This window comes from Diospyros lotus, chromosome 4 (genome assembly GCF_014633365.1).
Source record: "Diospyros lotus cultivar Yz01 chromosome 4, ASM1463336v1, whole genome shotgun sequence".
Lineage (NCBI taxonomy): Eukaryota > Viridiplantae > Streptophyta > Magnoliopsida > Ericales > Ebenaceae > Diospyros > Diospyros lotus.
In genome coordinates this window covers 11131625-11203713 of record NC_068341.1, presented here as the reverse complement: position 1 = coordinate 11203713, position 72089 = coordinate 11131625, and the positions used below count along the sequence as shown (strand labels likewise).

General features: G+C 36.9%; 3 protein-coding genes across 9 annotated transcripts; 2 read left to right on the top strand and 1 right to left on the bottom strand.

Annotated features, from left to right (window-relative positions):
* Positions 1-14511: 14511 nt before the first annotated feature.
* LOC127800206 (probable inactive receptor kinase At5g67200) lies at positions 14512-17908 on the top strand. The gene is made up of 2 exons (XM_052334688.1): positions 14512-16222; positions 17120-17908. Exons 1-2 carry the CDS (start codon positions 14764-14766, stop codon positions 17680-17682), a joined length of 2022 nt encoding a protein of 673 aa, XP_052190648.1. The 5' UTR covers positions 14512-14763; the 3' UTR covers positions 17683-17908.
* A 4707-nt stretch (positions 17909-22615) lies between these two features.
* LOC127798829 (uncharacterized) lies at positions 22616-53835 on the top strand. Of its 6 annotated transcripts, XM_052332456.1 has the most exons (5): positions 22811-22959; positions 43202-43280; positions 43598-43670; positions 45692-45945; positions 53078-53835. In XM_052332456.1, exon 5 carries the CDS (start codon positions 53084-53086, stop codon positions 53441-53443), a length of 360 nt encoding a protein of 119 aa, XP_052188416.1. In that variant the 5' UTR covers positions 22811-22959; positions 43202-43280; positions 43598-43670; positions 45692-45945; positions 53078-53083; the 3' UTR covers positions 53444-53835. The 6 variants fall into 6 exon arrangements, with proteins under 6 accessions (XP_052188413.1, XP_052188416.1, XP_052188417.1 ...); XM_052332457.1 differs by lacking the exon at positions 43202-43280; XM_052332455.1 differs by lacking the exon at positions 45692-45945.
* Positions 53836-54051: 216 nt separating this feature from the next.
* LOC127798828 (kinesin-like protein KIN-4A) lies at positions 54052-68900 on the bottom strand. 2 transcript variants are annotated; one of them, XM_052332451.1, is made up of 26 exons: positions 68407-68900; positions 66867-67013; positions 66624-66773; positions 65695-65948; positions 65159-65346; positions 64952-65076; positions 63806-63842; positions 62894-62985; positions 62638-62748; positions 62416-62529; positions 62153-62246; positions 61830-61942; positions 61194-61292; positions 60996-61109; positions 60775-60891; positions 60609-60689; positions 59714-59785; positions 58907-59000; positions 58634-58665; positions 58444-58541; positions 58257-58355; positions 57822-58043; positions 56382-56544; positions 55837-55992; positions 55449-55755; positions 54052-54500 (listed from the first exon to the last, which is right to left on the bottom strand). In XM_052332451.1, the coding sequence occupies exons 1-25, from the start codon at positions 68527-68529 to the stop codon at positions 55531-55533; spliced, it is 3120 nt and encodes a 1039-aa protein (XP_052188411.1). In that variant the 5' UTR covers positions 68530-68900; the 3' UTR covers positions 54052-54500; positions 55449-55530. The 2 variants fall into 2 exon arrangements, with proteins under 2 accessions (XP_052188411.1, XP_052188412.1); XM_052332452.1 differs by lacking the exon at positions 68407-68900 and adding an exon at positions 68062-68080.
* Between the last annotated feature and the right edge of the window lie 3189 nt (positions 68901-72089).

The following is a 72089-nucleotide window of genomic DNA, read 5'->3' as shown; positions in this document are numbered from 1 at the left end:
TTTTTGATAAAATTATCTTTTTGAATGGCTTTTTGATGATTCTGATTTGTTCTAACTTTCATAACACTTTTTGTCTCCATAAAGCTTATGTTTAATTATATCTTAAGTTGTTCGCTCAGTTCTTACTTTTTATCTTTCTATGCAAATTACTCTTGTGTTGAAGTTGATCCCAACAATTGCTAAAAAAGTTAGAAGATTTGTTGGAAAAGCATATGTCCTTTTTTTATAATTTCAATATGCTTTCCTCATTTCTTTATAGCAGCTAGACTTTAGATTTTTCGTATATATTCAAAGTAAGTGAGTTGCAAAGAAAATAGTCCATGACTAAAAGAACAAACTTCAAATAGCTTTGAAAACAAGAGTGCAAGTCTAAGTGTTGAAGATTTGCTGCTGTAATAGATAGATGGTTGCTTGTTTTCGGTGTGGCTCAAAATTGGTTCTAATGTGTTATCTTACTTAGGCAAGGGATTTTCTGTTGATTCTAGCTCCATACCAAAAACAAGTGTTATTTTATCTTCTCTAATGAAACCTCAAGTTTTGTGTTTGGAAGAAAGAACTAAACTTTTTAAAGAACTGAACCTTTATAAAAATTCTCTTGTGTTAGTGTGGTTAATTATTTTATTTTCTGTTATATCTATTGCAAAAACTCAACAAAAAGATCATTACAAAAAAAAAATTTAAATAGAGCAAAAGAAGTTAAATATCTCTCAAAAACCCAATTTACCCCTTCTTTTAAGTGTTTTCTTGGGTAACAAATATATAAAATGATGATCTAATAAGGGTACTCATCCTTGCATCACTAAACACTAAAAAAATGGAAGCCGTGTTATTTTGCATTCACATGAATGAAAACTTTTTTAAATTTTTTTAAAATAATTTAACATTTAATATAACATATTTAAACATGTCAAGTGACTTATTAAAGGGAAAAGAGAAGATAGACTATTCACTCATTTGTGTTGAAAAGCTTTTGAGTAACTCTAAACCCAAATAATAAGATCTTGATTTCATTTATGAGAATGCATGTTGTAAGTTATAATTTCTCTCATTTTTTTTTCGTAATACTCTATTATGATTTCGTTTATGAATACGCATATGGTAATAAATGAATGCCTCGTTTTGAGTGTTATAGTAATATGCTTGTTACTTTTATATTTATGCTTTTTTATTTATTGTTTAGGTTCAATTTATGTCACTTTGTACAAGTTACTTGAGGAAACTAGGTTTATGGGGAAAAAATAATATAGTTTCTAATGGTAGTAACACTCCTAGGAGGAAAGGCGTCACAAGATAAATTAAAGGATAAATTTTACAAACTATTGCTAAAGTTTAATAAAAATGTATTGATTATCATCTATTTTTAAAAATGAGTTAATAGTCTGATTTATCCTAAATTTCAAATTATTTTTTAATTTTATGCCTAATACTCTAAAATTAATTTCAATTGTATCCTATTTTACTCTGCCATGTACTTCTGCTGACGTGGTGAATGGGATGGCATGCTAAGGTGTCAAATAACTGACACATCAATAAAACGATGCCATTTTATGTTTTCTTGCTAACACACCATTTAACAAAACGACGTCGTTTAATAAAAATTTTGAATCCCAAATTTATCTAATTTAGGGTTTCACAACAAAAGTGAAAAAGATTTATTGACACACATGAGACTGCTGCACAATTGCATTATGGAGAAGGATTTACAGCGATGGCAATAGAATCAAGAGAAGTTGGGTGACCAAATTGGGCGAAGTCGATTGATGGAATCGAGAGAAATTGGTTGACAGAATCGAGCAACAACAACAGTGACAGAATCAACAATAATGTGCAGCCAAGAGAGAGAAACGTGTTTCCATCACCATGCTTCGCTTCACCTCTATCGTTGTGTGTCGTTTCGTCTCTATCACCGTACAACAGTCAACAAGTGATATTTTTCTTCGTTCAACAGTTGCCTTGCATCAGTGCATCCTTTATTCATTTTTCTTTTCTCTTCTATTAATGAAACCCTAATTAATTTCAAATTGAGGGCTCATTGTTATTTGGTGTCATTTTTGTCAAATGGTGTCTTAGTAAGAAAACACAAAATAACACCATTTCATTGATGTGTCAGCTATTTAACACATCAGCATGCCAATTCATCTGTCATATCAGTGAGGGCACACGCCTAGGCAAAATGGATACAATTGAAATCAATCTTAAAGTATTATGCATAAATTAAAACAATTCTCAAAATAAGATAAAATTCAAAAATGACTCAAAATTTAAGATAATCCTAATTATTAAAAATGACATATACCTCTTTTGCCATGAACATATAAAGTACAAGAAATGACCAATATGCCTTTGTATTTAAATTATTTCTCTTTTCTTCTTTTATTATTTCTTCTTTTTTACTTCTTTCAATATCTCATTTTGTCTTCTTAAACGAACACCACCATAAGTCTGTCTACCACTAGATCCTTATTGGATCATTGGACGTCACTGGAATGTCCATTGTCAACTCTATCTCCCATTCTCTTATATATTTTTCTCTCTTCTTATTTTGTTCTATTTTTTTAGTTTACGAAAGCCATTTGGAATCAAACACTTTTCAACGATTACCCCTTGCCGACAGGGTTGCAAGGCAATGAAAAAGAAAAAATAGCGATGAAAGTTCTCTTCAGGTAAGTTGTACATTGCTTTTCCAATGCATTATTGTCTCGGAAATATAGGATTTTTTGTTGAAAAAAATCAGATTTATGCAAAATGATTTTTGTGAATTCACTTCTTATCCCTTAACTATAATTAAAACAACCAAACAGAGTTCTACATGAAATTGATCTAAATCAAACCTAAATAATCATGCAATAATTGAAAATTACGTCAAAATGCAATTTATTAAATTCCCATGTTGGGTCCATTCAGTTTAAGAAAATCAAATCAATAATTTTCAAGAACAATTATGAACAAAATAAACCTTCTAACCACTTTTTCTTTTTCTTTTGACATGCTTAAATCACCTATCAATACGTGGGAAAATATTGGGTTAGGTGATAAATTGCCAAACACCTCCAAAACATTTTATGTTTTATACATATGAACAAAAATATGATATGCATTATTGCCTGCACCCATTATGGTTTGAAGTAGAATGCCAAGCACTCATTTGATAAAAAAATCCATCCATTTATTATCCACTAAGTCATAACGATAATAATATAATCGTATATGTATGCATGCCATGACATATGAGTTTTCATGCAATAAGTAGTACTTTTCACATCATACTATAATATGTATGAATCTCATATCACCAGTGTAGTTTATTCAATGTTAATGGTCATAATTGCAATAACAAACCATTTGCTAGGTACTGGTGCAATTTGAACAAAAATAGGCCGTGTATGCATAACCAACTGAATATATGGAGTCTAAGTGAAATAACCCAAAAGTTTGGTATAGAACATCGCGAAAAAGTTCAAACTTTTTAGAAAATTCCTCCCATGTCCCTTGTCTACTCCAACGCTGCCCTCTCGCTGTCAGTAACGCTCCTGCCACTCCCTGCCTCTGCAACCACCGTTGGCGATCGCTTCTGCCTGCCCAGAGTCATCGTCGACCACAACCGTCCCTCATCTACCACTCGGAATCACTAGAAAGAAGTCAAGACTACAGTGCATCACTGCAACTTCGCCGCTGCTTCAATAGATTTTGCCCTTCTAACCAAAAAACCTCCAAATCCCTATTCTTCACCTTCTTGCTTGTCTGTTCTTGTTGGGATCGATGCTTAGAGACGAGCCTAGACTCCCCCTATTATAGTTTTAACAACTTCCATTTTAACTTCATGATTCGCTGTGAGTCTTAGTCGATTTCTCGTCTGCAAGGCAAGGCTTGTCATGCAGTTTGATCTATTTTAAATTCGTTTGCTAGGAATTTGAGTCCATCCTCGCCTTCGTAAACTGTTTATTGTGTTTAAACAGTTATTTTCATAATCTTTCAAGCTCAATTATTTTTTATCTAACTGATGATATCAGAATCTGAAGCTGCCACCGTTGTGATCTCAGTTATGTCTATTTTGACACCATTATGTGGTTCATCACAATTTGAAACCATTTGAATTTTTTGTGATTCTAAAGAAAACTGCTCGACCAACCCATTCTATATTTTAACTAACTTCAGGTTAAAATATCTTATAATCCGTTTTGCAATTTTCGATGAAATTCAAACCCACGATTCATCTTTATGCTGTCTATGAACCTTAGCATTGGGCTTGAACCAATTTGGTCGAATTTTGGACTCCAAGTTAGTTTTCTACTTTAGCAAAATTGACTCATTTTTATAATTTTTAATAAATTATATTTGGTTACTATTTGTTCATAGCTTCTCACTAAGTCTTATTGGATTCTTCCCAAGGCCCGATAATTTGTCAAATTATCATTAAACCTGAATACATCAAGAAATTTTACAATAAACAAAATAACAAAAATAGAATATATATATATATATATAAAAGGGGATGACATTATGGTAATTGAACTAAAAAAAGGATTTGAAACAATAACTCAAAATAAAAGCAAAGGTGGGAATATAGAAATACGGAGGACTCCAGAGGAATTAAAAATATTGGTAGGGACCAAGGTGCAATTTTGAAAGGGCTTCAAAAGAATAATCAAGAAAAATGAAAAGGGGCCAAGTGAAGTTTTGAAAGAAAGATTGAGGGCCTATGTAAAATTGTAAAAAAAGCTGGGGGCCAAAATAAGAATTTGAGAAAATTGATCGGTGGATTCCTACTCCACCAACCAGAGACGGCCACATCCAAATGGCGGGATACAGAAAGGGTAATTGAGTACCCCACGGCCTCTAGCGAAATCTTGGCCTTCCATGTAGCCATTGCTGACTTCCAGGGATTCGAGGAAGGAAAATCCAATGGCTAAATCTAAGAAAGAGTCCTTGATTTGACCAACGTGAGCTTTCGATTAAGACTAAAGGAGGAAATTAAAAAAAAAAAAAAATTGAGGAAGAATGAAGGTCACCACCAAAGAAAGGACAGTTCACTAAAAAACCGAGGAGTCTTGTCTAGATCTAAGGAGTTTTAGGCACTTATCAGCACCATCGAGTTCAGGGAAAGGTAAGGGAAAAGATGAAGAAGAAAAGGGGAAGAAAGGAGTAAAAAACAAAGGGGTTTTTGAGTTGCTTTAACGAATCAGCGATGAATGGAGGAACGAATAAGAAGACTAGAGCATAGCAGGTGCGTGTGCATGGAGTACCAACAGGAGTGGGCATGTACAGCTCGTGGGTAAGCCAAAAAATATTCAAATAAAAATAAATAAAAAATAAATATATTAAAACAATAAATAAAGAAAATAGAATTGCACGAGAAACATGAATGGAAATATGATTTAATTCTCGTTAAATATTTAGGGTGATAAAATGTTAATTCTTTTCAATAATTTTTCTAAATTTGAAACAACGAAAGCTAAACACCCAGTTTCTATGTTATACAGAAACACCTTATAGGTGTCGTTTTTCCGTTTTCGAAACGTTTCGAAAATGTTTCTTATTCCTGTTTCGGACTCTATTTATATTTATTTTTTTAAAAAAATATCTGTTTCCACGTTTCCATTTCTTATCGGAAACGTTTCTCGTTTCCGTTTCCGTATAACATAGCCAGGGCCGGACCTTTCATGAGGCCCATGAGGCAGCTGCCTCAGGGCCCATGAAAAATACACAATTTAGGGGCCCATAAATTGAAAGTGGCCCATGCAAATTTCACAACTTAAGGCCCATGAAAATTTCATATCCGCCAGCCCTAGCCCTACCTCTCTTTCAGCAAAGTTCGCGACTTTTCCTTTCCTCTCTTTCACTCACTGCCCTAGCCCTACCTCTCTCACTCCGTCGGACCGTCGCACCTCGCCCTTGCCCTCGCTCTCGCCTATCGCTGCTACTCCTTCACCGGTTGCTTGCTGCCTTTCTCTCCTCTCGGCGCTCTCGCTGCTCTTCGCCCTTCACCCTCGCCCTCGCCCTCTCGCCTTTCGCTGCTTGGTCGGCGGTCGCTCGTCCTCACCGGCTCGACTCGCCCTCGTGGTCGGTGGCTCGCTGCTCAGGCGCTTGCCCTCTGTCGCTCGCCTAGCAAGCATCGCCTCTCGCTGCTCTACTTAGTCACTGGCTCGCCATCGCCCTTGTGGGTTGTGGTCGATGGCTCGCTACCTCTTTCTCTGTTGCTGGTGGCTCGTTGCCTCTCGATTGCTGATTGGGTCATCAGATTCAGTCTTTCAGACCTGCTTCAATTTCAACGGTTAGTTGCTCCTACAATTCGTTTTGTTTATGATGCATTCAAAGATTTGGGTAGTTTGCTGCTTGCCTATATCTATTTTATTGATGTTGACTGAATCCAACAAAAGTAAATTTAATTTTATTGATGTTGTTCCTTTATTTCGTTTGTGATAAATGATAAATGTTTTCTTATTAGAAGTTAGAACTATAGTCTAGAGATATCTTGTTCATTTTATTATTTTTCTTATTATTATTACAAATTTAGATATAGAAATTAAGGTTAACATTATTATTGTTTAAGTGTGTCAAGTATTATCATAATATTTATTTCTTTTGACTTTTGTTAGATTTAAGCAATAGTCACAAATCATGCTTCCTAAACATATGTCTAAGTTCAAAACAGAAAAAAGAAACAGAGAGAAGAAGAATTAGTTTAACGTCGAGTCGGTAATATGTTTAAATACTTTAATAGCAACAAAATAAAAAGAGAGAAGAAATAGTTAAAATATTTTTTTTTATTATATAAATATTTATTTTTTTTATATTTTATTATGAAAAATAAAATTTGAATATACTCTACAATTTGGGGGCCCATTTTTATATTTTGTCTCAGGACCCTAAAAACTTAGATACGGCACTGAACATAGCCTAGTTTTAAGGCCTTTCCCACCCAAAAAAAAAAAAAAATGATTTGAGTAATTCTTCCTCAAAAGTATTTGATTTTTCTTCTTATTATTTATATGTGTTGTCGTATATTTAATGCAAAATTTTACATAACATGACATCGTGATATGATATTTATGGGCATATAGCTTTAACATGCATATAATAGTAAATAACAAATAAGGTTGGTTGTTACTTCATTTGGATAGCTTTGGATTTAGATAGATTTGAATGAGAATACAATTTAATACTTGTCAAAATATTTGGGATAATAAAATGTGGATTTTTTTCTGTAATTTTTATAGATTTTGGAATAATTAAAGCTAAACACCCAAGTTAAGACCCCCCCCCCAAAAAAAAAAAAATATATATATATATATATATATATGTGAGTAGGTGGTTCTGCCCCCAAAGGTCTTTATTTTCCTTCATTTTGTTTACACATGTGCTGCCATGTATTTGATGCGAAATTTTGCATAAGACGACATCATGATATGATATTCATGCTCATATTATTTTGACATGCATGTGATAGTAAATGACATATAAGGTTGGTGGTTGTTTCATTTGGATGAATTTAGTATTTATTCATTCCAATCTTAGTGTAGAAGGTTGAAAAATATGATTTTGACTTTTAGTGCTAATCGTCTTTATATGATCATAAGAGATAATCGTTGCATTAACATATATAAAACTAATCGCCTTTTGAATTCTTACTAGATAATTCAAGATTTAATTTAACATATTCAACATTGGCATATATTTTAGAAGATAACAGGAGAAAAAAAAATATGTATATTTGAATTTATGTAAAATATACATATTTTATGTCATATTAGTAATCAGACCACCATAATCAGTATTAGTAAAGATGTTTGTTTAATTACAAGAATGACTATTTCCATAATGAAATTTTATCTATTGTGTAGAGTAAATTTTTCCTATGTTATAGCTTCCTTTACTCCAATCTCTATTAGGTTCGATTCTTAATGATTTATGGTTTTTGTTTTATTTTTGAAAAATATGAGTAGTGGTAATTATTATTGTAAAAAAAAAATAGTAACACACTTTTTATACAAATACGAGGTGGTACAACTCTTATTGTAGACTAATTTTAATTAAATCAAATAACAAATTTTAATATAAAAAAATCTAATTTTTTTGAATATTACTTGAGTCTCTTCTTCATAACCTAAATGGATGTTTTTTTTATGTCAAATCCAACCATAGGGGGGGGGGGGGGGTGTTGATCAAATTTTCTCTCCTATTTTGTCTTTATTGTTCTAATTTTGTTCAATTTTTGTCATTTGGATTCCAAATCGATCTATTGTCTAATCAAGGTTCAACTCCCTATTTTGTCTTTATTGTTCTAATTTTGTCCAATTTTTTGTCATTTGGATTCCAAATCAAAATCCAGACCTATTGTCTAATCAAGGTTCAACTCCTCGATTAAAAGCCAGATCGAGATTCAAAGATCTTTTAAGTTTATCTTAGAACTCTTGAGTTTGGAAGCAAATGATTCAAACCAGAGAGACCGATGGGTTTTTCCCCATTGCCATCCTTTTGATTGATGGTTGATAATGGAAGAACCCTATCGCTCTCTTTCCATGTGGAAGAACCCATGACAATGAATTTTTTTGATGTAATAATTGTAATATTTTACATCGAGTCATAAAAAAGATCGAAATAATTTACTCTGATGGGCCTACGCGAATTTTTCAGGAAAGTCATCCATCATTGAGTTTCTCCGATCCAAGTACACTTGACTCTGGAATTCTTTGTCTACATTTAACTCAAAAAGTATCTAGTTGGTGTTGTTTCATTCCTTATTTATTCTTGATATATACTACTCTTCTCTGAGCTCTCAGGATATTACATTCCCCCTCCTTGAGCACATGATGTCATTGTCATGCGACTTTACAACTGGTCTCAGATCTTCCCCCTTTGCATGGTCGATGTGAGATTCGCCTAAGGTCCCTACACGCACCCCCCTTAGGGACTCAGCGTCCTTACTGAGGTTTGCCCCACCACCGCGCTTAAAGGCTCGGGGGTCGGCTTTGATACCATTTGTAACATTCCGCATTGAACGATAAAAAAGACCAAAATAACTCACCCTGATGGGTCTACGCGAACTTCTCAGGGGGTCACCCATCCTTGAGCTTCTTCAGCTCAAGCACGTTTAACTCTCTGAAATTTTTTGCCTACATTCAACCCAAAAGGTATCTAGATGGTGTTGTTTCCTTCCTTATTTATTTTCGATATATACTACCCCTCTTTAGGTTCTCGGGGTATTACAATAATGGGTTGCGATGATAGTTGTTGGGCATGATGAAGTGTTTTTTTATAATTATAATTTGTGTGAACTTTGGAAAGAGACGAGACATATTAGGGATTTAAAAAATTTAACAACTATTATTTAATGATAGGGGGTTTAGTATTACACCATATATAAAATCGAAAGAGGTTGATGACATATTTGAAAGGGGTAAAGTGCTAAATAAACCATTATATTTTGGTTTAAAGGCCAATTTAACTAGTTTACTTTAAGAGAGACTAAATAAGTCATTATATTTTTAAATTTAGAGACAATGTAATTATCATACTTTTAAAAATATCAACAAAGTTATTGTATTTTCAAATTTAGAGTCATAGCCATTATGGTTAATGGATCGTACCAGCCCAATTTTGGCTTTTGCCCACAATCCAATTGCCTAATCTCGGTCTTCAGCCTTGTCTTGGCCCATGGCCCAATCTCGGCCTGCGGCCTTATCATCAACCCATGACTCAATCTTCGCCAAAATTAAATCTTGGCTCCATGTCAGCCTGCAGTAGCATCATTTATAGTCGTATGCTAGGTGTTCCCGTGCCAGCACGAGATCTCATCCTCATTAATGAGAGATTCTATACTCATTAATGGAGATCCTATCTACATTAATGAGAGTCCTGTCGACACCGTGCTATTATTGTCTGGGAAACTCCATCGACGCCGAATATTCAGTCCCATCACCTTGCAAACACACGACGCATGCATGTGGAATGACCTCTCCTCCTATATGTAACACAGCTCTCTTTAGAACTAAGATATATTTTTTTTTCTGATCTATTGATACTTTGTCAATTTTACTCCCTTATTCACTCAAATGTCGGAGTGTTTGTAAGTACCAACCATTCCCCGACATATCGATTGTCGAAGCCTTACCATTGCCATTGCAAACTTGCCTCCAACCATCATTTTTATCAAGAAGGAACAATAATATTTTTTTAACATCATACAATGACATTTTAATTATATTCACAACACCAACTTCATTTATGATCAAAATAACTATACGCCCCTAGGGTGTAGATCAATTGGCAAAGGAAGAACTGCTATGGTGCTATTCTTTGGGCCCCTAGGTTACATGTTCAAGTTCTGGTCAGAAAATAGTTCAGTAAGTAAGGAGTGATCTTGAAAATGAAAAATGCTTACCGCCCTCATGTTTGTGGTTGTGTTAGGAGTCAAAACTTACCTATTGGGTTCTTTAATTTATTTCTTTTATTAAAATCATAAACTCGAATAGCAAGAGTAGACATGGCCAAAATTGAACCGGACCGGCGGTTCGAACCGGAACCGGACCGGCCGGAACCGGACCCGGAACCGGCCGAACCGGAACCGGACCGAACCGGCGAAATTCGGTCCGGTTCCGGTTCAAGGTTCCGGAGAACCGGAACCACCGGTTTCGATTCCGCGGTTCCGGTTCCGCGGAACCGGACCGTTGGCCCCCCCTCCCCCCAACGGTCCAAATTGGACCGTTGGCCCCCCCTCCCCCCCTCCCCCAACGGTCCAAATTGGACCGTTGGCCCCCCCCCCCAACGGTCCAAAATTGGACCGTTGGCTGCCACCCCCAGCCAATTTTATTTTTATTTTTTTTAAATTTTATAATTCCTATCTATATATACCCCTCCCTCCCCCACTCATTTTTCACACTTTCTCTCTCTCTCTCTCTCAAGTCTCAAGCTATTATTCTCTCAATTTTGTCTCTCATTTAATATTTCAATTTCAATTTCTTCAATCTTCTCATTTTGTTATTTATCAATTTATTCAATTATATTGTTAATTATTTATTACTTGTTACTATATTATTTTATCATTATTATATTTTTTTATTATCATACTTTTTTCAAAAAAATGACAAGTGAAGGTAGAAATTTTGAAAATGTTGAAAATGTTGAGTTTGAAGCTCAAAATTTTCAAACACAAGAGAGTGAAACTCAACAAAAGGGAGGTAGAAAAATTTCTACTTTTGATATTTTTAATATTCATTTCAAGAAAACACCAAAAGGAGATGGTAAATTTGATGTATCTTGTAATTATTGTAATCAGGTATACAAATTCAAGCAAGGAGGTGGATATGGTACTTTCGCCCGACATTTGCAAACAAAGCACCCGCTCAAGGTTGGATTGAGCCGCGATCAAACACAAATATCCGGGTTTGCTACCTCTTCAAACTCTACTCAATTATTTCATTATAATGAAGCTAATTGTAGGTCTGGTTTAGCTGAAATGGTAGCAATTGATCATTTATCTTTTAGTTTTGGTGAAAAATTAGGTTTTACTCGATTTTGTCAAAACTTTGTTAATCCTAGTTTTAAATCAATTCCTAGAAATACTTTGAAAATGAATTTGTTAAAATTGTTTAAAAACTCAAAAATTGAATTGATAACATATTTTCAAAACAATAATATTAATGTTTCTATTTGTAGTGATATTTGGAGTGATCATTGGCAAACTCATTCATATATGGGTATTACTTGTCATTGGGTTGATGAAAATTATGTTTTACAAAAAAGAATTTTTGCGTATCGATGTTTTGATGAAAGTCATAATGCTGAAAATATTTGTAGATTAATTCAACAAATTTTACAAGAATATAGATTAGTTAATAGAATTTTTTCAATTTCTTTTGATAATGCATCGGCTAATACTGCTTCTATTAATGAATTGAAAAGAATTTGCCAACCAAATTTTGGTGGAAGATTTTTTCATGTTAGATGTGCATGCCATGTTTTAAATTTATGTGTTCAAGATGGTATTAAGTCACTTAATTCTTATTTAGATCCAATTAGAAATGTTATTTCTTATATTTGGGTACACCCTCGAACTGCAAAAGTATGGGCACATTTTTGCACCTCCAATGGTCAAACCCCAAAACGTTTTTCAAAAGATGTCTCTACTCGTTGGAACTCAACTTTTAAATTACTTAATCAATCTTTTGAATATAAAGATTTATTGTGTTCTTTTGCAGCAAATTATATTCCACAATATCCTATTTTTCCAACTATGTGGAATGTTTGTAGTTCAATTTTGAATATTTTACGAATTTTTAATGATGCTACTCATACACTTAGTAGTGTTTATAAACCAACTTCACATCAATTTTTAATAGAAGCAATGAATGTGGCCGGTGTATTAATGGAATGAATTAATGTTGAAGAAATTTGTCATGCTATTTTAGAAATGAGAGAAAAATGGTTACGTTATTATCAATTTATTCCTGAAATTTTTCTTGTTACTATGGTATTTGATCCTAGGTGTAAATTTGATGGTTTAATTGAGTGTTTGTCTAACTATTATTCGTTGTTAGGATTAGAAAATAATGAAGAAATTGATGTGAATATTATAATTTCTAAGGTTAGAACTTTATGCAATCAATTATATGAAGCATATGTTATTGCTCCTAGTAGTGAAGAATCATTTCCATCCATGGCTCCGCATTCCTCTTCCTCCCAACCAATGAAATGGGGTCATAAATTTTTAGATCAAAGGAGGAAAAAACCTAGATCGAGCTCACATTCGGAGCTCGAAACTTATCTAATCACAGTTTTTGAGTTTGGTGATGATACAAGTTTAAATTTGAAAATTTTGGAGTGGTGGAAAAGGCACAAGGAGACATTTCCAACTCTTGCAATTATTGCAAGTCAACTTCTTGCAGTTCCAGCTTCAACTGTAGCCGTTGAACAAACATTCAGTAGTGGAGGCAACATTTTGGACGAAAGAAGATCAAGATTGGCTCCAGAATCATTGGAAGCTCAAGTTTGCCTCGATGATTGGGAAAGAGCTAACATGCGACGTCAAGAAGAACTTATCCATTCATCATCATCTGACGAATAAGTTAATGATGGTTCAACAACGGCGACTTCCGACTCCAATGAAGATGCGTAGGATCCAAGTCCATATTTTATTTTTTTTCACATTTGTAAAAATTAATTACTTGTATTACATTTTTGTTGTAATTATTTTTTAATGAAATTAAGTCTAATTCTATTTTTTATTTTTTATTTTTCACATTTGTAAAAATTAATTACTTGTATTACATACTTGTTTAGTTGTTTTAATTATTTTTAATGAAATTATTACTTATATTTCTTCAATTTTTAGTAGTGTTTTTTTATTAAAAATATGGTTGAGAATATTTATATTTACAATTACATTTAACAATTAAAAATCGAAACCAAACCGAACCGAACAACGGAACAAGGACCAAAATTGAATACAACAATATTTAAAAAAAATTAAAAAAATTCGATTTGAACCGGAACCGGAACCGTTGACCGAACCGGCTCAAACCGTTGACCGAACCGGCACGAACCGGAACCGGAACCGAACCGTCCCAAACCGCCCTTGGGCGGTTCGGTTCAGGTTCAAAGATTTCTTGAACCGGAACCGGCGGTTCATGAACCGTGGCCATGTCTAAGCAAGAGTGCCCATGATTGTGCGTTAACAAAAAAAAAAAAAAAAATAATAATAAAAGATATACACAATTATAAACACGATCTACATAATTATATCTTTTAAGATAAAATATAATAACTATTTTGGTCCCAGAGCAAAGAACAATAGCCTATTTGACACTTCACACTACTTAAAACATAAAAGGTAATGAGTACAGCTTACACAAATTTCAATAATAGTACATAAAATTTACCTGTAATTCTAATGTAAACTAATGGCAAGATTAAGACCAATATTAATTTATATCTTATTGTTGTTTTACTATAGATTAATTTATCTTTTTACTTAGATATTTATTTTTCAAATTGATAAAACTTTACAAAAATAAAAAAAATTAGAAGAACAACTGTATAAATCATTTGCATGTAACTCAAAATCATCGAGCCCGATTCACTCCGGATCAAATGATAAAAAGAGGCCTGCAAGTGCAACTGGAATGTCCTGATCGCCGGGTCACCGCCCACCCATTTAGAACTCCAAGGCCATCCAATCCATGCCCGCCGTTCACAGAAGAACTAAAAACCTGAAAACAGTGAAAAAGAAAAAAAGAACAAACACCCCGCCCCCCCCCCCAAAAAAAAAAAAAAAAAAGAGAAACGTTAGGGGGCCGTGAAGCTCATAGCTAAACTGTTTGCTGGCATGAGAGCTAGCCATGACCGACCGTACAGCCCATAGATCCCAAAATATTCACTGTATTTAATGATTTGACAGCTCATTCAAAATGTTTACACTGCGTCCCCAAATTACAAAACTACCCTCCCTACTAAACATTCAATGCTGCTGTCAGTAGAAAGAATTTTGAAAGATGGTGATTTTAGGGACTCAACCGCAATTTACTTTCAAACAGGTGTTCTTGGCTTGAATAGGTGAAAATTAATTAAAGAAAAGCCAGAAATGGCCTATCTCTTCCTTCTTTTAGGGGGCTTCTACCTCTTCACGTGATTCTGACTGCAGTTTTGCAGTGCCCCCGACAACTTCTTTGCAGCTCATTGCCTCTTTCGTCCCTTCGTTTGTCACCTTCTGCTTGCTATTGCACTTGCTCTTTTTCTTCCTCTGCCCCCTTCCCTCCCCACTCCACAATGAAACTTCTTGATGATTCTGCTAACCCTGACATTGATTGCCTCAACAAAATGCTCCGTTACTCCAACAAGATGATGAGCCTCCAAAATGCCCTTCTCATTCTGTCTCTCCTCGTCTCGGCCGCCGCCGATTCGCCTCCCCGGAGCCTGCTGCTACCCCACGACGCTTCTGCCCTGTTGGCATTCAAATCTAAGGCCGATTTGAGCGACAAGCTTCGATTTTCTCGCAACACCAGCTTGGCTTTCTGCAACTGGCAAGGCGTGCAATGTGTTCAAGCCAGAGTGGTCCGGTTCGTCCTCGAAGGGCTAGGTCTCGGCGGAGTTTTGGGTCCCGACACACTGACTCGTCTCGACCAGCTCCGAGTCTTGAGTCTCCAGAACAACTCGCTCACCGGACCCATTCCCGATCTCTCCGGCCTCCTCAACCTTAAAACCCTATTTCTCGACCACAACTCGTTTTCCGGTTCCATCCCCCCTTCCATCTTGACTCTCCATCGTCTCCGAACTTTGGATCTCTCTTTTAACAATCTTACTGGCGCAATCCCTCCTTCTTTGAAGAATCTGGACCGCCTCTACTTCTTCCGGCTCGATTCAAACCGGCTCAATGGCTCCATTCCTCCCCTCAACCAGTCCTCTCTTGAAGTTTTCAATGTCTCCCGGAACAACCTCACCGGCGCCGTACCAGTCACCCCGACTCTGCTCCGTTTTGGGCTGTCCTCGTTTTCATGGAACCCCGGACTCTGCGGCGAGATCATAAAAAAGGAGTGCACGCCGCGAGTACCGTTTTTCGGTCCATCGGCGCTGCCCCCGCCGCCGCGACGGGGGGCGGCGCTGGGGCAGAACGAGCAGCTGCAGAAGGGCGTTGATTTGACTGAACCGAGGCAAAACAATTACAAAAAAAGGGCCGTCATTCTTGGGTTTTCCTCCGGCGTCTTGATCCTAATTTCTTCCATCGTCTGCTTCGCGGTGGCTGTGAAGAAGCGGAGGAACCAGAAGGTCGCGGAGCTGAGCCGGCAGATGATCTCCTCCGATTCGGCAGCCACTGACGTCGCCGCCGCCGTGATGAGAATCGAAGAGGAGAACGAGCTGGAAGAGAAGGTGAAGAAGATGCAAGGAATTCAGCTGGCGAAGAGCGGGAGCTTGGTATTTTGTGCGGGGGAGGTACAGGTTTACACCCTGGACCAGTTGATGAGAGCGTCGGCGGAGCTGTTGGGAAAGGGGAGCATTGGAACCACTTACAAGGCGGTGCTGGATAACCGTCTGATCGTCTGCGTGAAGCGGCTTGATGCGGCCAAATTGGCGGGAACAAGCAAAGAAGCGTTCGAGCGGCACATGGAGTCGGTGGGGGGCCTCCGGCACCCGAATCTGGTACCGCTTAGGGCTTACTTTCAGGCCAAAGAAGAGCGGCTTCTCATCTACGACTACCAGCCCAACGGCAGCCTCCTCTCTCTCATCCACGGTAAGTTCACTCCTTCCCTGACTCGTGCGTTACTCTCCGAGTTCACTCGCTGCGTCGCTAACTGGTCCCTTTCCTTCTTTCCTCTTATCTAGTCAGCAAACTAGGGTCGTCCAATTGTGAGAACCCAAGTAAATTTATGGAAAAAAAAAACAAAACAAACAGATAGAGAAAAATAGCTACAGGCAAGGATGAAAATGGCTCTCTATTTATATATTTTTGTTTTTATAAATAATTTTTTTTGAAAAAATTATATTTATATTCTTAATTTTAGTTTTGTTAAAAAAATTAATTGAAACTTATTAAGACGCATTTATATTCCTAAGTATAGGGGAATTATTTAAAGAAAAGAAAATGTGGTACATATATATATATCAATTGAGTCAAAAGTTGCTTTTAGATTTGGGAGGATCTAAGCCTTTTTCCGAATTCCGACAACGCCGAGAATCTCGCTCCTCACCTGACCACCACGCGTCCAGAACTGACGCACGCCAATTGAAAACAGTATTCCCAATTATATTATACTTTTCGTAGTAGTAAGTAGACATGTTCATCTGGGTACACTATCCATCAATTTAAACTTTTTTTCCTGTAATTTCTAATTTGTTAAATAAAAACATATATTATCAAATTACTGAGAGACATTTTGGGTGGTCGGGTATCCTAGTCAAATCTGAACCGTTCAGTGTTTGAAACCACTCACTCACACACCTGATTAATGCTGTTTTCACAATGATAATAGACAGCTGCTGTGAATATTTTCTGATTAGAATATGTTTTGACAACAAAACTATTTGGCAAATTTGTGGGAAATTGAGTCAAAATATCTCCTTTCTTTTCTGTGTTTTTTTTTTTTGGTTGGGGGGGGGGGGGGGGGGGGGTTCTTTCGGTATTCGACAGGCTCAAAATCAACAAGGGCAAAGCCACTGCACTGGACATCATGCCTGAAAATAGCTGAGGACGTAGCACAAGGCCTGGCCTACATCCACCAAGCATGGCGGCTGGTTCACGGCAACCTCAAGTCCTCCAACGTCCTCCTCGGCTCCGACTTCGAGGCCTGCCTCACCGACTACTGCCTCGCCGCCCTCACCACCTCCTCCTCCGACCAACAGGTCAACGCCGGCACCTACACTGCTCCCGAGGCCCGAAAGTCGATCAGCAAATCCACCTCCAAGTCCGACGTCTACTCCTTCGGGGTTCTCGTGCTCGAGCTTCTCACGGGCAAGCCGCCCTCGCAGCACCCGTATCTAATGCCCGATGATCTGATGAATTGGGTCCGGTCCTCCAGGGAAGACGACGGCGGGGACGACCACCGGCTGGGGATGCTTCTTGAGGTGGCCGTGGCTTGCAGCGCGACGTCGCCGGAGCAGCGGCCGACAATGTGGCAAGTATTGAAGATGATACAAGAGATTAAAGATGCCGAGGGTGGTGAATATGACAATTTACCGTTACAGGAAGAGTGAGGCAGGCAGCAGCCATTAAAGAAACGAGTTTTTTAAAGTTTTTTTTGGGTTGGAATTGTTCAACACCGGGTGGCTGGCTAGCTTCATAATTGCAGGGGTTTGAGATTGATATTGCTAGTGGATGTGGATTGTGAATTATGGTGGTGGTTGTAGGAAGATCAAATTCTGGAATTTAAAGAATATTGATATAATGGCGGTAGCTACAGCATACCGCTGCATGCTTAAATGAGTGTTGTGAAGGCCACTTTCAATTCTAATCCCAAGTTAGTTTAGTTTTGAAAGATTGGGACCAATTTCTTCGTCAGACATTTTCGAGGACAGAGACAACCAGCAGGGAAGTGCAAATCAATGGCTACCAACAACGTCCGTCCCCGATTGCTGGAAATGTTTGTTCTTTTATTCGTTTTTAAATATGGCAGCGAAGAGCTAAAATTAGGATTCGAAAAACATTTTATGTTAAAAAATAGTACATAATATTATATATAAATGTGTGTATGTATGTATGTATATTTGTATCTACGTGTGCAGGTGTATGTATATGTATGTGTACATATTTTTTTTATATTTATGAATACACATGTACATATGTACATATATATATATAAATGTTTTGTTTAACTTTCATCTTTTTTAAAAGCCAACTACTGTTGGCACTCGAAGTTGTCAAATGTGGTCGTCAGTAGACACGAGAGGAGCTTAAGTCGTGGATATGGGTAACATGCTAGTCGTGTTTGGCCCAAAAAGTGAGCATGATGTGGAAATTGATGGATATCGTTACTTGGGGTTAAAAAATTAATATAATTTAGTAGAAAGGATAAAAATACTCTTGTGGTTTACTAAAAATATAATATGTCATTTTGAACTTTTAAAATATATCATTAAACACGTTAATTTAAAAAAAATTAAATTATTAAACACTCATTAAACATTGATTTTGAATTTGTTAGAAGCGTGAAATGCATGCACACGAAGAAGTCTTGTGGATTGGACCAATGAGAGGGCGTCACGTGTGATGTGACAAAAGATTGTTTAATCAATGAATTGCATTTCTCAACTCTCCTTCTGTAAGCATCTTCTCAACACTATTTTTCTCTCTTTCTCATCAATAATAGACTTAATTTTAGGGTTAAAGCTACTAGAGCCCAAGTCAAAACTCGAGCTCATTCTCTTAATGTCTACTTGCTTAGAAAAAGACATATCTATTTGTGGAAGATTGAGAATGAAAAAAAAAAAAAGGGATAAGTAGTGGGAAGGTTTGACGCAAGGTTATCAAAGATTCAAGCAAGAAAAATGGAATAGCCTCAGGCCAAAACATTTTTATAAGCATTGAGAAAAGGAAAATTGATTGGCATGAGAACTAGGATAAATAACGTGGCATCCTTAACTATCGATCCCTTTATTTGAGAAGATAAGAACGAGGTAGCCCCCAGGGCATAGGTTGAGCGGTCGAGTAAGCGATATGCTGGTGTTAGTTTAGTGGGTCGTGAGTTCAATCCTCGCCTTACGCAGTGAGATAGCTTTACATCTGCGATTTATCTCCCTTGGCGTAATTAAGGATACGAGCATCGGGGGTCGCGCAAGGACAGTTATCCCAAGATAAGAACAAGGTAATCATCCTATTAGTGCTAGGCATACAATCACTAACCAGGTTAGACATTGAATGCTAAGTGCATAATAGTTAAGAATTGAATTAGCACCTCATCAGTTACTCTCTAACTTGACCCTTGGAGATCAACCTTAGAAGTGGGGGGGGGGGGGGGGGGGGGGGGGGCATCTAATAGAGGTCATTCTAACCTTGGGTAAAGCTATGTAAAAACCTCTTATCAAGGCTCCCTAGAAGCAACACTTGACCCAAGGCACTTAGATTCGAGCGAGGCCAAACAAGTACATGGGACTTCATATCTAAGTTAAAATCTAACGCATCTTGGATTTGGGTAAAATAATCAACTCAAATAACTAGATTTGCTCCAATCTAGACCCCGATCTCTATTTATCTTAACTGCCCATCGACTCAGATTTGATGTCTACGTGACACAATCATACCTTTTTTTTTTCCTCACATTACATTTATAGAAAGACATGAATTTGTTGGAATACACGTATGGTAGTGTGAGTAAAATTAATTTTTTTTCATACATTAGATATACATAGTGAATATATAAATACACATTATACACACTTTGGATATTTAAGTAACACATTATTTTATCATATGAAATACAAGAAATGACATACCTAATGTCCGATGTAAGGATGAAGTACATAAACCGTTTCTGTACTGAGACTGAATCCTCCTAAAGTTGTGGAGGGCCTAATCCATCCACACTTAGCCAGTTACCCGATACCAAAAGGTAACTCTCGTCATGTGCTAGCTTGAAGGTTTCGATTCATCAGTACCTGTATGTCTCACCACGCATGACACTCACGTACTTGAAATTAATCAAAAACGGAAACAGACAGAAAATAGGAGAGTAGAGGAGCAACGAAGCAGAAGCAACCAAGAACTCTACAATTCTTCTTTGCATCTCCACCAATTTTTCTCATCCAAATTCTACCCGGCAACCCCTACCATCCCTCCAATTTTGTGCCACGTGTAATCCACTTAAAATTGGCTGGGGCAGTGTGGGAGTCGACTTCCTCTATTGAGAGTTGACTATAGCTTTAGGGGAGTTGACTTTTAGGTCGACTGCCAAACTTAATTAGGAAGTCAACTCCCGTAACAATTAACAATTTGAATGAAACAGTCAACTCTATGAACCACTGGCTCATTAACTATTAACGAACCGTCGTCATTAACACATAATAACATATCTAAAATCATCATTAACTATAAATGATGTCCGAGACACAACAGATGCACAATGTCATTACTAGGTGCCATATTATATGGTATGTAACTTTCTAGATTCATTACCTGTTAGCAAACAGATAGCACCAAAACCCATTTGGTACTAGTCGAAACACCTCGACTTATCACATGAATATCTCAATATTCTAGTGATAAAATGAAAGGTCTTATGAAGTGCCTAGTAGCGATTCAAGACAATATAAAAGGTAATGAAATATAACTTCAAGTGAGCCTATCACAACTAACGATTACTGTGTGCTATAATCATTTCATTACCTAACGTTTTGACTGAGCAAGAATCATGGAATGACAAACTCACAAACTCAGTAACTATGTATCCGATCTTATCAATGTGACTAAATAACATCTCCAGAAACACTTTTCTTAATAATCGATATGCCTTGGCCAAGAACTGTCATATCACACTAGTTAGTAAGACCACAATGGACTTTCACTTCATCAATTATAACAGGGATAACATATTCTATCTCTAAACACCTACCTCCATATACCAGCAATACATTACCACATAAATGTGCTTCTCCACCCCGCAATTGGATAGTTCATCCCATTAACAAATTCTACACACCAATACACAAGACAATTGTGTCAGTTCAAATCTAAGGATTAGTTACACTATCATAGCTAGACGACGTAACCATTATCTACAATACCATGTTGTTAGTCATCAGTGTTATATTTTGTGAATTGTTCTCCAAAAACCACTCACAGGTTCACTAAAAACATCGCCATGTCATATGGTATGCGACACATCACCCTTATCATCAGTATCTCATACTGATCAAGGTAGTAAATTCTGTATTAATCCATACTTGACTAATCAGTATCCTGATCCAATTAATCTAAGAATCATGAATTATTTAAGAAATTTTGTTATCAAAAAATTTTGTCACATAATTTTAACATTTTAAAAATATGACTCTCAAATAGAAAATTTAATGACTCATTCATATAATAAATTGGAGAGTTTATAAATGATGATAAATTTGTATTTTATTAATATATATAGATATAAAGATATATCAAATGAATTATTACAAGCATATAAGACGTCTTGTGAATCTAATATTAGGACACACATTACAAACAGAATTCCAAGAGATAGTATGCCATTATTGCGTATTATTATTTTGCTTCACCTTTAATATTGAGATTGACTTAATCATTAAATGATATTGGGGAACTGAGCTCTACCCTTGCAGGTTTGAAGAAATTTTGAAAGGTCAGGGTGGAGGTGGAGGACAATTATTGGATGTAATAGGTTTTGGAAAGACTTGGTGGTGATCAATTCCAACCATATCAACTATAATTGTCAAAGAAGTTAACAGATGCATGAATTTTTATGTATGATAAATATTTTGGAAATTTTTTTTGATAGATTATTGCAAGTTAATGGTGATAAACACTACTCTTGGTGTATCTGAACGACCTAAGTTAGCAGGGGTAATGCTCACCACGCATCTTGGCTAACGCGTGCGGTTTACTTTGTCACAAGCGTGGCTAATGACTATTACATAGATTGATTTTGGTGAGAGTATTCCTATGAAATTAAAAGTACTGATTTTTTGATCAATTTGAAAAAAAAATAATTTTATTGGAAAAGAAAGAGTGTTTTTGAAAAATAATTTTATCATTTACTTATGAAAAATAATTTTTTTTTTTGCATTTATTACTTTTATGTGAAAAATTTTCTTTTATAAAAACTCGTGTATTTTATCATTTTCTTTTAAAAATCTGTGAAATTTACTTTTTTATTAAATATCTTCTCCGTTAGTTTAAAATGTCCCTTGAGAAAAAAGCACAAATAATAAAAGTAATCCATGAAAATCATTTAAAGAATAATTTATACTTAGATTTAGCTTTTAGTCACAAACAAACGGGTGTGTATATATATATATATATGAAATTGGAATTGTGGGGCTTTGGGCCAAAGGCTGAAGGGCTACTGAAATGAAGGGACGTAGAAGTAGAGGCTGACGAGGCCCAAAAAAGGGGGGCCCAAATGAAATCCACGTGCCCAACGCGGCGCAGGAGATGAAGAAGCTCAGTCAGGCAATAATATATTGTTTTGCCGGAACTGGAAGCATCCAGGCCTATACACAAACTCTCTTCCCATCATCACCATCTCATCACCATCACCGTCGCCGTCATCATCATCGCCGTCATCTTTATATATAATTTCGGATAAATTTCACAGAAACATATAAATAAATCCCTCTACACAACTGAAGCTAAGCTAACCTAGTCGGCGATATATATGCCAGATGGAGAGTATGGACACTGATATGATGGAAGCAGCGGTGCCTCCGCCGGCCGCCCAAGGCGGCGACGACGACGTGGTCAGAAGTCTGCTCATTTTGGCTCGGCAGCTCGTTGATCAGGCTAAGCCTTCCCAGGCTCTCCAAGCGGTAACCATTTCTTTTTCTCTTTTCTATTCAAGTTTTATTTTTTTTGTACTTAATTATCGGACGCTCAATTTTCAAGAGTTCTATGCAATATCCGCTTGTTTCCAGTCTCTCTCTCGATTCACGACGTTTAGTTGGTTGGATTGATTATGTGTGGTTATGAGGTCCTTTATCCTTCTGACACTGCAATTCCTTTTTCTCTTGTTCTTTGATTTGTTGACCTTGATATTGATTATGTTGATGGAGTGAATTACTCAAGAAGTAATTTGGCGAATAGAGGCAAGAATCTTTTCGCTTTAATAAATAATAGTTCTGTTCTCTCTCTCACAAACACAATTTGTTGGTGCTTGAATATAACCTATTCAGCTCTGTCCATTACGTAGGGTTTTATTGGTGTAAGCACTTAATCGTTGTGAAACCGATTGAATTAGGGGTTGCACATATTTAGAGAAAAAAATTTAGAAACTAATTTAATTTGATTATCTGGTTTCCTTATAATTGGGGGCGGATCAAGGAATTTAGGTTGGGGGTTGAAATTTTAAAAAGTTAATGTAATAAAATTCTTATATAACCAAGAAGTCAATACAACAAATTTTCATTAAACTTGAGCTCGACGAGGTTTTGAAACAAAAAATTCATCTACAACAGAATCTACATCTATTGTAAGAGCAAGTTCTCTTTCAATGTAGTGTCATACAATCACCAAGGAAGTCGTCCTCTATTTTGTTACGAAGTGTTGTCTTCAAAAGTTTCATTATTGAAAATGCCCGCTCAGTAGTTGCAGTAGAAACAGGTAATATCAATACAAGACGAATCAATCTAATTATCATAATATATGTATTTGACCTTCCACTGTTGGTCAACTCTTGGCACAATTCAACAAGTGTAGATACTTGAAACCTTTGGTCAGCAATCACATCATGAACATAATACTTCAACTCATATTTTAAAGCACAAATATCTTGACTGCTAAAATCTTCAGGATATAACTTCTTTGCAAGCGTACAAATATCATCACTATTGAATGATTCAAATGAATTTCTGAGATCCAAAGCCACGCTGAGAGAAATGAGTTCTACTGATTTATCATTAAATCATGTACTTAACTCCATCAATACAAAATCAATTGCTTCATTGAAAACATCAAAATGATAATGGTGCTCTACTGTAGTCTCATCATTACAACGACCAATCATATATGAAGAATCTAGATTCGGTATATGAATGTTGTGTCTTGAACAAAAATCTTTTATTTCTTGAAGAAACACTTCCCAACCTTCTTCTCTCAATTCTTGAAGGATAAGTTTCGCAGTAGAAACAAATCTCATAGCAGCCAAAATGTCTAGTGATTTTTTTTGAAGGGCTTGACAAAGAACATCAGTTATTCTCATAATTTTGTGCATTCAAAACATGCAAAGTGTTTATAAGCGCCACAGACTTCAGCTCGAGAACTTGTTTTTGAACAATGAAGTTTAAGATATTCAAGCACCTTGCAAGTTGCAGAATACATGCCTATCATGCTTTTTACAGAATCATAATGAGAACTCCAACGTGTTGTTCCAGCACGTTGCAAACAGGGGCGGATTTAAATGCGAGCTGCCCTGGGCAGCCCACAAGAAAAATAAATTTGATAGGTTTAAAATTATAATTATTTGATAATAGCCCACCTCAAATTCGCCCCAGCCCACCCCACCCCACTTGTTTGCTGAAACCCTTCTCTTCCCCAAGTCTTTCCTCTCTCGATTCTCGACCTCACGCTCGCTCTCTATCACCCTCGCTGCCTCTCGCTCTCTGTCGTGCCTCCTCTCTCTTTCTCGTCCGGCGTCCGCTAGTGCTAGCCCTAAGCCCTCGTTCTCTGCCTCTCTCTTGCTCGCGCTCGCCCTCGGCCCCTTGCTTGCTCGCGCTCGCCCTCGCTCTTGCTCGCGCTCGCCCCCGGCTTCTCTTGTTCTTGCTTGCCCTCGCTCTCTGCCTCTCTTGCTCTCGCTCGCCCTCGCCCTTTTCTCTTGCTCTTGCTCGACCCCTCTCGGCTCTCGCTCTTGCCGGTCCTAGCTGCTGCGTGCGATGCTGCCTCTCGGGTCTCGGCTCTCTTGCTCGCCCTCTGCTCTGCCTCTCGGCCTCGCCCTTGCTCGCTCCTCGCTGCCTCTGCCTTCATTCGATTGACAACTAGGTAATTTTTTTATTTTTTACCATATTTTTTTTACTTGTTTATGCTTGATTAGTTGATTTGTTGCTGATTGATTGGTTGAAGCTGCTGTCTTTTTTGAGTAAGTTATAAGTGATTTTTTTGCTAATTTTGTGTCTACTTGGAGTTGGCTGTTTGACTGCTGCATTCAGTTAGGAATACAATTGCTATATTGGCCTTGCATTTGCCTCAAATCTTGAGTTAAATATTTTAATTGTTCGATTATTGAATTGTGTTATTTTTTGTTTGTGTATCTTAAAATTTAGAATGGAACAACAACCTTCTGCGAAGAAAGGAAAAACATTGTTATCTTTTTTCAGAAAGAGAGATCATCATACTAGTGAAAGTACTTCAACTCATAATGTGCAAAATCAATCTAGTGAATTTACACCAATTCCTTCAAGTTTATCTCCTGAAATTGAAGCTTCTCCATCTTCAAATCCTGAATGTCAATGGTCTTCTTATATTGAACTGGATTTGGGAAAAAGAAAACAAATTTGTGAATATCCTATTAATGCACGGGATGAGATTAGACAGGCATATCTACTAGCTGGGCCATATCAACCATCACTTTTGAATTACAAGAAGACCACTTTTGGAAATCAACGTTGGAGTTTTTAGAAAAATTAGTTCAATCAATTTAGGTGGTTAGAATATTCACCTTTAGAACATAGTTCTGAAAGGCGCGAGGCGCAGCGAGGCGCAAAGGGTCCTGGAGCCTGAGGCGCGAGGCGCACGAGGCGAGGCGCGCCTTTGCGAAGCGAGGCGCACCTTTTAGAAAAAAAACTAAAAATCTTGTAAAATCATAAAAAACTATCAAATTATCAATAATAACACATGCATATCATTAATGTTTCATTATCTTCAAATTCTAAACTAACAACATCAAAGTTAATTCATTCATCATACAATTTCTAAACTAGAAACATCATCAAAGTTCAAACTTAAAGTCTCAAACTCAAACAAGTACCAACCATCGTGCAAAGTTCTAAACAAACATATAAACACTACAAGTCCACAATCAATAAAGAAGTTTTAATCATCATCATCATCATACCCTTCACCAAATTGAAAATCATCATCTTACGGTGCCATATTTTGCTCATCCCTGATTCCCTGTTATTTTTCTTCTTTTGCATGTACTCTCCAATCTCTTGTTTTATTGATGGAGGACATTTTGGAATAGCTTTAGTATTCTCCACAATCAATAAACACTACAAGTCCACAATCAAGAAAATGCTTTCATTTTGAAAAATGCTATTTTTCTAGGTCTGGAAGATTAGCGCATTTTTTCTAAGTCTGGAAGATTAGGGCATTATAAGGAGACATATAAGAAAATGTTTTCATTTTGAAAAACTAACTCCCGGTATTTTGATAGTTAATATTCATTGTTGTTAAAATGATTTTTAATGAATTTTTCAAGAAATAGTAGGTATGTATTTTGGGGGTGGTAAAATCGCTAAATCCTGAATTTGTACTAAAATCAAAATTCTATTTTCTTATTGTTATGGATTTTGATTTTTTAGATATTTTTATTGAATCCAAATGGGGGGTACTTTCTTATTTACATTTATGTATTAAAGTAAATGGAAGGTAAAATATAAATAAAAGAAAATGTGGACATTTACTTAAACTAAAGAAATGTAAATAAGTAGTGATGTATACATGCTGAAACTGAGAAGAGGGGATGCTGGAGAGGAAAGAAAAAAGTGATGCAGGCAGGATGCAGGCGCAATTTTCATGAGGCGCGCCTCAGCGCCTCAGCGCCTCACCTTGCAAGGCGCGCGCCTTGCAGAAACCGCCTCGCCTCAGCCCAGGCGAGGCGCCAAACTGGCGCCTTAAGGCGCCTTGCGCCTAGGCGTGCCTTTAATAACTATGCTTTAGAAGACAAGGCATATTGTTTCTATTGTTTTCTATTTCTGAATGATGGTCATTCATCAAATATTTCGATGTTGGCTATTGTGGGATTTGACAATTGAAATAGGGTTAACCAAGGAAATAAATGTCCTTTTCTTACTCATGTTGGTTCTGTACCTTCGTCACCCCACTTGAATTGTGTGAGAATGGCTGAAGATTTAATGAATCCGTCTCAACATATTGAAAGGGTAATTCATTCACAAGCAAAAGAGGAATCTCAAAAAAATCGCTTGCGCCTAAGGGCTTCAGTTATAGCTGTCCGGTTGCTAGCAGTTCAAGGTTGTGCCTTTAGAGGTCACGATGAATCTTCATCTTCATTGAATCGAATTTTATTCAAATGCTTAAGGATTTTGCATAATTGAGTATGGAAGTTGATAAAGTTGTATTAGAAAATGCTCTGAAAAATGCTTAGTACATTGCTCCAAATATTCAAAAGGATATTTTGCATATTATGGCTAACATAGTACAACAGATGGTTCGTGAGGATGTTGGAGATGAACGCTTTGTATTCTTGTGGATGAAGCAAAAGATGAATCTAACCGAGAGCAATTGGCCATTATTTTGAGGTTTGTGAATAGTTGTGGTATTTTGACGGAACGTTTTTTTGCAATCAAAAGCGTTTGTAATACCACGTCATTAAACCTAAAAAATGAGATATCTGATATTCTTGCTCGACACGACCTTCAACTTAGCAAAATGAGAGGTCAAGGATATGATAGTGCTAATAATATGCGTGGTACTTGGAATGGACTTCAAGCTTTATTTCTTAGAGATTATCCATATGCATATTATGTTCATTGCTTTGCACACAGGTTACAACTGGCATTGATTTCTGCAGCTAAGGATGTCAGTGTTATTTAGGAATTCTTTTCTCATTTGGATAATGTTATTAATATTATTAATTCTTCTTCTCAGCGCATTAATGAGTTGCAAAATGCTCAAAGAAAAGAAGTTGAGTATATGTTGAGTATTGGAGAGTGTGAGTTTGGAAGTGGAGCCAATCAAATAGGTAATTTGCAACGTGCTGGAGCAACACGTTGGAGTTCTCATTATGATTATGTAAAAAGCATGATAGGCATGTACTCTGCAATTTGCAAGGTGCTTGAATATCTTAAACTTCATTGTTCAAAAGCAAGTTCTCGAGCTGAAGTCCGTGGCGCTTATAGACACTTTGCATGTTTTGAATTTGTGTTCAATTTGCTTTTAATGCACAAAATTATGAGAATAACTGATGTTCTTTGTCAAGCCCTTCAAAAAAAATCACTAGACATTTTGACTGCTATGAGATTTGTTTCTACTGCGAAACTCATCCTTCAAGAATTGAGAGAAGAAGGTTGGGAAGTGTTTCTTCAAGAAGTAAAAGATTTTTGTTCAAGACACAACATTCACATACCGGATCTAGATTCTTCATATATGATTGGTCGTTGTAGTGATGAGACTACAGTTGAGCACCATTATCATTTTAATGTTTTCAATGAAGCAATTGATTTTGTATTGATGGAGTTAAGTACACGATTTAATAATAAATTAGTAGAACTCTTTTCTCTCAGTGTGGCTTTGGATCCCTGAAATTCATTTGAATCATTCAATAGTGATGATATTTGTACGCTTGCAAAGAAGTTCTATCCTAAAGATTTTAGTAGTCAAGATATTTGTGCTTTAGAATATGAGTTGAAGTATTATGTTCATAATGTGATTGCTGACCAAAGGTTTCAAGTATCTACACTTGTTGAATTGTGCCAGGAGTTGACCAACCATGGAAGGTCAGATACATACACTATGATAACTAGATTGATTCGTCTTGTATTGACATTACCTGTTTCTATTGCAACTACTGAGTGGACATTTTCAGCAATGAAACTTTTGAAGACAACACTTCGTAACAAAATGGAGGACGAATTCCTTGGTGATTGTATGACACTCTACATTGAAAGAGAACTTGCTCTTACAATAGATGTAGATTCTGTTGTAGATGAATTTTTTGTTTCAAAACCTCGTCGAGCTCAAGTTTAATGAAAATTTGTTGTATTGACTTTTTGGTTATATAAGAATTTTATTACATTAACTTTTTAAAATTTCAGCCCCCCCCCAACCTAAATTCCTAGATCTGCCCCTGGTTGCAAATTACCTATTTGATTGGCTCCACTTCCAGACTCACGCTCTCCAATACTCAACATATGCTCAACTTCTTTTCTTTGAGCATTTTGCAACTCACTAATGCGCTGAGAAGAAGAATTAATAATATTAATAACATTATCCAAATGAGAAAAGAATTCCCAAATAACACTAACATCCTTAGCTGCAAAAATCAATGCCAGTTGTAACCTGTGTGCAAAGCAATGAACATAATATGCATATGGATAATCTCTAAGAAATAAAGCTTGAAGTCCATTCCAAGTACCACGCATATTATTAGCACTATCATATTCTTGACCTCTCATTTTGCTAAGTTGAAGGTCCTGTCGAGCAAGAATATCAGATATATCATTTTTTAGGTTTAATGACGTGGTATTACAAACACTTTTGATTGCAAAAAAACATTTTGTCAAAATACTACAACTATTCACAAATCTCAAAATAATGGCCAATTGTTCTCGGTTAGATTCATCTTTTGCTTCATCCACAAAAATACTAAAGCTTTCATCTCCAACATTCTCACGAATCATCTGTCGTACTCTGTTAGCCATAATATGCAAAATATCCTTTTGAATATTTGGAGCAATGTACTAAGCATTTTTCGGAGCATTATCTAATACAACTTTATCAACTTCCATACTCAATTTTGCGAAAGCCTTAAGCATTTGAATAAAATTCCCACGGTTCAATGAAGATGAAGATTCATTGTGACCTCTAAAGACACAACCTTGAAGTGCTAGTAACCGGACAGCTATAATTGAAGCCCTTAGGCGCAAGCGATTTTTTTGAGATTCCTCTTTTGTTTGTGAATGAATTACCCTTTTAATATGTTGAGACGGATTCATTAAATCTTCAGCCATTCTCACACAATTCAAGTGGGGTGATCAAGGTGCAGAACCAACATGAGTAAGAAAAGCACATTTATTTTCTTGGTTAACCCTCTTCCAAATCCCACAGTAGCCAACGTCGAAATATTTGATGAATGACCATCATTCAGAAATAGAAAACAGTAGAAACAATATGCCTTGTCTTCTGAAGGTGAATATTCTAACCACCTAAATTGATTGAACCAATTTTTCTAAAAACTCCGACGTTGATTTCCAAAAGTGGTCTTCTTGTAATTCAAAAGTGATGGTTGATATGGTCCAGCTAGTAGATATGCCCTGTCTAATCTCATCCCGTGCATTAATAGGATATTCACAAATTTGTTTTCTTTTCCCCGGATCCGGTTCAATACAAGAAGACCATTGACATTCAGGATTTGAAGATGGAGAAGTTTCAATTTCAGGAGATAAACTCGAAGGAATTGGTGTAAATTCACTAGATTGATTTTGCACATTATGAGTTGAAGTACTTTCACTAATATGATGATCTCTCTTTCTGAAAAAAGATAACAATGTTTTTCCTTTTTTCGCAGAAGGTTGTTATTCCATTCTAAATTCTAAGATACACAAACAAAAAATAACACAATTCAATAATCGAACAATTAAAATATTTAACTCAAGATTTGAGGCAAATGCAAGGCCAATATAACAATTGTATTCCTAACTGAATGCAGCAGTCAAATAGCTAACTCCAAGCAGACACAAAATTAGCAAAAAGATCACTTATAACTTGCTCAAAAAAGACAACAGCTTCAACCAATCAATCAACAACAAATCAACTAATCAAGCATAAACAAGTAAAAAAAATATGGCAAAAAATAAAAAAATTACCTAGCTGTCAATCGAATGAAGGCAGAGGCAGCGAGGAGCGAGCAAGAGGGTGAGAGCCGAGACTCGAGAGGCAGCGTCACACGCAGCAGCTAGGACTGCCAAGAGGGGTCGAGCAAGAGAAAAGGGTGAGGTCGAGCGAGAGCAAGAGGGGACGAGGGCGAGGGCGAGCGAGGGCGAGTGCGAGCAAGAGCGAGGCAGAGAGCGAGCGCGTGCAAGCGAGATGCAGAGAGCGAGGGGCTGAGGGCGAGTGTGAGCAAGAGAGAGGCAGAGAGCAAGGGCTTAGGGCTAGTGCGAGCGGATGCCGGACGAGAAAGAGAGAGGAGGCACGGCAGCGAGGGTGAGAGAGAGCAAGAGTGAGGTCGAGAGTCGAGAGAGGAAGAAGACTTGGGGAAGAGAAGGGTTTCAGCAGGCAAGTGGGGTGGGCTGGGGCGAATTTGGGGTGGGCTATTACCAAATAATTATAATTTTAAACTTATCAAATTTATTTTTCTTGTGGGCTGCCTCACATTTAAATCCGCCCCCACTCATAATAGTGGGTTGTTCAGAAAGCTCACTGGTTATTACTTGCTGCCTTCATGTAACACACAAAATCTATTTTTTTTGTCCTTGTGCATGTCCGTCATAGTGAATAATGCCCTTCCAGTAGATAACTAGCTAACTTGTGGAACGTTCAAATGTGTTTTACATTCATTTGTCAAAGTACTAGTCCGGTGAAGACTGCAATGAAAGTTCTTCCATAATTATCACATACCAAGAAATTCTTCCATATGTCTGAGCAAAACATTAACTATACCTTTATTTTCATTTATTCTGTCTACTTTGTTGCTTGTCCATCCTTATATTGTTCATGGAACACAAACAAGATTTGTTTTCAGATGCAGGCAAGAATTCTCATTTTATGTTTACTTCTCCCATCAAATTATCAATGGGTCAAATCTTTAACTCATTTGCAGTTCTATTTAATTTTTGTTTATTGTGGGCTCTTGAATGCAAAGTATCATCATCATATTTTAGTCAAAATTTGACAACTTGTGGACAGTTGAGTGTGATAGTTTACCTACTAAAATCTCATCCAACTATTTTTCCAAAATCTCAGTGTCAAATTTCTATTTTCAGTTAAGTTGCAAGTTGATGGGCACATAGATGTATAATTTTGTTAGAGACCTCCGTGATGCTGTAGATTGTATTGAATCTGAATATCCATGTCTTATTTGTGGAAGCGAATATAGTTCTGTAAACAGATGAAGGGGGAACAAGTGAAAGATAAATCACGGATCAACTAAGAATGATAATTAAAAAATCTCCAATATCATGTGTGTGATAAATGGGGACAGGAATTTCAAATTCAAGCTTTCCATGACATGTTGTGGAAAGTCAGTTAAGCAGCAACTGCAATGGTTCCCACCATTCTTTTTATATGCATGCAACCCAAGGACAATGAGTTATTGATTTTTTTTTTCATTGGAATTTTGGTACACGACCTTCAAATGCTAAAGTACTTCAAATATAGAATTAAATGACCTTGTCATTATTATTATTTGCTAATTGTGATCTGTCATGTACCTAGGTCACCAGATTGTAATAAAGAAGAGGTTGTAAGGGTAAATAGGGAAATAGCGGGTGTTTAGGCGCTGGCATGGCTCGGCTGCTGTAACAAACTTTGGCACCAATTCAGTTGAGAACTCCTTAAAAACAGAGTTCTGGTTATTTGGGAAATCATCTAATGAAATTCGAATCATTGATTCTTCAAATTTCCCTCTTAATTTCTCTCTCTCGCTCTCTTCTCTCTCTCTCGTCTTCTTCTTTTCCCTCCATTTTTCCTTCTTCACCTAAAACCCCTACTATCAGATCGGTGATCTGACAAGTGGTATCAGAGCACTTTCCTGGCATTCGCCCATTATCATTACGATGGCTGATGGAACTTGCATGAAGCAGATGAAACTACAGCTACAGCAAGTGTCAGTGACGGTGTTGGAAGTACAGCAGCAGATGGGATCCATGGAGGATACCATTGGAACCATTGTAGATAAGAGATTGGAGGTTACAGCGGATCGGCTGCAAGGAGATATGCACAACCAGATCCGGACGGAGATGCGAGAACAGAGTAACATGGTTCGAGAACAAATGCAACAATTCATGCTGATGTTTTCGAATCAAGCTCAGGTACGAATTTCACCCGATTTTCCTCCTTGGGAACATTCGGATCCAATATTACCAGGTATTGGAGTGGGATAGAGAGTGGTTGAGCCTTCGGAATTGGGAGGTGATCCAATTGGTGTAGGAGAATTGGGAATGGAAAGGAGACTGGAAGCTTCGGCCAATTTCGGACTTACGCATTTTCCAGTGCCAAAGCTGGAATTGCCGGTTTTTGATGAATTGAAGCCACGATGGTGGATTAGAAGGTGTGAGAAATTGTTTAACATTCACTGAGTAGCGAACGACCAGCGAGTCACTTTGGCTGCTGCATTTTTGAACGATGTAGGTGATATTTGGTTCCAAGGATGGTCCGACGTGCGAGGTGATCACAATTGGGAAGAATTTGCGAGAGGATTGTGTGAGAGGTTTGGCGAAAGAAGAATCGTGGATATAGTAGAAGAATTTAATAAGTTGAAGCAAAGAGGTACAGTGCAAGAATATCAGCTTCGATTTGAGGAATTGAAGTCGTTAATGCTCAGTCGGAATCCGTACATGACGGAGGAATATTTTGTATCTAGTTTCATAAGCAGCCTGAATGATGATATTAGATCTATGATGAAGATGATGCGACCCCGTACTGTGCAAGAAGCTGCAGAAGATGCATTGTTGCAGGAATTAACTGTGGAGGCCTTGCTGAGAAAATAGAGGACTCAGGGTAGAGGGAATGCCTACAGAGCAAATTATTCAGGAGGAAGGGTGTCGGGAAAGGAAATGGTTAGATCAGAGGAGAGAGTTAAGTTTCCGGCTAGTTCTTCCTCAGGACCGCAAAGTGTTAAGCAATGTGAACACCGGAGGCCGACAGGACTTTGCTATCGGTGTGGAGACAGATACACTACAGGGTATCAGTGCAAGAGACAACTTCTCTTGTTGGAAGGAGGGGATGTGGATGATGAGGATGAAGGAGACACACTCACGTTAGCAGAGGAGTTGGGAGAGGAAGATAACGGGGCTATCTCGCTGCATGCAATTAAAGGAATGACAGGCAGTAAGATCATTAAGGTTGAAGGAAGATCCCATGACAGCACTCTTATGGTGTTGATTGATAGTGGGAGTACCCACAGTTTTATTGATGAGGAAATTGCGAGGAAGCTAAAATGCGAACACTCCAACACTCAACCACTTGCGGTAATAGTTGCTAATGGGAGTAAGGTCCTAAGTAGATCAGCTTGCTTAGGATTTTGTTGGATGATGCAGGGTGAAACCTTTAAAGCTGATTTGAGATTGTTGAAACTCGGAGGGTGCCACATAGTGCTGGGAGTCGATTGGATGAAAGGCGTGAGTCCAGTCAGTTTTGATTTCAACAAAATGGAGGTAACAATGGAGAAGGATGGTCGGAGAGTGACGCTACAAGGGAATGTGGAGAATGGAATTTGCAAGATGATCACGGGTAAGAAGTTACAAAAGCTGTTCAAGTATAAAATAGCCCAAGTAGCCCAACTGTTTTCGATTGAGACCTACTGCGAAGACGAGGACCATGAGGAGGTGAGTGAGCAGTGCAGGATGTTCCATAGCAGTGAGCATCCACTGTTGTGGCAGATACATGATCTGAAATCCCTAGATCTATTGTTGATTGAATTCCAGGACTTATTTGCAGAACCTAAGAAACTACCTCCGTTCCGACCCTTTGACCACTCTATAAACCTTCAGCCCAACTCAGTTCCCATCAATATTAGACCCTACCGATATCCACCAAAACTCAAATCTGAAATTGAGAACATGGTGAAGGAAATATTAGCCAATTCTATCATTCGACCCAGCAAGAGCCCTTTTGCTTCTGCTGTCCTTCTAGTTAAAAAGAAAGACGGCACATGGCGCTTTTGCATTGATTATCGGTAGCTCAACAGTCTCACTATCAAAGACAAATTTTCCATCCCTGTTATTGAAGATTTACTAGACGAACTTAGATATGCCACGGTTTTTTCCAAGCTGGATCTAAGATCCGGTTACCATCAGATTCGGATGGATCCAAAAGATATCCACAAAACAGCTTTTCAAACCCACCACGACCACTATGAATTTACAGTCATGCCTTTCGGTCTAACCAACGCCCCAGCCACATTTCAAGCCTTGATGAACCACATATTTGAACCCTATCTCAGAAAATTTGTGTTGGTATTCTTTGACTATATTCTCATCTATAGCCCAACAATTGAACCATCTTAGGATTGCATTTCAAGTCCTTCAATTCAATCAGCTATATATCAAAAGATCCAAATGTGCCTTTGCCCAACAGCAGATAGAGTATTTGGGGCATATTATTTCAGCAGCTGGGGTTAGTATTGACCCAAAGAAAATAGAGACAATGAGTGCTTGGCCGAAACCTGTTAGTGTCAAGGCCTTGCGCAGCTTCCTTGGTTTAACGGGATATTATCGACGTTTTGTACGAAACTATGGAGTCATAAGTAAACCTCTCACCGAATTGTTGAAGAAAGATGGTTTCCAGTGGGACGACAAGGCTGACAGAACGTTTGAACAACTGAAGAAGGCCGTCAGTGAGGTTCCTACACTAGGACTTCCTAATTTCAACAAACCATTTATTTTGGAGACAGATGCTAGCAATTCAGGAGTGGGGGCAGTTCTTGTTCAAGATGGCAGACCACTCGCGTTCCTAAGCCAAGCTTTATCCTCAAGACACCAAGGCCTCAGTGTTTATGACAAAGAATTACCGGCGGTGCTCATGGCAGTAGAGAAATGGAGACATTACTTAGAAAGAGGCCAATTTATTATTAAAACAGATCATGAGAGCTTTAAATTTTTTTTCAGCTACGGCTGCATACACACCTTTAGAAAAAGGGAATGGCCAAGCTAATGGGCCTCAATTATGTGATTCAATTCCGAAGGGGAAAGGAAAATGTGGCAGCGGATGCTTTCTCCCGCTGTTTTGAAGAAGGTTCAGCGGCTGCTATCACCGCAATGGTACCGGATTAGTATTAGGAAGTGGTTGCTAGTTATGTCATGGGAAATTGGATTCAGCAATTAGTGGAACAATTAAGCATAGGTGGAGGAGGCAAGCCAGGGTACACTATGACTAACAGGTTGCTACGGTATCACGGCCGACTGGTGATTGGCGATTGTGACGTGCTTAGGAAGAGAATCCTACAAACATTGCATGAATCGGCAATTGGGGACATTCAGGCATTCAAAATACTTATAGGAAGGTGAAACAGGTATTTTACTGGCCTAACTTGAAGAAATATGTCGTAGAATTTGTACTTAATTGTGATATATGCAAACGGTGTAAACATGAAACCATTGCGCGACCTGGACTCCTACAGCCACTTGGAGTACCAACTCAGGCATGGGCAGACATTACCATGGACTTTGTCAAGGGTTTGCCAAGGTCAGAAGGTAAGGATTGTATTTTGGTGGTGGTGGATCGTCTCACAAAGTTCAGCCATTTCTTAGGTCTCACTCATCCATTTTCTGCTCAAGAAGTAGCCAGAGTTTTTGTGGACAGAGTGGTTAATTTACATGGAGTTCCCTAGTCTATTGTTTCTGACAAAGGTGTTTACTAGTCTTTTTTGGCAAACATTGATGAAGTTTCTGGGGTCCAAGCTTCACATGTCGATAGCCTACCATCCTGAAACGGATGGTCAGTCGGAAAGGGTCAACCAATGCCTTGAAACCTATCTGAGATGCTTCTGCTTCCTCCAACCCAAGGAATGGCACAAATGGCTGGCGTTGGCTCAATGATGGTATAACTCCAGCCACCATAGTTCCATTAACATGACTCCTTTTGAGGCTTTGTATGGGTTCAAACCTAATCTACTTCTAGCAGTCACTGGCCCCATTACAGTCGCAACCGTGGATGATTACTTGCACAGCTGCCAACACAATCTACAAGTTCTCAAAACCGAGCTTGCCAAAGCTCATAATCGTATGAAATAAATGACTAATTGGAGGAGAACAGATAGGGAGTTTGAACTTGGGAACCGAGTGTATTTGAAACTCAATTTGGCCTACCTAAAGTCACTGTCCAAGCAGCCGCTTTCAAAGCTAAGTCCGAAGTTTTATGGGCCCTATCCCATCGTCGCTAGAATTGGGAAGGTTGCCTACAAACTACAATTACCGACTGGAACACATATACATCCAGTATTCCATGTTTCATTATTGAAGCCATCAGCCGGGAATCATTTGGCCAGTCCAAAGTTACCATCTATTGTGGATGAGGAAGCCCCTACGGTGGCACAAGTAGCCATCTTGGATAAGAGAGTCCTCTACCATCAAGGACTGCCTTTGACCCAAGTGCTGGTGCAATGGTCGTCTCTCCATCCGAATAACAATACCTGGGAGTATCTTCCAGACCTCCTGCGGCAATTTCCCGGTTCAGCAAATCTGTTACCCATTTCTTGAGGACAAGAAATCACTCAAAGGGGGGAATAAATGTCATGTACCTAGGTCACCAGATTGTAATAAAGAAGAGGTTGTAAGGGTAAATAGGGAAATAGCGGGTGTTTAGGCGCTGGCATGGCTCGGCTGCTGTAACAAACTTTGGCGCCAATTCAGCTGAGAACTCCTTAAAAATAGAGTTCCGGTTGTTTGGGAAATCATCTAATGAAATTTGAATCATTGATTCTTCAAATTTCCCTCTTAATTTCTCTCTCTCGCTCTCTTCTCTCTCTCTCGTCTTCTTCTTTTCCCTCCATTTTTCCTTCTTCACCTAAAACCCCTACTATCAGATCGGTGATCTAACATGACCTTGTCATTATTGGTATACAAAATCTTTAGTGTTTTAGCTATTATGTTCATGACCATACTAGCAAAAAATATACCGCTGTTAATTTTTATTGCATTCCTACAATATCTGTTTCTTTTGTGTTTTCGAATCATGATTCCTGTGTATGTGTCAGTCATTTTTTATTGAAACTTCTTAGTCCCATGGTAACAAGACTGTGTTTTCTTTTTAATAATATAATTTGTTAGTGGTTGATTTGTATTTTGTCAACTAATTCTTGTTAATTCACATATTCATCAAAATAATTTCTTCTGTACTTCTTCCATGGGATTTCTGCGGTACCATGGTATGACCTTCTATGGAAGCAAATTTAAGTAGCTGAATGGCAATTTCTCATTGATTTAGAACCTCTTTACTGATGATTAACTACTTGGCACCTTCTATTTTCCTACTCACATGAAGGAATCTCCTGAAACTCTGCTCTACTCTAAATACACAGAATATGTAAAGGTGGACAGTGAAATTTTTTCTGCTCAAATCTGAATATAGAATACATGCAAGACATGGATTTTCCTGCTTAGGCTTATCATACTATGGGATTCTGCATTGAAACTAAAACAGAAATTGATTAAATCTATGCCAGTAGTATGAAATTAAATATTCTCGAAACTGATTGAAGTAACATTGGCATGTAGTTTAGAGAAGACTACTTAAACATGTCTCTTAAATTTTTATCTTTACCCTTTTGACACTAAATAATTTATTTTCAAAATATCATTGCAATGTAATATGAATGTAACATTGGCAGAATTCCTGTGATGCACTGTCTTTTAATTGAAAGATGAACAATCTTCTATTCTATATGCTTCTCTAGGCCTAGAGGTTTAAAATGAAAAAGTACACTCCAGCATTCATAATGATGCTGAAGGCTGTGATAACCTTTTTTCCATTTTTTTTTTCACAAGTAAATTGATATCACGAAAGAAGTATGTGAGCGAATAACAGTGTGAACGTTGTACACAAGCTTAGGGCCTGTTTGGTTTCATTTCCATTTGTATATTCTTTTTTTTTTTTTTGTTTTCAAGTTGTCAAAACAAAAGCAGAAAATATTGTTTGATTTTTTATTTTTGTTTTTGAAAAAACCTGTACATTTCCAAAAATTTTGGAAAGATTGTTTCACCTGTTGTGGGCCGGATTCATTTCAACCCAATGCATAAATGAAAATGCCTAAAATGGATTTTGGTATTGGGTTTTCATCCCATCATAGAAATTTTGAAGAGACATCCTAACCCAACATAGAAATGGAGATGTCTTTTAGCATTTCCATGTGGGTTTGATTTCGTTTCAACCCAACCCAACATAGAAACAAGAACACCTAAAAGGCATTTTGGTGTTAGGTTGATTTCATTTCAATCCAACATAGAAATTTTGAAGAGGCATGTGCTGACTCTCCTGACTTTTTGCGACCTTATCATGACAATTAATCACCCTTGCAGTGATTGACCACCGCCATCCAATGACTGTTGTGCCCCTCAGGCCACATTTTTTACTCTTTGACGAGAACCATTTTCATAGAGCTCCTCCAATGACCTGATCACACTAAACCACCAAGATTTGCTGAATTCAAAGGCTAATGACCTTTGACAACCACCTTTTTCCCCATCTCCAACAATGAAGAAGTTTGTAGGTCTGCACTTCATGGCCATTTAGTGAACTCAATCGACAGCTGTTGTTGTTTTCCCATCTTCAATGATTCTTAAGTTCATTCTCCCCCAACTCTGATGACTTCTCTGTTACCCCCTCTTCCCCTGTCACAATTGAATTATTGTTCTATTTGTTGCTCTATTTGTCTTATGTCCTACAAACAAATACAAACATTAGGTGAAAAATTTATTTATACATATATATAAATGTGAGAAATAAAGTTATATTACATGGACGTACAAAAGTTCCATCATTACATGAAGAAAAAAAATTAGCAATATAATTATCAAATGAAAATTTTTGTTTTTGTCTTCAAATTTTCAAATTGATTGCAAAAGAAAACAATAGGTTCAATATTTATTTTTTCAATTGAAAATAGAAAGCCCATTTGATTTTATTGTTATTTTTAGTTTTTTTATTTTTATTTCTAAAATTTCATAAACAAAACAGGAAATATTGTTTATACTTTTGTTTTAGAAAACCTGCATATTTCAAAATTTTGGGAAAAAATCAGGGGGATTGGGGGGGTTGATATCATTTCAACCCAATGCAGAAATGAAACTTCTATAAGGCTCTTTTGTGTTGGGTTGATTTGATTTCAACCCAACAGAGAAAATTTTGAAAGATGATCCACCCAAAATGGTGACCTGATGACCTTGACTAGCAACCTCCCCTACAATGATGCCAACCACCCTGATGGGAATAGGGATACAAATGGGTCCTCATTGGGTCCCCAGCTAACCCCATTTAAAATTAACACTATTGTGAAAATTCATAATTGGGGGAAGTATAAGGCTTACTTGAGCATCTGTTAAAATAGTTATGTAAAAGGGGTTAACTGGGGATCCATTTACATCCCTAGACGCAGGATATGAGTGCAAAAAAATTAGAAATATATTGTTCTAGGGAAAATATAGAAACAAATATATTTTGTTATTTGTTTCCTTCTTTATTTCTTACCTAAGTAGTTTTTAAAAATATTGTACTTCCATTCCGATGAGGATACAGTTTGATCTTTTGATATGTTTCCTATTTAGATAGGATTTATAGTCTATACAAATCCTTTTGGATGTATTATTAAGGAGACTTTGGTGAGTGAATTTAAATTTGAGAATTGATTTGGATTTAGTTTTTAGCTGTTCTTTGTTCTTCCTTTTGGTTCTGCATCACACCTTCACACGACCATCGCCCCTTCCACAACCCCTCAACTATGGCTCCAACCCTCTGAAGAGACAACGGTGTGCATGGAACTCCTTTGTAGCCAGGTCATATTGAACCACCTAGATTTGGTCAAATCTGATAGCTAATGACCTTCCCTGGCACCCCCTTTTTCTTTTGATAGCCCGGTCACAGTGAACCACTAAGTTTTGGCTAGATCCAGCAATGAATGACCTTTGATGCCACCCCTTTCCACCCAAAGGCCCTTTCTTCTCTATCTCTGATGTGTAGATGTACAAATCATGGCCTTCTAGTGAGCTTTAGCGAACACCCACATCCATTTTCTCATCTTCAACCTCCTCCAATCACTCTTCCCAACTTTGGTGAATCCATCAAGTAACCCCCTCTCATTCCCACTCTGCCACTTCACAAGGTAATTTTTTTTTATTTGTTGCCTTTTATTTTATTTTCTATAAAAAGATTGCTAATATTTGCTAAAAATTGACATATATGAAAAAAATTATATTATGTGGATTTACAAATTTTTCATCACTACAACAACAACAACATATCCAGCCTTTATCCCACTATGTGGGGTCGGCTACATGAATTCTAGACTTCCATATATTTCTGTCTTTTGTCATATCCTCATTTAGATCCATATATTTCATATCAAATTTTAATGTCTCTCCCAAAGTCTTCTTGGGTCTACCTCTACTTCTTTTTGTGACTAATTGTTCCATTTCATCAACTCTCTTCACAGGAGCGTCTCTTAGTCTCCTTCTCACATGACCAAACCATCTTAGTCTAGTCTCTCTCATCTTTTCCTCGATTGGTACTACTCCTACCTTATTACGAATAACTTCATTTCTAATTTTATCCTTTCTTGTATGTCCGCACATCCATCTTAACATCTTCATCTCCGCTACACTCGTCTTTTGCTCATGCTGGTATTTGACTGCCCAACATTCTGAGCCATACAGCAAGACTGGTCTTATAGCTGTCCTATAAAATTTTCCTTTCAATTTTAATGGGATTTTACCATCACATAACACCCCCGATGCCACAAATTTTTCATCACTATGCAAATAAAAAAAATTGATTAGAAATAGACTCATTAAACAAAATTTTTTGTTTTGTTTTCAAATTTTCGTTTTCAAAACAGCCAACATCAACCAAAAGATTAAATTTTTATACAAAATTGGAAAATGAAGAAGATGTGAAACTGACCAAAAAATCAAATGGACTCCTAAAAAGAAAAATTGAATATGAACACATGAAAACTGACAACAAAATCAAGTGAGTCCCTAGTTCTTAATCCTGATCCAGATTGTGGGATAGTACAATCCTGCAACCCATCTTCATAAAGTTGATCAAAAATGCACACAGGATCCTTTTTTTGGGTTTGATCTTATTGGGATTAATGTAGGAGTGCAGAATTAGGTAGGATCCTTATTTGGACCTGAATTCTATACGTTCTACTTGAGCTACATTTTGGAGCAATATATGGCCTACTTACTATCCCCACATGGTGGGATAAAAGCGTGACATGTTGTTTTATATGACCTACTTATTATCTATTTGCGTTTATGGTCCTTTTGGCCCAAGAGACCATTGCCCAAACTAAGAAAATACAAAATAACTTGGAGATTTCTTAGTCATTCTAGGGAAAAAGAAATAAAAAATTTGCCGGACTGTTTGCTTACCAAGAGAGGTGATGCATGGATATGTTTTTGTTGTTCTTCTTCTTTGCTGCTGTTGCTGCAATGGCAATGGCATAGCAGCAGCGGCAACATCAACATTTCTATTTGTTGAGGAAGAAATTCCGGATTAGAGTGGAATTTCAAACTAAATGATTGTAAGAGCAGTTAGTTTGAAGAAGAGATAAGATGGTAAGAAGAAGAGGTTGAATTCAAAAGAAGATAACCAGTTACAGCTGTTCCATAAAGATAGTAGGAAAACTGATTTTCAAGTTTAAATTTTATCTTATCTGTTGTTGTATTGTAAGTTTAAATTTGTTTCTGAATTCCTAGATTCTAGAGAAAGCTGATAGCAACTTCTGTATATATATGCAGCATATGATCTAAGGCAAAGTGTGAAACTTATTTCCATTGACCCCTTTTCCACTTAGAGCATTTCTTCCTAAGCATCTAAGTTTGTTCATGGTATTCGAGCCACCAATCCGGTGATTGCATACCTTATCCTCTTCTTCACACAAGCTGTTCCAAGATGCCTAGTACCTCGCCAATCAGTGAAGCCTCCACTACTTGTCCTACGTCCTTGGCTAGTACCTCGCCAATTAGTGAAGCTTCCACTACTTGTCCTACGTCCTCTAGAATCTCACAATCGTTTGTTGTCCCTATTTCCCTCAACCACCACACCCTTCAAATTACCCAACACAAACTAAATGGGACCAACTTTCGGGAATGATCTCAATCAGTTCTGTTGGTTATGAAAGGGAAAGGCTAGAGAAAAACTCAAATGGCCTATGTAGTTGATACTGAAGAAGGTAAAGTGACTAATTTTACCTTAACCGCATACCAATTGGAAATATTGCAACAGGTATTGAACCAGACACGAGTTACAAAATCATCAGATTTGGTGGAAACCCCAAAGCCAACAGTTCCCCTTGTTGAACAAGGTACTTTCCATCAGTGTTATCTCTCTAAATTGCTATCTACAGATGATTGGATTGTAGATACAGGAGCCTTAGACCATAGGACCGGTTCATTGCATGGATTGTCAGATTATAAAAGGTGTGATAGAACCATAAAAGTAACTATGGCAGATGGTACTATTTCTTATGCTAAGGGAGAGGGTTCAGTATATATACCTGGTTTATATTTGAAATCTATCTTATATGTGTCTAAATTGAAATGCAATCTGTTGTCAATCAGCAAAATCACTGAGGATATGAACTGTAAAGTGATTTTCTCTCCAACTCATTGTGTGTTTCAGGACCTAATTTCGGGGAAGATTATTGGCAATGTTGAGGGAAAAGAAGGCCTATATTATGTTAATGGAGCTGCTGGTACTCCTACCTTATCTAAGTTACATAATCCATTTTCATTTTTTGCTGTCTCAGATTCTAGTATTCAATTGTGGCACAAACGTTTAGGCCATCCAAGCTTTAGATACCCAAAAAATTTGTACCCTTATTTGTTTGTCAATAAAGAAAGCGAGTCTTTCGATTGTGAGTAATGTATTCTTGCTAAACAAACAAAGGCTTCACATCCTATTCACTCTTATCAACCAACTAAACCATTTTATTTAGTGCATAGTGATGTATGGGGATCAACAAAAACTCCAAACCTAACTAACACTCGTTGGTTTGTTACCTTATTGATGATCATGCTAGAGTTTGTTGGGTGTTTTTACTAAAGGAAAAATTTGAGGTGTATGTTGTGTTCAAAAAATTCCATCAAATGATACTCAATGTTTCACAAAAATCAATCCATATCCTTCGGTCGGATAATGGAAGGAAATAGTTCTCAATCGAGTTTGGAACCTATCTCAGTGAGAATGGAATTATCCACCAAAGTACATGTCCCTATAGCCCACAACAAAATAGAGTGGCTGAGAGGAAGAATAGACATTTGCTTGAAACAGTTAGATCCTTAATGTTTACCAGATTCTATTGGGGAAAAGCCATACTCACTACTGTCTATCTTATCAATAAACTCCCTACCTGAGTTCTCAAGTTCAAGACTCCTTTAAGTATTCTTCTGGCTACTTATCATTTTCTTATTCGAATGCTTAATTCATTATCTCCAAAGGTCTTTGGGTGTACAACATTTGTGCATAACTATCACACCAAATTGAAACCAAAATCTTTGAAGTGTGTATTTGTAGGCTATTCTCCCACACAACAAGGCTACAAGTGTTATTGTCCTAAACATTAGGAAATTTTTTGTGTCTTTTGATGTCTCCTTTCTTGAGGATCACTATTATTACTCTACCATACCTCTGCAGGGGTGACTTCTAGTGCAGAGCAAGGTAAGGATTTTTCACTTTGTCTTGAGGCAGTTAACTTGATTACTCGTACTCCTACTTATGTAACTAATCAAGGGGGAGAACAACCAGTCCAAAGTTCCTCAACCACCACCTCTGGTGTACTCTTGAAGGAGGACTCATGAATCAAAGCAAGGCCAGTCATTAACCCCAGAAGAAGGTCCGATACTTGAAGAGGATGGAAGACGGGAATTTGAAGAAGGAATTGTAATAACAATGCCTATTGAGGAGGAACAAAGGACAAAAAATGCAGAACCAGAACAACCAGAACCCTATGATTTGGATATTCCAATAGCTTGGAGAAAAGGGGTGAGATCATGTACGAAATATCCAACTTCTAATCATTTGGCATACTCTCGGTTGTCTTTGCAATTCAGGACATTTACTACAAAGTTGGTGAAGTGCAAATTCCTAGAGATATCTATGAGGCTTTACAAACACCACATTGGAGAAATGCTATAATGGAGGAAATGAATGCATTGGAGAAAAATGGCACGTGGGAAGTGGTAAGATTACCTCAAGACAAGAAGGTGGTAGGTGGTAAATGGGTGTTTACTATTAAGTATAAACCTGATGGGAGTATTGAGAGGTAGAAGGCCAGGTTAGTGGCCTAAGGCTTCCACCCAAACACATGGTTTAAATTATGAAGAGATTTTTGCACCAGTTGCAAAGCTCAATTCTATACATGTGATATTATCTCTTGCAGCTAATTTGGATTGGGAATTACACCAACTAGACATAAAAAATGCATTCCTCAATGGTGACTTAGAAGAAGAAATATATATGAGAATTCCTCCTGGATTTGAGACGGAAGCTAGGGAAGAAAAGTTTGCTAGTTAAAGAAGTCCTTGTATGGACTTAAACAATCCCCTAGGCATGTTTTAAAAGATTTAGTACAACTTTAAACTAGCTAGGTATAAACAAGGGCAATTTGATCGGCAGTTTAATCATACTTTATTTACTAAACATGCAACTAATGGTCAGAAAATTATCCTAACAGTTTATGTGGATGATATTATCATTACTGGTGACAATGTGCAGGAAATAAAGGGACTTAAAGGTTAGTTACAGCAAGTATTTGAAGTCAAAGACCCAAGACAACTAAGGTATTTCCTAGAAATGGAAGTAGCAAAGAGTAAGGAGGGAATCTTTATTTCCAGGAGAAAGTATATGTTGGATCTACGGAAGGAGACAGGTAAGCTTGGCTATAAGCTAGCTAGCACACCATTGGAACCCAACTAGAAGGCTATAGAGGATGGCACAGAAACAGTCGTGGAAAAAGGTAGATACTAAAGGTTAGTGGAAAAATTAATCTATTTATCTCTTACACGACTTGATATTACATATGTAGTGAGTCAATTTATGCTTTCACCCACTAGCAAACTTCTCAATGCTATTTATCATATCTTGAGATACCTTAAAGGAACTCTTGGAAAGGGGCTGATGTTCAAAAAGAATGAGGATCGAGGAATAAAAGGTTGGATCTTTAGAAGACAATAAGTCTACTTTCGGATTGCACTAAGGTATGGGGGAATCTTGTGACATGTAGACATAAGAAACAAAGTGTGATGGCTAAAAGCAGTGCTGAGGTAGAATATCGAGTTATAGCTCAAGGTATATGTGAGATGATATGGCTTGGGAAGCTTATGGGAGATCTACAAGTGCCAATAACTATCCCTACAAAGCTATATTGCGACAACAAATTGTCCATCAGTATGGTAAAAAATCTAGTTTAGCATGACCGGATGAAACATGTGAAAATTGATCGACATTTCATTAAGCAGGAAATTGAGGATGGTGGAATCAATCTTATATATATCCCTACAGATTTACAAGAAGCTGATATTCTCACTAAGGCCATGAATAAACAGGGTTTGAGCAAATTAGAGGCAAGTTGAGATTGAGATACATTTATTCACCAGCTTGAGGTGGAGTGTTGAGGAAGAAATTATCACGGAACCATGCCAAGTTTTGCTACGGATTTATTTTTTCCTGCTATGTCTTTAATTGCTTGCTATGTTTCTTTGTTATTCCATAGAATTCTCTTTTATTCCAGCTACTAGTTAGTTAGAGAGAATATCCAGCTGTAAAGGTGTTTGGGATATGACAAAATAGTTGGTTATGGGAGCTGCAATTTGCTGTGGCAGCCCCCTAGGATAGCTATATAAGCCCAAACGGCTCTTGAGAATGGTTATCGAGAATCAATCAACAAATTCCAGATTTACTCCCTGCATTCTCTCTCTATCTCCCAAACTATTCTGTCCCTCAATCTTCTTCTTCTCTCTAAACCTTTCTCTTCTACTACCATTCCCTAACCAATTCTAGTACACCTCGGGCGGAAGTTGATAGCAGTCTCAGCGACTGTGACAGAAATTCCGGATTAGAGTGAAATTCCAAATTAAATGATGGATAAGAACAGTTCGTTTAAAGAAGAGATAAGATGATAAGAAAAAGAGGTTGAATTCAAAAGAAGATAACCAGTTACAGTTGTTCCATAAAGATAGGAGGAAAACGGATTTTCAAGTTTAAATTCTATCTTATCTGTTGTTGTATTGCAAGTTTAAATTTGTTTTTGAATTCCTAGATTCTAGGAGAAAGCTGATAGCAGCTTCTGTATATATATGCTGCATACAATCTAATGCAAAGTGTGATTGAACTTAATTCCATTGACCCCTTAGCCACTTAGAGCATTTCTTCCTAAGCATCTAAGTTTGTTCACTATTTCTTCTTCTTCTTCTAGCAGCAGCAGTTTTGATGGTAGCACAGTATCTTTTCCTATTTTTGTTTTCCTTTGTTCCTGCAGCAGGTTTTCTTCTCTTTTATGTGGCTGCAGCTGCTGCAGTCAGGTTTCTTCTTCTGATTGCTTTTGCCACAGCAGTTCTTTTTTCCACATTTTTTTATTTTGCTGAACTGTTGTTGCTGTTTTTATCATTATTCTTTTTTTCTTTGTTTTTATGGGTAAAATTTAAATTTCATTGACTTCTAATGATATTTCTTCTTCTTCCTCCTCTTTTTTTCTTTAACATTTTTTTGGCATAATTTAGCCTTAGTCTTTACAAATTTTCTAGTATACTCATATTATATAGAACTGCTAAACTTATATTCCTCTTCTGGCAGTATTTTTCAATCCTTAATTTGATCCTATGCTTGATTAGAGTAGAAATTTGATCTCTACTTCTTCCCTGGATTTCTTCTTTCCCCTCCCTGAAATTTTTTCTCTTCTCCTCCAATCTTCTGCAATACTTCTTGCTGTCCTGCATCAGTTCTCCATTCCAGAAAATCCCTCCACTAATCCTACATATGATCTGGAGCAACTTCTGCAAATATGTACACAAGGGCTGCACAAAAAGGAGAAAACTTGGAGAGAGAGAGAGGGGGGGGGGGGGGGGGGGACCTAGTTGTAGAGGAACGCCACTCTAGGCTGCAAAATTTGACCGGTAATTTGACCACCAATCAATAAAGTATCCCATGATTGATTGGGAAAGTGGGATTATTGTTGTTCAAAGGATTGCAAGTAGAATCATGAAAATTTGAGCTGAAGACTACAGAAATAGAATGTTTAAATTAAATAAGCTTTGACTATGCATGTGTCGTGAGTGATTAGGGAAGTGGGAATATTGTTATTCGGAAGATGGCAAGTGAGGGTTTAAAGAGGAGATCCTCTTCCACTAATGTAGCATCATGAAATTTTGAGCTGAAGACCTTGGAATTAGGATGTTTAAATAAGTTTCAACTATATTATCCTATACTATCTCTGTAATCAGGAAGGTATCACTAAAAATTTGTGCTTGTTTTTTCTTGGACCAACTATTTATCCCTTTGGTTAACCATTTATCTAGCATCAATCCTGATGATCATTTTCTTTCCCTGTTTTTAGATTATTTAATCTTGGTGCTTAATAGTTGGAATCAGTCTTATGAAAACCAAATCAAGGTATCAAACCAAGAAGAGGAGAGGTCCACAGTTCAGTGGTCTGATCGGGGTCAAATCGAGATGTATTTTTATAAAATAAATATATATTAATTAAAATTATGATAAAAAATTTAAAAAAGTAAAATATATCGCATAAGGCTTAATAGATTTAAAAGTGTATTAAGTGACATTAATTATCCTACAGTTAAAAAAATGTATACAACAATATTAACTCAAATCTATGATAAAGTAAGGCCTAATCACCTGATTTTTTCTAAACTTTTCACTAATTTTCAATTTAATCTTGTTTTGAGAATTATTTCAACTTATGCCTAATACTTTAAGATAGTTGCAATTGTATCCTAATTTGCTCTGACATGTGCCTCTGCTAACGTGGCGAGATGAGCTGACACATTGATGTGTCTTAATATTGGCTCATCAAACCAACCATTCAAAACTCTAGGCTTCACCTGATTTATACTGAACTTTTCACCAATTTTCAATTTAATCATGTTTTGAGAATTGCTTCAATTTATGTCTAATAGTTTAAGATTGGTTGCAATTGTATCATAATTTACTCTAGCATGTGCTTCTGCTGACATGGCGAGTTGAGCTGGCATGTTGATGTGTTTTAATGTTGATTCATCAAGCCAACCCATTCAAAACTTTAAAATGACGCCATTTGTCCCTACTATGAAACAACCCTAGTGTCGTTTCTAGTGATTTTCCCATCGTTTCTTGCTAATTTTCTTGAGAAAATGGGGAACCCTTAGTTGGGTCATCTTCTCGTGTTGTCTTTGATATGGGTTTTGGCATCAGTCCACGGCCAGCCGAGCTCGAGCGACGCAATGGTAACGCTAGAGCTAAGGGTAGCGTTGAACCCACCAACTTCTCTTGAGTGGGCTGGGTCAGACCCCTACAATTGTGGGCTCGTTGGCTACAATGGCAACTGGGTTACCCAAGTCCAAATTGAGCACCGAGGCTTAACGGGGTCCCTGTCGGTGAGCGTAGCGAACCTCACTGCCTTGGAGCAATTTGAGGTCATGTCCAACCAACTCACTGGGTTGGTCCCTAGTCTCCTCGAGCTCAACTTGCTCCAGCATCTCCTTCTCAACAACAAAAACTTCTCTTTCCCGCCAATTCCTTCTTCGACTTAATGTCACTCCAAGTTGTTTACCTCGACTACAGCCCCTACTCGACATGGGAAATTCCTCGGAAGTCTCTGAGAAGCCACGGCCTTGCAGGTCTTTTCTGCCACATCGGTGAACACCCATACTGGGTTGGCTTGATGAATCAGCATTAAGACATATCAGCATAGTAGCTCATCTCACCACGTGGAGGCACGTCCTAGAGCAAATTAGGTTACAATTGCAACCAATCTAAAAATATTAGGCATAAATTGAAGCAATTCTCAAAACAGGATTGAATTAAAAATTGGTGAAAAGTTTAGGATAAATCAAGTGATTAGGCCTAGAGTTTTGAATGGGTTGGTTTGATGAGTCAGCATTAAGACACATCAACGTGCCAGCTCATCTCACCACATCAACAGAAGCACGTGCCAAAGTAATTAGGATATAATTACAAACAATCTTAAAAGTTTTAGGTATAAATTAAAACAATTCTCAAAACAGGATTAAATTGAAAATTGGCAAAAAGTTCACAATAAATCAGCTGTTAGGCCTAAAAGTAAAATAAAACTCATGATCAAATATTTAAATTAAAAATAAAAAATTAAACAAAAATTATCCTTATATTATTGAAATGATAGATGCTATTTAAATAGTTGACCTCAACTCCTTTCAAATATTGCAAATTATTATTGTATTTTCTAACATTTAAAAATAAAAAATGAAAGGAAAAAATTATTTTTTTTAAAAAAAAATTGATTGGTTCAACCAGCCTAGACCGGCCAATTCACTGGTCCAACCACAATTCTCGTAAAAAATCGGCCGATTTTTTGACAAGTGGTTTTTAGCTATGACCTAGATTGATTTCCTAGTTAGTTTTTGATTCAACTGTCCAATCCAATCCGGCTCTCAAAACACTAGTTGAAATTCAAAAACCTATTAAAAAAAACCCATTCTTTGAAGGGACCAAATTGGTCTCCCTTTCTCCATAGATGCTCCAGTTCAATGCTGGAGATGTTTATTTTTTCTTTTTTTCCTCTATTTTTTTGCACATTTTTTGTATTGTAAATGACCTTTATTCTTAATGTTTGGAATTTTAAAATATTTTTACATGCTTCATTTAGAAATTATATTGTTGTTTGGATTATTTATTCTTGTGGTAATTGCACATGGCTCCCATGTGCTAAACTGTCCCCCCCCAACTTTGAACCTATGCTAATTCATGTTAAAGCCTGAACTAAGCACAAAATTTTGAGAGTTAAAAAGTTAAATAGAAGCCCAAAATACTCTTTTTCAACAACAATTGTAAGCCTTAATATCACTAGGTGGGTTAGGCTTTATCAATTCTAGATCTCCAGCTATATCTAGATGTGGTTGTATTCTATAAGGCCTTTATATCCTATGTTATGTTTTAAGGGTTTCTCACCAATTTTTCTTTGTGCTCTCTCTCTCTCTCTTTTGCTACAAATTTCTTCCCTCACAAGTGCTTCTTCTCACATGTCCAAACCATCTCAAACATCCTTTTTTTATTTATTTTAATTCACTATACCATATCCAGTTTCTTTCTAATTAAGTGGGAAAAACCTGGGGGCATGACTTAAGTCAGAGAGCATGGGGACAACAACCACCATAGCCAGAAACCATGACAACAACTAGTCTTTTTCAAATGCCCTTTTTCCACCATAATCACCTCCTTTGGCATATCATTCTGTTCTTCCTTTTCCCTCCCCCTTCTCTATTTCTGCAACTGCATCAATCTTTGCCCTGTCAGCCTCACTTCCTTTGCCAACTACCATCTGAATCACATCATTCCCCCTGCAACCCCCCTTTATCCTTCTCTGCAATTTCTTGTCTGTTCATGATCTTATTTACCAATGCATTGAAATCGACACCTGCCAACCCAAGTCGTCATCCTCCTCCCTCCTCTTTCTTTGTCAAAGAACCAACCGTATGTGTATATACATCATTTGGGGTTTTGGTGTTTGCTTGGGCTTGGCTATTCATGTTTACAAATGTATGTAACTTGTATTTTGAAATGAATTCTGGGGGCAGCTGTGGGATGTGTATAAATGAGTTTGGCAATGGTAAAAGTGTGGATGGAGTTGTCAGGGTATGGTGTTCATGTGGTGATTATTGGTTGCCTATGAGCAGTCATGGTTTGATTTGATGAGGGAGGAACAGAGGGGGGATATTGTGATGTCAAAATATAATGCAGGTAATTTTTCAATTGATAAATAAGCATCTTTTTATCGTGTATGAGGTGCACTGTTTTACTTTGAACAGAAAATTGACTATCATGTTAGTTTGGTCTTTTAAGTGGTTAATGTAGGTTCCTGAACTTGGTGGAAGTAGGGCGGGGGGGGGGGGGGGCGCTTGGGAAAAGGAAACCCCTCAATGAAGAGGAATATTTTGCCCCAAATTTTCTTGGCATGAGAATATCAGAGAAATTATTGATTAATATTGCTGCCATTTTGTAATATTCTATCTTAAAGCCTTTCTGTGCCATTGGTTCTTCCATGTTATCATTTTCTTTTCCTTATTTCTTTTGGTCCAGCGGATTTGGGCCACTAAGGCACTTCCCTTGCGCATAATGCCAACCTAGCTGAAGTCGAAACTCAATCAAAAGTCTTTGAAATAAAATTTACTAGCTATGCTAGGGGGCACCTTTTCCATTGTTTCTTTTCTACCACCCTTTGACAACTGCTTCAGGGATTGGGCTGACCTCTAAATGCTATAGCAGTTTCTGTTTTCATAGCATCTTTTTGTTTTCTATTGATTTACCTGCAATTCACTTTATGACTGTTATTTGGAAGCACTTGTTCAGACAGTTCTAGGATTAAAAAAAAAAAAAAAACAGTGCTGGCTATGGTTGGGCATATGCTGTGAAAAGTTAATGAAAATAATGACGACTAAATGATGGAAGAAAAGAATGAGGCTTGGATTCATTTGGTCAAATGTCTTGGTTATTAAGTGATTGTCTGCAGGCTGACTTAGAAAATTTGTTAAAATTGGGGATTACAGGTATTGCAGTGTTTTGGATATTGAACTAAAAGCATGCAGATGTTAATGATAAAAGATTTGGGATAAGATATGATTAGCAATGGAATCATATTGAATCGCCTTTTTTAAACTTATGTAGTAAACTTCAATTCAGCTTCAATCTATTTTCTGTTACTTTTAGAAGTTTTTGAAGCTTCTTTGATGGCATTGTTCAATCAAAAACCTAGTTCTTAAATCTTCTTCAATGCTTGTTTTGTTTGCCTTGTATACTAATATATTTCTTTGGGGAATAAAAAGCTTTCAGTTACAATAGAAAGATGAGCAACAGACAAATAATTTCCCTTTGGAGAATTTCTGAATCTTTGTCCTTATCTCCTCTCGGTAACAGGTGGTGATGGCAATGAAATCCAAAGGTGGAGATGAAGCTGTATTTCAGACCCTGAACCGTGCACGTGAGCAATACAGAAACAAACTGCAAACAAATGCAGCTGCTGATGAGTTGGCTTCTTTATTTGCCGAGTGTGCAATTGCTGAAGCCTTGCCTACGCCATCTGAACAATCTCAACATAGTACGGCACTGCCATCAATTGAACTAGATGCTAATGGAACTTCAATCCTTGCAGAGAGTGGGCGGAAGCAAATTGTTCTCGATGCTGTCTCAGACGGAAGCAGCTTTGTATGTTTACAGTGTGGAGGTTTAGTTGGTAATGCTCGCAGAGATGAACACTACATGTACTGGTGCAGCAAAATCTGAATTATGTTGACAGAACTGTCAGCCTAATAGCTGCCGATTACAGCTCCTGCTGCCAGTCCAGTGTGGTGGAATTGGTCATTTACAAGCAGGACTTTGAAGTTTATGCATGGGATTTGCATGTGGTTGCGTCAAACATGGCAGCAGAGCGATTCGCTATTTTATGCCTCTGAATCTCAGAATCATGAAACATGTAGCCCTCAAATTGTTGTAAAATAAACAAACAGTAAATTCTTGAGTGTCTTTCAAGCTGGTGTTTTGAATTGTACATCTTTTAACACTTTCATCTTGGGACCCCGGTGCTCTAAGCAGTGTGGTTAACTGGCTGTCCTGCGCAGATGTAAACCCTATGTACTTCGATAAGCAATAAGAGAATGAGACATCCTTAACCAGTATGAGATGCCTTTCAAATTGATATGGAAGAGTGATTTTTGGTTGTCTAGCTAATTGGAGGCCACATTTCGTCATTGCAGTTGGGATTGACTGAAGGTTGAAATTCATGGGTTGTCAATTGAGAACGTGAAACTTGAGGATGGATCATTCAAAGGGCGGGAGGTGGAGATGATGTACAGTAATCAATGTAATTACACAAGAAGCAGAACAAACAAATATTCCAACAAATCAACATTTTTCTGTACTAAAATTGTTGCAGATTCAATTCTTTGAACAAAATCATTATGCTGGTTACACACAATAAACACAGAGAAAAAAAGAGAAGAGGGGCAACCAAAAAGAAAATGGAAGAAAAAACAAAAAAGAAAAACAACATTTTGTGGAGATTTCCTTCCTCAAAACAAACTAATCGTTATTGCCAGAAATGTATATGATGATGAGAAAGGAGAACCCCAGCACAAGCATATGATCTCCTCCTTCCCTCGCTGTATTGCTACTTCCTTTGACTAGTTGGGTGACCCATCGATGGCATCAGATGGCTTTACAAGATGCTTCCGATGCAGTAACCCCAAAGCACTTGAATTTCAGAAATACACCACCTACTTACCCAAAATCCAGCTCTTCCAGGACAGCTATAGCCAGATCTTGACAACATCGATTTCACAAACTAGACAAATAGGAAGCAGAAGCCAAGTTAGATGAATACAATGTAAAACCAAAATTGACAAACAAGGAAAAAAAAAAGCTGCGTACTTGCAAAATCAAGGAAAGAACTGGATTACTAATCCAAGCACAGTACGCATAACCATAATCTTCCAAGCTGAACTACGGTGAAGTCAAGAAGCTCATTCCAACCGACCATGGTTGGCACTTTGAGCATATGTTAATAAAAGAATATACGTACGCACATACCATGACAACAAATAAATTTATATTTCTTTACATATAGAACCATGGAAATCATATTAATTTCAAATTTACAAGGGTATTATTCCACATTCAACATATTAAAGAGCCGTGAAGACAGCATAATATATGCTTATCAAAAGAAACTAAGTTGTAGTATCTTATTTTCAAAACTTTTAATCATAGGCAAGTTGAAAACTAGTTTTGAGGATTCTTAAAATTGGCTGGTTTCAACAATGAGGTGGTAATAGGTCTATGAATACTAATATCTTACTTTAAGAAGTTCTAATCATAAGCAAATTGAAAGCTGGTTTGAAGTTAAAAGGCCTCAACAATGAGATGTTAATAGGTGGAATCTTATTAGTATGTGCCAAGTGCTGGACACGTACCAAAGTCTGCAGAGCAAGTACAGGTCAACAAATGTGTCCCACGTCTATACACTTCTCAAAACATTTAGACACAAGAACACACATCTAGATGCATCACAAAGTGTGTTCGAAATGTCCCATATAACAGTTGGTGTCTGATGAATATGTGATACTGACACAGAACTCCCATGAATTCTCAGGTCATGGTTGTTTGCTTCTTGTTGAATAAAAAGTTGGTCCTTCAAATTAGGAAATGATTTAGACGCACATAGATGTCACATAAAACAAAAATATTAACCCCTTCACAAGGAGACCAATTCATCAAAGTCAACAAGATATACCTGCAATTGTCTCTGTGCTCTTCACTGAGTCCTGTTGGAGCCATATCTGGGTCAAAGATGAATATACAGCAGCATCTATTAACTAATGACCATGATACATCACATCTGGCAGAGCCTGAGGACGAGGCCTTGCCCTCATGATTGTTTCATCGCTGTGCCTAATCCACTCTGAGAGTCTCCAAGGTTTCTGCCACTTCCACTTGAACTGTAACAGCCATTGGTGATGACTTCTCTTCCACCTCCATAGCTTGCCAGCTTGCCCTACAACTGCTAATTTCTTCATTGACAATTGCCCAATTGGCACCATCTGCCATCAACAAAGGGCATGTAACGGTTAGTCAAAGTAAAAGAGCTAATAAAAGAAAGTTTCAACACAAAGGAAATCAACCTTTCGTGACTGATCCATGAAGGCTGCTGACTCTCTGACGGAGCCATTAGCAATGCCTGCCGTATATTTAAGCTGTTTCTGTGCTGGCACAGACATTGGAGATAAGGGACCACTCATGTCATCAGCAAAGTGTTTCAGAGAATTGTGGGAGTTCACCTATTTGACAATTGTAGACATTAAAAGGAATGAGACAAAAAAGTATGAGGGAAGGGATAGAGACGGAAGTGTTTTGCAGCATCATATTTAGGAAAAATAGAAAGAGCCATTGTGCTCCCATAATGTCTTTGTAACCTATTGAGATCCATCAATAAGAACACTTTGCACACTGATATTCCACCATTCCAAAAAATTGGAGCTGCAATGTTGCCCATGGAGTCACCGGACACAACACCACCAATGCACCCATAAGAGATTTGAAGCTCAATCTCCAATTTCAAGTTTATTAATATGGTTGCCTTGAAATGGCTAGACAGTTAAAACCATATTCCTTGAGTATAAGATGGCTATGTGATGCAATTAGGAAAATTAGACACAAGTAATCTCACCGAAGCCGAATTAGCCAATGCTATTGCAACAGCTTGCTCTCTCAATTTGAGCTCCTTCTCAACCTCCCTTCTTCTTGATTCACTCTGTCGCAGTAGACCTACAAGTTCTTTTAGTTGTTCCTTCATCTCTGTGATTTCAATTTCTTTCTCCCACAACTGGCACCTGTTGCAGCAGAGACTGTTATTTAACATTTTGACCATTTCAAGGGAAGTTACAATTACATTTGAGAAGGTTCTAGTCCACCAAATCAAACTGATCAGTGCTGAAGACAGAAGAGTCCATTAGAATTAATGAACCCGCTTATTTCTATTATTAACCCTACAAGCATATTATAACATGACAAATGAAAGTTATGTAAAATACAATCATAATATTCAGTTTTAGAAAATCCACAATTTGTTTTTTAAGTTTTGCAAGAACAATAACTAGCTATCTTCTTGGGTCAAATCATTCAATGAATGTTGTACATATATTTCTAGCAATCCCCATCTAGTCAAAAGAGAGTGAAAAGAGTGAGCCAAAAAGGTGAACAAATGTTTGCCCTCTTCCAATTCCAGCCCCTGAAGTGGACAGGTTCCAATAAATTGCTTCACTACTGATCATATAAATTTAAATTAATTCATTGCAGCAAAAAAAGTACTGTTGCAGGTAAAGATCGGGCTATCAACAAAACCTCAAGGTTGGGCTATAATTCTTTTTACTATGTAGTTGGGCTATAAATTCACTGTAGCCCCCTTGTATACTGATCTAGAAGAAGAGTAACTAGTGTCTTGAAGTAAACTTGCACGCCACTACTATGAATATTCTTAAGAATAACTGACCAAGCCCACCATTAAAAGGGGTAAGTGGCTTGTCAAGGAAAGACTCATATTCCTCCAAGTTAGTGGCCTTGTTGTTAGGAATTCTAATTCCATGGATGAAAGTATTTTCTTCATAGTTCACATTCTTGAGTTTGTGAGTGTGGCTGTTTTGAGTCAAAATTGAGGCAATTTGTGATGTAAAACACAGATGTAAGTTCTGAAGCATAAGATAGAAGCTGCTTTAGCTAGAAGTTGGCTCAAACTAACAAATATTGCCATGAGCAAAATCAGTTGGCTTCAGTGAATTAGTGATGTAAATCCACCGTTGGTATCTACTGAAGGAGAGTTCAAGCAAAGATGGAGCATGATAGTCTCAGATTTCCAGAATGATTAGATCAAGCTTCTTTATAACTTAAATCTTGATCCTTGATGTCATGAGGGTCCTACAAACTTCACAATCCAAAACTGGCACTCCAATTAAACCAGCCTCAGGGCGTGGTTAACTACAAAAATATGTACATGAAGGTATGCCATGGTTAATCATTACTTTTCATTATTGGATGAAACATATAATGTAAGGACTTTAAGAAAAAATGACATGATAAAAATATAGATAATCATATAGGTTGAAGAAAAAACCTTGCATCTGCAAGAGAGTTGAACATATACTGAAGTAGGCTCTTTGCATCTCCCATTGAGCGCAATTGGTTCCACCGTCCACGGTTACTAAAGGCACGCTCCCGTTCTTCTGCTTCAGAAAGTTGTGAAGCCATTGCCACTAGTGAATTTGACGAAATGCCTAGCATGTTCTCAAGAGAAGAAATTCTGGCCATTCTGGCATTTGGTGACATGGAGGATACTCTAAACAAATAAAAAACCAGCACAAAAATATGCTTAAATATAGTTGAAGTAAATTAAGCTACTAAATTATTTATTTCAATGCAGTTGGCAGTAATATTTGACCTGTCTCAAGCCTAAAAATGACAAGCAAAAGGAGGTTTTGGATCATGGGTGGGTTGTATTTGAGATATATAGAAATGAATACAGATGGATATAATGGAAAATAAGTTTCACCTGGCGAAACCATTCTTTCCTCTAGGAGGACTAAGCCCCTTCGCTGCAAATTCATCAACTTGTTTCAACACTGCCAACTCCTCTGCCAAAGCAGCTCGTCTGGAAATGGCAGAAAAGCAGAAAAGTTGTTTTAGAAACTACCCCAAATTAAGCCCATTGATCAAAATAAGTTTGAACAAATACATACACTTGGCTTTGTTTCTCATATTCATAGCGAACTTCATGAACATTTACCATAACCTCAAGCTCATGATCAAGCCAACGTTGCAGTGATTTCTCATTGATCTGAGAATGAACTTTGGTTAAATTAGTTAAAGGATCAAATATGAAGCAGCATGGTTAATATCTAGTAAGAAGAACAAGTGCAGCTGCTTTACCTGACCATTAGCCCCATTTCCATTGGCAATTACTGGAAAGAATCATATTATCAGAAAACAAGAAAGTAGATGGGAAGGGAATATCACATAAACGCCCTTGTTCTTAATGAAAGATAGATATGTTATATCAAGAAGCCCCAAAAACAAAGACTCTTCAATTGAGATCTTCAACATTTTAATGCCATGTCCAACAATTGCATCCCATCAAAATCAGGGATTCCAAACAAGCAGTTTATGAAAGGAATTAAGTATGACTCAAATGCATATACACACCTGAGTTGTCACGTGACACAGATTTGCGTGCCTCTAGCAACTCTTTTAGCCTCTTGGTGGCCATTGCAGCCTCTTCTGTTTTTCTCTGAAGCACCTGAATTTCAAACCAACAGAGAAGTCACCTTGTCAAATATAACACAGTTTTTTTTTTTTTCACATAATATTTAGAAAATAGAGATTAAGCCCACAAAGAAAACATGTTTCACAGAAAAATCATTTTACCCATTTTGGAGAATTATTGATTCATTAACCCAGGATATGGCCATGGAGTAGAGCTAATTGGAGATCTAGACTCTATGTAGCCAACCCCACCAAGTGGGATTACGGCTTGTGATTGTTGTCATATTGATTCATTAACCCAAAGTCAAGAAATACCAAACATCCAAGCATTTCATAGAAGTAATGCCTCATACAACCAGAAAATAAACCATTACTGTGTAAAACAGCAGGAACAGCAGATAAGAGTATTAAAAAAATGCTGTTGAAAGAAAAATAAACGGGAACAACCAAGTTTGGGCAGCCGGACTTCTGACCATGAATTTAGGCAGAAAGTTCACAAGTTCTCACATGCCAAAAGTAGTAGTTAAATAAACTTGCTACTTTTTGATATTTGATGAGTGATTCACTGACCACTGAGCATTTAGTTCATCATAAAGAATAACAATGAAGAAAAACAAAAGATCCAAGATCCAGTTGGACGAGAATTCAGACTTGGCAAAGAAACTGAGTGTCAATATAGTCACATTAGACCGGGCTTTAGAGATGAAGGACCAGGGAACAATAGAAGATACAAAGAATAACACTCACCATCTTCTGCCGCTGGTTTAGAGCTTGCAATTTATGCCTTTCATACTCATTCCTCCTTCCTTCCTTCCGTAACTGCATTGGTAAATATGAATTAGTACAGGAAAGAGCATGAATATGGTGGTAACTCTTCCAATCAAAATTTACAAGTGAACGGCACCAAATATGTTCAAAGATAACCCATGCACACAAAGTGAAGTCTAATATTATATCATAAAGAACGAAACTCCAATTACCACATAAGCATCCTGTAATGCACCAAGTGCCATAAGATTCTTGTTGAGCAGGGAATTACACACTAGATTGATCACTTAACTATACCAACCATAATGCTCAAGACAGTTCTTTCCACAATTTTGAAAAGAGTAACCATTACTGTCTAATTAAAAAAATCACAATAATAATAATAAGATAAGATAAGATAAGATAAAGAAAGAAAAGAACAGAAAAATTTATTGAACAACGTGACATGAAGCCAATCACTATGCAGGGGTACAATCTGGGATGGCTTATAGTTCAAATAAACATGTATCCTTGCACAAAACAACAGATAGCAGTGTGTGCTTGCCATTATAATCATCTACGTGAAGTATTAACTTTAAAGAGCATAACCTTGCCTAATGATTTTCTGGGTGAATTATTTCACTGCCTAACTAGACGGTTGCACAAAATGAACTTCTGATAGCAGTGTGTGCTTGCCATTATAATCATCTACGTGAAGTATTAACTTTAAAGAGCATAACCTTGCCTAATGATTTTCTGGGTGAATTATTTCACTACCTAACTAGAAGGTTGCACAAAATGAACTTCTAAATGGTGCCATTAGCTTCAAAAGTTGATGGTATAATATTTCAAATCCATACAATTAAAAGTAGATCAGTTCACAAGAAATGCACACCTGCAGGAGCTCCTTCTCCCGAGAGGCTTTCCATTGACGAAATTGTTCTGCTTCTTGTTTTATCTTTTGTTGCAATTGAACCTACAATCTCAAAAGCAAACTAGCTGCTAACACTAGAATAAGATAAAGAATATGAAGGCACTAATGAAACAAAACATATTCCAACCTTTTGTGCCTTGATGAACTGTATTTCTTCTTGCAACCTTTTTGCTGCTTCATCACTCTTCTGTTTTTGCTTTAAAATCTGGACTTGGTTCTCTTGTTTCTTCTTAAGATCCTGAATCTGAAGTGAACAAATTTTGGACATTTTCTTTCGTTAGAACAGATTACAAAACACATATTTGAAATCAAGAAGTAACAGCATCTTATACTTGGTTAATACATAACCTGTGCCTCAAGTGCTTTTAATTTCTGTGCATGGACATCTTGCAGTTTCTGTGTTTGTCCATCAGAATTAGCAGCCAGATTTTCAACTTCAGCCAACAACCGATCCCTCTCTTGCTGCATTAACAAATCAGCTGGAAAAATGAACACCACTTTTCAAGATTATGAATGATAAAAGGAATTACAAGACAATTGAATTACCTGAACAGCTCTTTTCTCATCCTCAAGTTCCACAATCTTCTTTCCAAAGTGCTGCTTAAGAGCTACTGTGTCAAATCCTCCAAAAAGTTTCATCTCTGACTGTAAAGACATAACACGAAAATTAATTTAGAAGAAACCAGGACCATGTACAGAAGTTCCATTCAGGAATGCACATGACAATGCAATGATACAGTAGGAAAAAATAGAAGAAACAGGATAATCATTCAACTAGTTATGAGATGTAGGACATTGTTTGTATGGAAATATGAATATAACCACAACAATCAACATAGAACCACGACATAGAACTGCTCAGAAGAACCAGCTTTCATTTGGCAACAAGCCTATTCTACTTGTAGTTTCTTCTGTCTAGCATCAAACTTCTAGTAATATTATCACAAAAGGGATAGTTCTTTGTCATAGCCTTTCAAACATACCAGTGAAACTATGCTCGCAATATTTCTACAAGAATTTGAACTTAGTTATTGCATAGCAAACCACATCCTGTAGTTTGATTTTATAATTTCAGTAAAGCATATTTCTAGTCAAGATTTTTAAAAAGTTAATAATAGGCAATAGTTCTTGAATCGACAACTGATTTTGTTCTAAAATGTGATTCTGAAACCAAAACTGTACCTCTTTCTGCTCTAGACGTCTATTTAACTCATTCAACTCTTTATCCATAGAGTTCTGCCTAAGTGTATGCTCCCACTCTTTTGCTGCTTCTTCATCAATTTCACTAGAATCGCCTGCAAAAATGGAATTAGCCTAAAGAGAAAGACAAAAAGGAAAAGAGAATCTATCTCTAATAGAATGAGGAAAGAGGAGGTAAAGAAAGAGTAAGACAAGCTTCCTCAACAAAAATAAAGGCTGGGCTTCTTAGTTTAAGAATGAGGGGTCAAGGTAGCTGAAGTCATTGACTACAAAATAAGGCTAAAGTCCCAAAAACAATATAATACCTGTTATATTCTCACCCATTTGATAATCAGATGAGTCAATACTTTGCAAGCCCCTCTTAAGCCCTTCACTCTTCACAGAACAGGTGCCGGCAACCTCAAAAATGAAATTCCATGCGTGAGAATAACAGAGAACAAGAATATATACAACAAATAACTAAGTGCATTTAGACATTTAATTCACTCTCATATCTAATGAACTTTTTAAAACATTAACTCCTGCAGTGGGGAACTGAGTATATTTCTAGTCCAAAGATATCACATACTAGCATGTCTGTTTCACACTGCTCTGTAACAGCACATCTGCTCCGGTATTGATGAAGTTCGCGACAAAGATCCTCGTTAGTAGCTTCAAGCCAGACAATCCTTTCCTTAAGAATCTAGAGTAAAGCAACTTTTACTATATCTCCAAAGGAGGGAAAAAAAAATCAAAATAAAGACCAACAGTTCAATCTGACACTTAAAAAAACTATAGGGTCAAAAGTTACCTGTATTTCATCAGATGAAGCTCCTCCTCCACGAGCACAAAGTTCTGCCTGCAAGTATTCCAACTGTTGGCGCATTTTCAACATTTCACTTGATAATGGATCTCTATTAACCTGTCAGCCATTAGAAATATACTTCTTCAACAACTCTTTACAAGACAAGTACAAGAGTCACTTGAATGTAGCAAAAAGGCAAGTGAAACAGAGACGAGTAGGGAGAGGAGAGGGACCAGGGTTTGTAATTTTTTGATAAACTTACAACAGGCTTATTCTGGATGTTACGAGCACGATTTGCATACTTCAATGTATTAAGTGTTTCCTCAGCATTTATGTCAGCAGGACTAATGCAGGCTGGAAAAGCAGTAATTTAATAGGGGTAAGCAAAACCATAAAAAGGTTGCACAAACTAATAACAAGACAATGCAAGAAAAACTGAAAAAGGACACAGATACTACTTTTAAGTATCCCATCTCAATAGGAAATCCTAACAATTAATAAGCACAAGAATACTTCTTAGCCTGGCACATTTTATCTATATTTATATATTCCAGGCAACATTAGCCTGAGACCACAAAGCAAAAAGCAAAAGAATTAGTTTAAAAAATATTCACATGTAATTAAATAGGTATCCAACACAGAAGTGCATGTGTGGAATGAAAGTGATCAAATAGCAAATACCAGCCCATTATTCTTGTTGGGAAGCATTACTAGAAGCACAAGTCAATGTTATCAGTTCATCTTCTCTCCAAGGACAACTAGTTTTAGCCCACCATAAGCACCTAAAGCAGTCCTCCAATTTATTTTTCCCTTGAATATGTATTTCACTACATTTACTGGCACAAAGGAAACAACCAAGCTAATGCCTCATAAATCAACAAAATATTTTGTTGGGAATCACAAGGATTGCAAGGACAGGGAAACAAAATAGGTGTCTAGCAGAAAAAATTGGGAAATATGTACATGTACATATCACTGTGTTAAATCAAGACAAGTTTACAAGAACAGAAGTAAATTTTGATTTAAAGCATATGTGCCAAAAACAGTGACGGTTTTCTTAACACCCTTGTAGCAAACCAGTAAAAGGAGATCCTTGAAAAGTCAACATAACCAACATCACATTCTCAAATAAGTAGAAACAAGTTCAAAGAAACAAAAAGAAAGAAGAAGTTACCAATCATAACAGTCCTGCTGTTACCACCAAGAGAATCCTGCCAAAATACCAAAACGTAAGACCAAAAATGCAAAAACAAACCAAAAAAAACATAATGGCAAACAAATAAGCAGAAGGAGATTAAGAGCAGATCCAGAGGTTCCAATTGCCAATAAGGCACTTCCTAGCACAGTAACTGGTATCATCCACTTTATTATCAACGACCAATTCATACCAAATGTCAAGTCCAACAACCAACTTCCAAATAGCTCAACAATTATATAGTGAATATAATTAGTGCAATCAGGTCACTCAATAAGTCTGATGTGTTAGTTTTCTTACCCCATTTGTTGAGATGTACTATGACTTCAATCTCATTTAGTGAGTGCCAATTCTACTTCAGTATTAAGACTAAATAAGTGAATCTTGGTTCCTCTCCAACCAATGACATTTGATCCAGTCGTCTCATTGCAGTTTACTTGACCAGTGCTTTTCAATTGCAATGTGGGCATGCCATAAAGAATTATAGACTGTGATTTGAAAGGAAGGCAATTCCACATAATCTGAGTCATATGTATATAACTGAAGAGAAGTTGCAAAAGGGAAGATTTATGTCCAAAGAAATGTAAAGACATCATTTACTATTAACATTTGATTGGTCCCCTTAACACTTCTAATGTTAAAGGTATTGCTTTTTATCACAGCCAATACCAATCCCAGATAAAAGAGGATTGGGTTAGGTTGCTAACAACCTGCATAAAAATTTTCAAATCATCTCATGAATTATAGACAACATATCATTTTGCTGGGGCATAGTGTATTACTCGAACCCTAAACCATCTAGGCAATGATCTGCATTACTCGAATACAGCAATGCACTGTATTACTCGAATAGAGCGAAAAATGGGTTGGAGCCACTTGTAGCCAACCTGCCTAGTGGAAAAAGACTTGACATGCTATTTAATTGAAATTAAATCATACTAGATGACAAGTCTTCACCTCTTTTGGGTTTAAAAATGCAAATATATTTTTAACAGTGTGGAATATAAATTTAAAAAAGCACAAAAGGAGATGGTTTTCACTCCAGGGAAGACTGAGACAGGCTATATGCTTCTGATTAATAAAAATACAATAACACAACAACTGAATGCTGAAAGTGTGTTGAACCTGCAAAAGCCTAGTAAGTTTACTATCTCGGTAAGGAACATGAACACCTTCTTTCCGCTTTTTTTCATCACCAAGCGCACTGATAACATTACCAAGTGCAAGAAGCCCTCTGTTAATGTGAACACCTGCTCAAAGGAAGCATGTTACAGAATTGTTTTATAACCAAATATTCTTTTAGATGCAACACCTAGCAAGCAAGTTCCATACCTTCCTTGAAGCGCAGGCCATCAGAACCAGTCCTTTTGGCTCGCTCTGATCCAGCAAGATCAACCAAATGTAGTTTGGCACATAAATATTCTTCACTCATACTCTCATTAAGGCTGCTGTCACCAGGAAAAGCTGCATTGAGCTTACGCATTTGCTCTAATGTAATGGTGAAGATGGCATGTGACCGACTGCATAAAACAAATCAACAAGCAATTATTTGTCATTTCAGACACATGTAACTACAGCAAATTTACCAAGACCTCAGATTAATTAAAAACCATTTAAAAATGTTTCCACATCCACTTCATTGGCCAAATCATCAAGCAATGAAGGCATGACACAAATTTAATTTTGAATTTTGGAACAGTGAATAGAAAGTGATATATAATCTAGTTCTCCAAGTTCAAAGAATTAAAATTTAGAGTACAACTTATTATTTGGTACACCATGAAAAACAGAAAATGACATCCTAACATGGTGTCTACGATCTATCTTCCATGCACTGACATAAGGTAAGATAGAAAGGGGAGCCCAACCTTGACTGATTATTCATGTTTGTACTCCCGGTTGCCCTGTTCAAAGATCCATGCTCCAAGTAGCTAGCCATTTCTTTGAGCGTTCTAACATTAACTTCAGTAGTTCCTGCTAGTGTAATGACACCATTTGATGTCTCACGAATCTGTATTGGTGGCTTCCCAGGGACAGTTACTTTCCCCGTGTTCCCGTTTGTAGTTTCAGATTTATTCCCATTAGTGGGATCCAGCAAGTCTCGTACTTCCTCTTTTAGGATCTTACATAAAAAAATTTCAATCACAAATTTGTTGCAAGAATAGATGATAAAATATTACTTGTAAAGAGAGATATAACAAAACAAAGAAAAAGAAAAACAGCTACATGGAGCAAGAAAATGGTGGCTAAAACAGAAGCACAAGGTACTGATAAAATCCAAAACTAACTAATGAAGATAGAAAGTTGTAGAGGATGCAGTAACAGAGCATATATCTTTCAATGCCATTTGCTCATAACAGTATGAAGTTTCATGCTATGCTAACAATAAATTAGTGTACCAAATTTGAAAAGCATATATCTAACAATGGATACTTAGTTTATCTAGTTTTCCTTCATTTATGATGCAGATACATCCTGGGTAAACAAATCTTGCAGAAATATGTCATGCACTTGTTTTATGTGTTTTTAAGTAGTTATAATATTGCTGTCCTTTTACAACCATATTGAAGTATTAAAATACACATAAATGCCACATGCATGCTTTATATTGGTGGTTTTAAGTGTTACAAAATTACATTATTATTCTCATCATTAAACCATTTCCTTTGTTGATCAGTATTGTCATCAAGCAATGTACCAATAGCTGAAATAAATATGCCAGAAGAAACAAGGAAAAATATGGGGCATGATAACACATATATAAATAGAATTGATAAGAAAAAAGAATTGAATGAACCTCAATGAAGGAAACATGCAATTGGAATTCTGTTTGATTCTTTAAAGCTTCAATCTTGCTGAACAAAGCATTCATAACTTGGGGAATCAATCCTGTTTGGCAACCATCTTTGAAGCTAGTACCCATGGTGTAGGTTTTGCCCGAACCAGTCTGCATGACATTGAAACATCAACTACCAGAGATTTCGAGGAATTTTGAGCTTCAATAAAGAAAATACTTTACCATGAACAATTAAAGCATTACCTGACCATAAGCAAGAACGGTGGCATTATATCCCTGGAACAAACCATCAACAAGGGGAGCAATGCACTCTTCAAACATGGAAGATGGAGGAGATCCAGTACTCCCATAGACATGATCAAAAGTAAAAGAATGTGTGCCAATTTGCACCTGCAGACAATCAACATTAGCCCAAAAGGGATTAAGTAGGCATTGATCAAATATAGAAATATGAGATAAATGTTAATGACAAATTGACAGGGATTTGTATTGTTTATGTGAGTAGTTATGTGATGTTCACAATGGTGAAATTAAGAAGTATAACTTTGGTCTGAAAAAGAAAAAAGAAAAATTGCATGTTAATCAGTTTAGTTGCTTCCTCCTGGACATTACAATTTTTCTTCCAACGGGAGTTCATCAATTAAACTATTCATGAAGGTATGCAAGGTAAACATATAAGCATGATTAATCACTTTACGGAACAGTAGAGAGCTCTTCTTTCCTCAGGAACCGCAACCACTTTTACGGAAAACAAATACAAATATCAGTACACTGACCTAATGTCCTGAAACTACTTGAAATTATTTAAAAATATCCTCTTTGTGGTTTAAGGTATTCCCATCTTGAGAAAATGACTCATTCTGAGAAGCTTGATAGCATTCTTAAGACAGTAGAATTGTAAAAAAAATCACATTCTTATCAGGCCATGTAATGGCATCAGAAGTCGAATGAGAACATTATAAGCAAGAACCAACGAGCTGAAGAACAAAATCTGACCCCAAAAATTGAACAGTATGCGACTGCACTTACAAATAGAAAATAATATCGGATAATTTGCATGTTATTGCAAAATACGAGACTTGAACATATGTAAATATCCTTAATCTGTAATTCCCAAATTGGAAAAGATCTTTTGGGAGGTTTGGTACATATATGGGACAACTGATACTAGAGTCAGAAGAACACAGGCAAAAATACAAATATGATCCAAATCAAGCAAAGCACATGAAAGGACAGCCTTTGCGTTTTGCGTCATGTCTAGCTCTAGAGAGCCAATCCCGGCGCCCAACTTACAAAGGCCATTCCATAAGCCAATTTAATGACTAAATCATATTCCAGAACAACATGCATATAGACAAGAATACATATCGTATAGAAATTATGCGGAAAGCCCCAAAAAATTGTGAAATTGGTGGTGTAAATAGAAAAGCAGCCAGACCCAGACCGTCGGTGGATTCTGCTAATTAATTATGCTTGGAATTCCATTAACCTTCACAACCCAACAGTGGAAGCATCGGAAATCGGTTAGAAATCCGCCCCAAATTTTTTTAAAAAAGAACAGGCAAAGAACACTCTACTTGTTGGAGTAAAAAATGCATGACTGTCTGATGTCCAAACAAAGAAAAAAAAAATCTAGAGATTCGAGTCAGCCTCACGAGATCCAGATCTTCCGAGAACTCGTCACTTCACATTTAATCCAAATGCTCATTTATCAAAAACAAAAAATCCAAATGCCCGACAATGAAAGCTGATTACCAACAAATGAATACCACTTATTTTTCACCTGAGGCTTCCCCGAAACGACCGTGACGCAATCCTTGCACCCTTGAAGCCGCTCGTCGCCGATGAGCGGACGGATGTGAACGGCGACTTTCACACAGCAATCCTCCGTCGTAGAGGCTTCCATTGGAAGCAGAGAGCTCGAGAACAAAAAGAAAACAGCTGCTCCTGAGAATGCAGTGTGGAAAACAGCCCAATATTCACAGAATTTGGGAAGTTTGCGGAGAAGAAAGCGATGCAGACAGGGGGCAGTTTCCGAGAGCGCTAGAGGGGGAAAGGAAAATTACAGAGAGAAAGAGAGAGGGGGGGGGGAGAGAGAGAATGAGAATGGATGTATGAAGGGGAGAGGGGGTAGTGTAGATGGAAGCGTGAAAAAGTGCCAACAGCCAGCAAAGCCAAAGCCAAGGACAAAGCCAAAGCCATCAACAACAACCACTATCATTTTCCTTGGTCTTCACTGCACACCACACCCACACCCACACCACACCAGCCAGCCGCAGCCACCTCCCCCCTGCCCCTGGCGGTTAAGTGGTTTTATCAATTTCTTACGCGGCACTCCTCTCCCCTTTCCGCCCCCATCCCCTCCTCTTATTACCATTCTGGCCTCCCTACCATTCAAGTGAGACGCATACATTTTAACAAACTTTCTATTCAGCCACCGGCATTTTCAAATTTTACAAAATACCTTCCCTTGATAATAAGTCAACAGTACACGGAGGGGAAATGGTAAAAGATTAATAAGTGTTTTAGCCTCTAATTAGTATTTTTATTTTTTTTTTGTTAATTTCAAGTATAAGAACCCAAGAAAACTGGAGCACCAAACTCTACTCGAGAATATAATAAAAAAAAAAAAAAATACATTATACGAACGAACAAGATATTTATTTTGATCCATAAATGAAATAGAAATAGGTTTGGTCAATATTTCTTTTCTTTTTTTTTCTTCATCTCTCAAATTAGGTAGAGTTATATTTAAGATCACATCTACCCCCACGGACTACTTATTATTTGTCATTAATTAAATATTATCAATGTATTTGTGTAATTTTTTTTGGGTTTTTTTTTTTTGGGGGGGGGGGGGGGGGGGAGAGAGATACACGGCAAGCAAATAGAAAGATTTTTATAACTTGCTCTAAACTAAACTAAAAGTGGGCTTTGATTATAACAAATCTATCTCTATTATTAAGGTCTGAGCTGATCGCTTCACTTTCTGTTTTGGCGCTTCTGGGTGGGCCCATATCTACATCAATGTGTATGTGTATTTGGCTCTCCTTGGACCCCATAATAAATCATTATCATTATAATATTTACGCATTTTACGTTTAATTTCTTATTCTATTCAAAAATAAATAAAATTATACATTATTATATTATTATAAAATAATATCATCGGGTTATGTTATTGTAATAATATTATTATTATTATATTTTTTTAAATGCAATTAAATGTATTTTTTATTATTATTATTTAACAAAAATGAAATAATGAATTAATAGGGTAGGGAGGGAGAGAGCCAGCTGGTGGTCTCCTACCTCACATGGGAATTTTAAACAGTGTATGATCGGGTGGGACCCGAGATGGACGGATGGATGGGTCCTGACTTGAGTTGAGCTCTCAGCCCTCCTCCTCCTCCTCCTCCTCTTCCTCCAGCCAATGAATGGCTTCTTGCTAATTGCTATAGATTGCAGGGATGGATGGATGGATTATTGGGGAGTAAACTTATTAACTCCCCCAGCTCAGCGTCTTCACACAGTAATAATGATGGATCCAACATCTAATCATGCTTCCTGGATTTGGCTGACTAAACTGCCACTTTTCTTCTCTTTTGAACCCCTCTTTTTTGTCTGCTTATGTTTTTTAACATCTTCAAAGGACACCATGCTTTTCCACCACAATTTTCAAACCAAATCTTTTCTTTCTTTTTTTTTTTTTTTGTAGGCCTTAATTTTTACCTTATATATTCTCTTTCATTTTTTACATCTATCTTGTTTTACCTTCTGTTTTGTATTTTTAGGTCTCAATAATTTATTACTTTTTAAAATTATATTTTCTTCTCTACTGTCAAAAACAAATTATAATTATATATATATATATATATAAAAAGCACCCAGAGCTAACTATATATACATCTTATAATAATATAATTAATTAATTATTATGTATGGTTCTTGGTTGAAATTAAAATGCGTGTAATATATGTACACGTCATCATGTCTTATCCCTTTGAATGCTTTTTAACAGGCTAAGTCACAGTAGAGCAAGTTTTGAATGCTCCAATCAATTTTGTTTTTTGTTTCTCTATCGCTTATTCTCTTTTAATAATTTATATATTTTGAACTAAAAATTGGTAATTAAATACTAACAACCTTTTATACTTCAAAAATTGACTCATAAGTAGTGCTTATGATTTGAATTAAAATAACGTATTAATAATATCTTTAAGGGGTGGTTCAGATAATGATTAACATTTTATATATGAAAATTTATTATAGATTTAAATATTTGTACACCTCTAATATAAAAATATATATAATTATTTTTTATACATAAAAAAATAATGCCTGATGTAGTTCGAGATTAAAAAACTCATAATAATATTATTATTATATTATAGTTTCATATATAGGTTGAAGATGATGATAGACAAAAAAGGTGTCGAATGAAGCATTGTGTCCGGGAAGCCAGACTTAAATGCAGTCCAGTCCTTTTTGCTCTGACATATATAGCGGGGCACAGTGCTAGAGGACCACTCGACCGGAAGGAACAAAGTCAAGTGGTCCAAGCCCACCACTTATACTTATTGATCATACTAATGCCTATCAACTCTGCACTGCTGGCTGCTTCACTTTCCTCGCTTCCCTCCCTCCGTTAATGCCTTTCTCAACTAGTTACAATCATAGGAACCCACTCTCACTTCATTAAAAACCATGCTCCTCCTCCTCCTTTTTTTACTCTAGCTATATTCGATTTGATTTTTAAAATTTTTTAATTGTTTATAAAATTAAATTTGAATTATTTGACTAATCTCAATTAATGCTCAACCCTTTAAAGAGATTATCTTCTGAACGATCTCATTTTGCCCATGAAGGCCCTCTCTCTTTAAGGGATGGAGAGTTTTATGTAATAAAGGGAGTGACATATAATATAAATGGTAATTAAGATTATATTAGATGCAGATAAATAATTTTACATAATAACCATATAATACAATATACCATTTATGTTATATATATATAGTACTCTTAATTTACATATATCTATAACTCGTAAGGTAAGGATGAATAAAATTTCATGAGTGTTATAATTGACCAGCATTGTGCACTGTACAGAATTCAGTGTAGATGCATGAATATGGAATTTCAGGTAAAAAAAAAAAAAAGAAACCTAAAATTTATACTTGGGGTTGGGGATATGTTGGAGTTAGAAGTAAAATTGATGATGGTTAGGCAGTGGCACAGGCAAAAAGGGCCTATTTGGTTAGGATGTGTGCCGTTGCGATAGACTGCAAGCTAAGCAAACTGCCCCCACACACACCCAACAACGAACTGAGAGGATAGTAAGTTTGTTGGGAAGAATGGCAATGAGGAGGAGAAGGGATGAAGTTAAGCAAAGAAGGCCCCGAATTAAAAACAAATCATTTTTTAACCTCCAACTTTCGTCTTCTCAACCTAATTTTCCATTTCTAA

What these genes read in the sequence shown, in the direction of transcription:
- LOC127800206 (XM_052334688.1), top strand. Translation starts at nt 14,764, where the DNA reads ATGAAACTTCTTGATGATTCTGCTAACCCTGACATTGATTGCCTCAAC. An exon ending in CCTCCTCTCTCTCATCCACG is followed by an intron (nt 16,223 to 17,119) that starts GTAAGTTCACTC and finishes GGTATTCGACAG; the next exon opens with GCTCAAAATCAACAAGGGCA.
- LOC127798829 (XM_052332453.1), top strand. Translation starts at nt 22,816, where the DNA reads ATGGAGAGTATGGACACTGATATGATGGAAGCAGCGGTGCCTCCGCCG. An exon ending in CTTCCCAGGCTCTCCAAGCG is followed by an intron (nt 22,960 to 53,077) that starts GTAACCATTTCT and finishes TCTCGGTAACAG; the next exon opens with GTGGTGATGGCAATGAAATC.
- LOC127798828 (XM_052332451.1), bottom strand. Translation starts at nt 68,529, where the DNA reads ATGGAAGCCTCTACGACGGAGGATTGCTGTGTGAAAGTCGCCGTTCAC. An exon ending in AACTTACTAGGCTTTTGCAG is followed by an intron (nt 63,843 to 64,951) that starts GTTCAACACACT and finishes GTATTTTGGCAG; the next exon opens with GATTCTCTTGGTGGTAACAG. An exon ending in GGGAGAAGGAGCTCCTGCAG is followed by an intron (nt 59,786 to 60,608) that starts GTGTGCATTTCT and finishes TTACCAATGCAG; the next exon opens with TTACGGAAGGAAGGAAGGAG.